The sequence below is a fragment of the Osmerus mordax genome, chromosome 1 (assembly GCF_038355195.1).
Source record: "Osmerus mordax isolate fOsmMor3 chromosome 1, fOsmMor3.pri, whole genome shotgun sequence".
Taxonomy (NCBI): Eukaryota; Metazoa; Chordata; class Actinopteri; order Osmeriformes; family Osmeridae; genus Osmerus; species Osmerus mordax.
The window spans coordinates 21,179,981-21,248,579 of record NC_090050.1 but is presented as its reverse complement, the minus strand read 5'-3'; the positions used below and the strand labels follow the sequence as shown (position 1 = coordinate 21,248,579).

The 68,599-nt window shown below is 42.8% G+C and overlaps 11 protein-coding genes across 11 annotated transcripts in view; 1 reads left to right on the top strand and 10 right to left on the bottom strand.

Annotated features, from left to right (window-relative positions):
• LOC136941019 (odorant receptor 131-2-like) overlaps window positions 1–2,861 on the bottom strand; it is a 6,235-nt gene extending 3,374 nt beyond the window's left edge. The window contains exons 1-2 of the mRNA XM_067233430.1: window positions 2,649–2,861; window positions 1,840–2,529 (exon numbers count right to left, since the gene is read on the bottom strand). Coding sequence (XP_067089531.1) covers window positions 1,840–2,529; window positions 2,649–2,861 — 903 coding nt within the window. The remainder of the gene's footprint in view (window positions 1–1,839; window positions 2,530–2,648) is intronic.
• Window positions 2,862–5,088: 2,227 nt separating this feature from the next.
• LOC136950944 (odorant receptor 131-2-like) lies at window positions 5,089–6,380 on the bottom strand. Its single transcript, XM_067245480.1, has 3 exons — window positions 6,286–6,380; window positions 5,928–6,072; window positions 5,089–5,760 (listed from the first exon to the last, which is right to left on the bottom strand). The coding sequence occupies exons 1-3, from the start codon at window positions 6,342–6,344 to the stop codon at window positions 5,089–5,091; spliced, it is 876 nt and encodes a 291-aa protein (XP_067101581.1). The 5' UTR covers window positions 6,345–6,380.
• A 1,546-nt stretch (window positions 6,381–7,926) lies between these two features.
• On the bottom strand, window positions 7,927–9,598 carry LOC136940932 (odorant receptor 131-2-like). The gene is made up of 3 exons (XM_067233312.1): window positions 9,485–9,598; window positions 8,585–8,977; window positions 7,927–8,403 (listed from the first exon to the last, which is right to left on the bottom strand). Exons 1-3 carry the CDS (start codon window positions 9,596–9,598, stop codon window positions 7,927–7,929), a joined length of 984 nt encoding a protein of 327 aa, XP_067089413.1.
• Window positions 9,599–11,285: 1,687 nt separating this feature from the next.
• LOC136940840 (odorant receptor 131-2-like) lies at window positions 11,286–14,191 on the bottom strand. Its single transcript, XM_067233200.1, has 2 exons — window positions 14,036–14,191; window positions 11,286–12,119 (listed from the first exon to the last, which is right to left on the bottom strand). The coding sequence occupies exons 1-2, from the start codon at window positions 14,189–14,191 to the stop codon at window positions 11,286–11,288; spliced, it is 990 nt and encodes a 329-aa protein (XP_067089301.1).
• A 2,130-nt stretch (window positions 14,192–16,321) lies between these two features.
• Window positions 16,322–19,230, bottom strand: LOC136940756 (odorant receptor 131-2-like). Its single transcript, XM_067233086.1, has 2 exons — window positions 19,075–19,230; window positions 16,322–17,146 (listed from the first exon to the last, which is right to left on the bottom strand). The coding sequence occupies exons 1-2, from the start codon at window positions 19,228–19,230 to the stop codon at window positions 16,322–16,324; spliced, it is 981 nt and encodes a 326-aa protein (XP_067089187.1).
• A 2,142-nt stretch (window positions 19,231–21,372) lies between these two features.
• LOC136940676 (odorant receptor 131-2-like) lies at window positions 21,373–23,511 on the bottom strand. Its single transcript, XM_067232963.1, has 2 exons — window positions 23,356–23,511; window positions 21,373–22,197 (listed from the first exon to the last, which is right to left on the bottom strand). The coding sequence occupies exons 1-2, from the start codon at window positions 23,509–23,511 to the stop codon at window positions 21,373–21,375; spliced, it is 981 nt and encodes a 326-aa protein (XP_067089064.1).
• Window positions 23,512–25,438: 1,927 nt separating this feature from the next.
• LOC136940597 (odorant receptor 131-2-like) lies at window positions 25,439–26,991 on the bottom strand. The gene is made up of 2 exons (XM_067232836.1): window positions 26,836–26,991; window positions 25,439–26,263 (listed from the first exon to the last, which is right to left on the bottom strand). Exons 1-2 carry the CDS (start codon window positions 26,989–26,991, stop codon window positions 25,439–25,441), a joined length of 981 nt encoding a protein of 326 aa, XP_067088937.1.
• A 1,919-nt stretch (window positions 26,992–28,910) lies between these two features.
• On the bottom strand, window positions 28,911–30,428 carry LOC136940505 (odorant receptor 131-2-like). Its single transcript, XM_067232721.1, has 2 exons — window positions 30,273–30,428; window positions 28,911–29,735 (listed from the first exon to the last, which is right to left on the bottom strand). Exons 1-2 carry the CDS (start codon window positions 30,426–30,428, stop codon window positions 28,911–28,913), a joined length of 981 nt encoding a protein of 326 aa, XP_067088822.1.
• Window positions 30,429–32,558: 2,130 nt separating this feature from the next.
• LOC136940423 (odorant receptor 131-2-like) lies at window positions 32,559–34,111 on the bottom strand. The gene is made up of 2 exons (XM_067232605.1): window positions 33,956–34,111; window positions 32,559–33,383 (listed from the first exon to the last, which is right to left on the bottom strand). Exons 1-2 carry the CDS (start codon window positions 34,109–34,111, stop codon window positions 32,559–32,561), a joined length of 981 nt encoding a protein of 326 aa, XP_067088706.1.
• Window positions 34,112–36,839: 2,728 nt separating this feature from the next.
• Window positions 36,840–48,569, bottom strand: matn4 (matrilin 4). Its single transcript, XM_067234243.1, has 15 exons — window positions 48,497–48,569; window positions 48,048–48,223; window positions 47,734–47,949; window positions 47,299–47,473; window positions 46,641–46,763; window positions 46,357–46,479; window positions 45,121–45,243; window positions 43,510–43,632; window positions 41,938–42,060; window positions 41,146–41,268; window positions 40,630–40,859; window positions 40,272–40,455; window positions 39,990–40,142; window positions 39,502–39,606; window positions 36,840–38,418 (listed from the first exon to the last, which is right to left on the bottom strand). The coding sequence occupies exons 1-15, from the start codon at window positions 48,567–48,569 to the stop codon at window positions 38,360–38,362; spliced, it is 2,109 nt and encodes a 702-aa protein (XP_067090344.1). The 3' UTR covers window positions 36,840–38,359.
• A 3,851-nt stretch (window positions 48,570–52,420) lies between these two features.
• Window positions 52,421–64,161, top strand: rbpjl (recombination signal binding protein for immunoglobulin kappa J region-like). Its single transcript, XM_067232486.1, has 12 exons — window positions 52,421–52,466; window positions 54,208–54,316; window positions 56,594–56,698; window positions 56,865–56,935; window positions 57,141–57,256; window positions 57,488–57,662; window positions 58,406–58,543; window positions 59,582–59,694; window positions 60,929–61,069; window positions 61,722–61,880; window positions 62,102–62,205; window positions 63,885–64,161. The coding sequence occupies exons 1-12, from the start codon at window positions 52,421–52,423 to the stop codon at window positions 64,159–64,161; spliced, it is 1,554 nt and encodes a 517-aa protein (XP_067088587.1).
• Window positions 64,162–68,599: the final 4,438 nt, after the last annotated feature.

The following is a 68,599-nucleotide window of genomic DNA, read 5'->3' as shown; positions in this document are numbered from 1 at the left end:
GCATTTGGCACAATTTTCATGAAGAAAATCTTTTGTTTTCACAAGGAACACACTGCCATTCAAATACGCACACTGACTCATCGCATGGACAAACACCTGTCACACAGTTTTAGCAATCAGAGCTTTAGCATAAAAGGTCAACAGGTGACCTCTTCTGTTTTTGAGCAATGGATGCCAACATTGGAAACAGAGGCAGAGGAGTGAGAGTAAGAGGAGGAGGACGGGGAAGACGAGGATGAGGAAGGCCAAGGACCATAATCTCTGATGAGATCCGAGCCGCTTTGGTTGACCATGTGGTCAACCATGGTCTAACAATGAGGGAGGCTGGGCAAAGAGTACAGCCAAATTTGAGCAGGTACACTGTAGCATCCATCATCCGGACTTTCCTAAATGAAAATAGGTAAGAAATCTACTCTCACTACAAAATTGCAGTAGGCCTACTGCATATCAATACAGTACTCAACGAGTACAGTAGTACAGTATTGCCTGTGGACTGTTCTGTATGACTGTAAAAATAAAGTATGTTTCAAGTATTTGGAAAATGTATTCCAACTTTGTATTCCTACACAGTATTTACAATATTTTACTATTTGTTTGGCAGAACTGAAAGATTATCAACACAAGGTGGTCGGGAACGTCTTCTGTCTCCTGAACAGGAAACTGAAATCATGAACATGGTCCTAGAAAATAACGCCATAACATTACGGCAAATACAAAGAAAAATAATAATAATGTAACTGTATACACTATACAGTACATTATTCTGTTGTTTTGTATGTAGACCACTGTATGTGCAACTTTGTGTTGGTTGGGATGTACGCTGTGTACATAGTTTTTCTGGGAAAAATACGTAAAATATATGTGTTACCGTGTATTTCTGTGTTCTGAGTATAAAAACAATACTTTCAAATATTTAACAACACACTTATGTATGTACTGTCTGTAGTAAGTGTAACACTGAACAAAAAAAGGCCTAACTCACTATGATGAATGAAGAAGAAGTGTTTTCCATTCATCATAGTGTTTTACATTGAGCGCATCAGTGTTCAAATGGTTCTTATAAATGTCTATTCATATGATGGTTTGTGTTTGTCATTTGAAAACAAAATAGCATTTTGAGATTAAATAACATTGTTTTGAATGTTAAGTTTAATTTTGCAGGAGAAGTGAGGGGTTTTGCCCATTTTGTGTGTTTTTTTGATTTGTGTGTAGAGTTCTGAGAGTATGAGGTATGCATTCAAAAAATGTGTGTAACCAATAGAGAAAAACTGTAAGTGTGGTGTAGCAATATAATTGATAATGACGATCTGCCAGTCTTTTCCATTCGTAGTCAACTTAAACTGGGTGCTTGAATGCACGATGAGCGTAAGTGCTTAACCTTGTGTTGAAGTCGTCATTCTGGATTAGTACAATAGCTTAATTTACAAACCCATTGACTCTTAACATACACCAATGAAAATATTTTGTGTGTTTGTCCTTGACAAGTGCTACATCTAGTGTTCAAATTCCTCCCCTGCACCTACACTTTACCATGACAAATATGTGATTATGAATAAGGTCAGCTGCAAATAGCTGTCCATATCTTACTGCGCAGTCCCAGTAATGAATAGTGCTGGCCATGTCTGCACATTACCCTTCTCTTACAAGAAGGTATTCTCTCGAGCACCTACTGGCCTGACAATGATGGGATATTCTGTTGTATGAGCTGTGTATCTTTATTGTTATTCTTTCAAAAATGCGTTTTCAAACTTTATCTATACCCCCTGCCCCACATAACTCTAGCTTTCTCCTTGCACCCTTAAAACTGTTACTTTTCCTTTGAGCAGCATTGGGCCTGACCCTTGCAGTAGTTTGTCTGCAAGACAGGGAAACTTTGATGCAGTTCAGCATCTTCTGGTCCCTGACCCCATAGATGAGTGGGCTGAGGAGGCGAGGCAGGATGCTGGTGAACAGGAAGTTGGTGAACAGGATGGTGGTGCGTTGCTGGGGGAAGGCGTAGAGAAGGACCATGTTGGTGAGCGGGGTGAAGTAGGCCAGCATACAGATCAGGAGTTGGAGTGCGTGGAGCAGGATGGTGTTGCGGGCCTTCATGGCGGAGGCCTGGTCTGTGGTGGCCCTCCTAGCAGCAAACATGACGTTGAGGTAGGTGACGATCAGCGTTAGGAAGACAAAGGACAGGTTAATGACCTGGACGGCCACGGATTGGCCTTGGTGGTACGGCGTGTAGTTCACGGCGGCTACGTGGCACCGAACCCGAGAGGAGAAGATGGCAAGAGGCTGTGTGACGAGCAGGAGGACAATGTCGCTGAGACTGGGAAACAGGGAGACACACCAGATCAGGCCGATCAGAACATAGGTGCGGCGGACCGTGCAGATCTGGGCGTGGTGGAGTGGGCGGCACACGGCGATGTAGCGCTCCACCGCCATGCCCGCCAGGTTGAACGGGCTGTTCCGATCGGTCGTCACCGCCAGAAGCACAAGAAAGCAGCAGAAGGATAGGTTGATAAAGGGGACGAGGTACGACAGGATCTGCATCACAATAAGAAACAAGTTAACGTTCGATTCAATGACATCTTTTGCACTCGGTGCACATTTTTAGACTCGCTCCCTGAGCAAACTCGACTGAATCATAGTGACCCCATGCTGACCTGTAGAAACACCGCGATGGTCAGCATGAGGATGTCGTTGAGTACCAGGTGTACATAGAGAATATAACGCGGGTCACGCTGGAATGTGGCATTCCGGAAGAAGATGTACACGAAGAAACCGTTGATGGTGTTGATGAGGACACCCAGAAAGCAACTGATAAAGTTCTTGATGAAGGCATTGTTGAAATCATCCAGTCTGGTAGTGGAGTTCATAGCATCTGTGATTGGTCTCACTGCACACTCTCACACTCTCTCTCTCTCACACACAAACACACACAGACAGACACCCACATACACATTACATTGAAATACAGCTTGTTAGAGCACTTTCTTCAGATCCGTACATATCACTCAAAATCACAGAAAAACAATCATGTATACAACATGCATTTACCTTGAGGAAATTAAGCAGAAACTTATAACTAGAATAGATTACAACACAATACAGTCCTAAACTGAAAGAAGAAAAAAAAACGCTTTCCCACCTCAATGTGAATGGCAAACACAGGTGAAAAAACAGAATGTTGTCATAATGTATTATTCTGTAGATGCGTATACATATTCTTACTGTGATCACTGTTAGAGCAACCCTTACCTCGGTGCAGGAGGCCGGGGCAGGAACAAACACACACCTGATCACAGTCACACACACCTGGTCCCACTAACTGTGTCTGTTTGAGTAGCTGATTGTTGGGCTGATCGGACTGCCTGACTGTCCGCCCTGCTAACAACCTTCCTATCCCTGTCTATGGGACCAGCAGGTAAAACAAAAAGGTAGAGGTTTATATAGCTGCTCCCTGAATGAGACCTGAGAGAAGAATGTCTGTAGGGACCAGCTGAAATGGGCAGAGAGAGAGAGAGATGCCTTGTTTTGATAGTAGTAATGATGTATCAACTGAAATAGAGTCTTAGTTTCTGAAGTTAAGGTTCATTATTATGTGGAGTTCCATAAGGATTTTACATATGTATATATTACATATGTCTAAAATCCTTAATTTGATATCGATATCAGACCAATAAAAAGAATATTCAATTTATGGATGTTTATACATCCATGTGTATGATCATTTTATTTACAAAAACGAATTCCCATTACTGGGTATGATCTTAGATTTGCAGGCCTATGATGCATATTTAGAAGCTTTTCTGCAACCACGTAGTGAAGGTGTTTGCAACCTTGGTAATACACAGTGCTTGAAGTGGAGAACAAAAGGTGCCGGTACTCTCTTGCATTGGCAAATCATTATGAAATTTGAGATTTCTACAGTGAAAAACAAAACTTGGAGATATTGCTGGTACAACAACAAATTATTGTTAGCCTATTTATTAACAACATAAATGCATAGCCTCGGGAACATTTTATCAGGGGGGTGGCTTAATGTTCCTGGGCGGCAGGGACGGACTGGGAGTAAAAATAGGCCCTGGACTTTTATCCAGACCAGCCCACCAGAACCGGCCCCCGTATACGCCACCACAGCTGCCTGTAATGCATGCATAGTCTGTTTGATGTGATGCTAGTTCGGGAGTTCGATACTCAAAGGCCAACTTTTTTGGCCTTTATTTGAGCGCAAAATAGTTTTTTGAGCTTTGTGTAACATAAAAATTGCCGTTTTTAATTGGTAAAACCTTGTCTAGTGAAAGTTATGTATTTCTTTCTCTTTATTTTTCAGCCCCGCCCTTACGTTTCATATCCTGGTTTTCCATCGTTATTCTTCTCCCGGTGTTTCCGATGGCCAGTCCGCTACTGCGGGGCTATTCCGCGGTGGTGGATTTTAAGGTCATATCATTTTAAATTCTTGTGCTGTCAGGGGGTGCTGCAACACCCTCAGCACGCAACCCCTAGTTCCCGCAGCCATACATACATGTATGTATTTATTTAAACAAGTTTGAAGCTCATGATTCGTAGCCTACCCGATGTTTCTGGATGGACTTGGACCTCTGTTGACGTGTCTGGCTCTGGCACACGAGTTCTTTTAGTGCCTTTCTGAAGACAGGCTAACATAATTACTTACAAACGAAAGTCGTTTAGTTTCTAGGTTTGAAAGCAGCAGTGAAAAATCTGTTTTACTCAGGCATCAGCTGATGCTATCTAGATAACTTTTTAGAATCTAGCGTACCGGCACGCAAGAAAAGGTGCCGGTACGCTTAAGAGTAAACTGTAGAGGTGCCGGTACTGCGTACCGGTGAGTACCGGCCCACTTCGAGCACTGGTAATACAGATAAATGTGTAAGCCAACAATGCAATCTTAAATACAAGGCCCAGATGTTTGTGTATATTATTTACACTTTTTCATCAACCTGTAGTTACTAGAAAAATCTGTAACAGTCAGCATTGTTTTGTACAGGATAAAGTCAATTATTTGTTTGTCTTTTTAGTTAGCACCAGAAACCTGGTAAAATATTTTATTTTAGTAAATGGCAGAAAACGGATTGTTCAGGATCACTTTATCTTCAGGAGAACGCTGGGCCTGACACGGCTGGTCCCGCCTCGACAGGTCAGGTGGCGGGCCCAGTACTTCCTGAACTTCTCATCCCGAAAACCGTAAATCATAGGACTTAGGAAGCGTGGGATGATGTACACCAACAAAAAGTTGACATAGCGGATCTCTAGACTGTACAGGGGGAACAACGCGATGAGCTGCGCTTGCATGGAAGGGACTACAAAGGCCAGCATGCATAGCAGCAGCTGCACGCCATGGAGCGCCACAGTGTTCCTGGCCTTCTTCACAGAGACCAGGTCAGAGGAGGCAGCGCGCGCCGCCAGCATGATCTTGCAGTAGGTATAGAGCAGGGTCAGGGCAACAAATGAGAAGTACAGGCTGTCGAACACCAGGTTCTTAGTGTAAATGGAGCTGTGACGAAAGAGAAGAGATTGGTCGCAGAAGATAGAGATGTAGAAGAATCCGGGGCGCTCTTTGGCCAGGGTGATGAAGAGGTCCGTCAGGGGTACAATCGCTGTCAGAGCGAGGATGAAGATGATGAGGACTATGGTTCGAGGCACGGTGCACATGTGGCCGTAGTGCAGTGGGAAGCAGATGGAGATGTAACGCTCCAGGGACATGCCTGCCAGGATGAGGGGGGTGGAGCGAGTAGTCAGCACGGCTGTCATCACCTGGAGAGGAGAGGAGGATGGAAGAGAAGAGATAGATGGTAAGAATCTATGAGTCTTGTGGTATTCTCTCACTCAGATGGTCCCCCAGACATCACACACACACACACACACACACACACATACATACATACATACACCCACACATTGTACATCGAAACACACTTTACCAGCAGGCAGCAGATGGAGGCGTGAATCTTGAAGAAGATGTAGCTGACCACGTAGAGGGTTGTGACCAGGGTGAGCAGCAGTGCGTCGTTGACCACCATGTAGATGAACATGATGTAGCGTGGATCCTCAAAGAACAACGAATGCCTGTGACAAGACAGCTTAGACTGTCAGTTACTCTTGGTCCTGTGCTGAGCAAACAATCGTAGTCTGAGTAAATGTTTAAAAACAATATTTGAACTAGAGTGGTTGGCTACCTGCATACACACACAGTGCGCACACACATCTACACACACACACACACACACACACAAACAAACACAAACACCCTGTGTCTCTGAACAGGAGAAGCAGCAGTGCCTGAGAAAGGTGTGGACCATACTGCCGTTGATGAAACTAAGTGCCAGCCACACCAACATGGCCACGATGTTCTTAGTCAGCGCAGCACCAAAGCTGTCTTTGGGTGCACCTACAGCACCCCCATTCAGGGAGGTGAGGTTGGTGGTGAAGGGTGGAGGGCTCAAGGTAGCGTTTATCATCTCACCACCCTGAAACGAGAGATTATGTGGAATGAATGGACACTTAGACACCAATTTAACAGTTAAGGAGAGAAACAAGGGTTCGAATCCTTCCCTTATAAATCACGGCTCTTGAAAAAATGTAGAGACACTGCACCTTTTTCTTTCATAAAAAAAAAAAAGTTGAGAAGCACAATTTTGAGTGCGGAACAGAAGGGTAACATTTATAAGAGGCCACTGCAAATTTGACCCTTCTGTTCTTTACTCAAAATTGTCCTTCTTAACCTTTTAAAAAATGAAAGAAAAAGGTGCAGTGTTCTCTACATTTTTTCCAGAGCTGTATATACAGTTTTTACAGTTTGTATATATTGTATACATATTTGTAACTTCTTAAAATCCAATGTAGGTAAATTCAACCTAACTGAAAAGCTTTGGAAGAGGAAGAGAGAAGCAATAATCCACTCACTTAGAATGAAAGAAAATAATCGTATTTCCTCCCTTGTTGAATTCAAGTGGCCATCTTCTGAAACAAGTGTGTGACTTCCCAAGATGTTACCTGCAAGACATTTATTATATATATATTTTGTAATCACTTTCAAAATATAAATCTCCCACTATTTTAAAACACAAATGTAGGCCTTTTTTCAGGTTGTAACATTTAAAACTCATGTTACACATACAAAATGACAGTACATGTATGTGTGCAGCCATGTACATTAGAAGTAAAAATAAGAATACAATCTGCATACATTATAAAATGTCTTAGTTTAGATGTATTTATTTATCACATATTTCACCAGATTTGTGACACACTGTTTTTTCTGTCCACCTTACCCGACAATCCAGCAGCAGCACTAAAACCTCTTGTACACTGACATTAAAATACATTACATAGTATGATGCTATTAAACATGTACACTATGACCTGACTACATGTACCTGGTGTGTCACTACCAAAGACCACGCAAGGCAGATTGGCTGCTGCCTTTTAAAGCTGCTGGGACTGTGTGAATGATTGATCAGTTTGCTGTGATGTCACAGGACTCAGATTAATGAGTGTCAGGGGGTATGAGGCCTCCACCAATAGGAGAGCATGTAGCCCAGGTTTGCCATGTTGTGTTTATGTGTTCATGTGTTTTCATTTTACAGATCCATGTTCTAGGGACTTTGATGTCCTTTTGCTGTTGCTCAGTGAAGAGAATGTGTGTTTCGATGATCAACTACTTTAAAAGCAATAACAAGGATTTTTGATTTTTTTAATTTGTAAAGGATTTCCACATAGTTAAGTCAACCTAATTTAAAACACATTTCCAATGATTATTGTTTGTGTGTGTGGCCCATACAGTACATTAGCTAATTGAAAAAGTATCCCATAAAATTTTCATACAAAAGGCTAACATAAGACTAATGAATCGGTTTAAACTTCTGGATAGTGAAATGCTTTAATACAGTACATTTAATAATTCAATATTATTGTCACAGTTCACATTCTGTTATCTGGTATGTCAGGAACAGCTCTACTGCTGCCAGGACCCTCCTTCCTTTCCGTTTCTGCACCAGGCTTCACCCTCTGTGATTGGGCGCTGCACCAGTCACTCACAAAATACCTCCGCAGGTATTTCCTGAACTTCTGGTCGCGGACGCCATAGATGATTGGGCTGAGGAAGCGGGGCAGGATGTATACGATGATGTAGTTGGCGAAGCGGATCTCCGAGACGTTTCGGGGGAAGAGGAAGCGCAGGACAATCTCCACGCTGGGGGAGATGTATGAGAGCATGCACATGAGGAGCTGGGCCCCGTGCAGCAGGATGGTGTTCCTGGCCCGCTCCGCTGACGTCCTCTCTGTGGACAGGGCCCTGGCAGCAAACAGCACTCTCAGGTAGGTGTAGACCAGGGTCAGGAACACAAATGAGAAGTACAGGATGTCAAAGACCTGGCGCTTATATGCCAGGATAGGGTCCTGGAGAAGGAGGAGAGGAGAGGACAAAATTATGTTTTGGATTTTCTCTACATAGAGTTTGCTCAAAATTGTAGAAGATTTTTGCTCTGCTCTGAACATCCTTCCAACACAACCCCATGTGAATCCCACCACCATTTTGTGTGACCGGGATTTTAAACAACAACCGTGGCCATTTTTCTACCTTGAAGACGTTGTGACGCAAGCAGAACACGGACGTGTGAAAGAAGCTGAGTGACTCGGTTGCCAGGGTGACAAATAGATCTGTGATGTCCGGAGCCACGCTTATGAACCATATCAGGCCAATCAGGATGTAGGTGCGATGCACGGTGCAAATCTCGGCGTGGCGAAGGGGGATGCAGATGGCGATGTAGCGCTCAATGGCCATGCTGGCCAAGTTGACTGGCGTGTTGCGTGTGGTGAAGACGGCGAGGAGGATGAAGAAACAGCAGAAGGAGACGTTGATGGTGTACAGGATGTAGCTCAGCAGGAAGAGGGTGGTGGTGATGGCCAGCTGGATGCCATCGTTGATCACCATGTGGATGAACAAGATATAACGAGGGTCCTCATAGAACACCTGAGAGAGGAGGAGGAGAGAGAGAGAAAAGAGAGATGAGAGAGAGAGAGACTAATTGACTGACTGTAAGTGAGGTCAGTAATTTTTCACCACCAAGTTATTAAGTAAATTCAATGAGCCCTGAACTCTGCATGGAAAGTTGATCAGTGAAGTTGCTTTACTAGTTTGAAAGGCAACATTGTGGAAAAATTACTAACTTAACTCACAGTTAACATGAAAATTGATTATCTTTCATCAAACAGTTAAAAGAATCAATATTTGTTCAGGTCATCGTAGAACAACTGATAAAGAAGAAGAAGAAGACAGGAAGAAGACAAAGAGAAAATACAGAGATGAAAGAGGAAAATGGGTCAGGAATTTTACACTTACATATCTGTCGCATATCACGTAGCAAAATATGAAATTATAATAAACCATGGCTAATAAATGGAATAAAAATACAATGTGTATAGTAATATGTACATCGTAATGCACATGTAGTACAGATACAACAAGCAGGATACAGACCCTGTGTCTGGAGAAAGTAGCCACCACTGCTCCGTTGATGTAGCTGAGAATGAACCAGATCACAACCACGATCAGGTTCTTGATGAAGGCTGAGGTGAATGTATCTCTGACCATCAGCTCGGAGGGATAGGTCATGTTGTTTAGTAACCCGACAGATGAGTTCATGCTGCAGTCCCCTCAGCTGAGGAGAGACAAGATGGAGAGACAAAGAGAGAGAGTAATGTACTTGTTTGAATAAACAACCACTTTCAAGACTGACTGTAAAAAGGTCTACAAAATCTATTTGAGACCTTGAATCACTGGAAAATCTCATAAAATGTACGACACCTGTAAGAGGAGATCCTGAGCTGACAGTGCATCCGCTGTTCTACCTGCGTTCAAACAAACACAATCAATCACTTGATATGTTGGGAGTTCACCAGTCAGAATGTTTGCATGTTCAAGTTATTATCAGACTATCATCTTAAGTTTCTCCCTAAAATTTTTCTGCCTTGGGCAAAAAACAAACAAATAACAGCGTTCAGTACATGCTGAGGTCAAATACTGAACTGTTTCAGCTGAACATACATAAGGTGTGCAGAGGTATTAACATTCATCATGAAAGAATGATATGTCTGTGTGCCCAGCTCTCTCTCAGCCCTCTCAATGAAACTGTATACTGTCGTTAGTGAGTGACCTTCCAGTACAGATTTAACTGTCTCACCTTTTCACACAATGTCACAAAGTAGTCGTGTGAATCAATGCATCACCTCTCAGTCTATTCCTCTCCAGAAAGTATCTATTACAGCAAGTCTCCCCAATCCAGTCTCCCAGGTTTGCCCTGCCCTGCCCAGAGTCTAAGTCAGGTCTGCCGTATGGCAAACAGAACAGCCCTTTTGCTTACCTGTCAACAAGTTTAGTCTCTACCCCTCACCTCAGCCAGTGCTAGTTACTTTCCAAGCACAAGCCTGTGGGACTGACGAATTACAAGCCTTGTTCAACACCTTTTGTGATGTAGCCTACAAGGAGCTGTCGTCATTATCAGGTGATAGAGAGCTGGGGGAGTGATAATGATGATGATGTTGTGATGACTGTGAATATGGCAGGAGGACAGAGAAAAAGATACACAGCAGATCATCTTTATTACAGATATTTAATATGGATGATGACTGTAATATGAGGAAGATCAGGTATTTATGTGGTTACTTTGCGATGTGGTCAGTAAACACAGTCCATTCCTTGACTCTGACCACCAAAATAATGTTAGAGCTATGCCCTTCTAATTCATGATATTCTGCTGTGCTTCTTTCATGCACTGGTACATCGCTTTGTATAAGAGCATCGTCTAAATGAATAAAATACAATGCAACATTTTTTTTTATTGTGGGCTGATGTGTTAAGCCTTGTTAAAAAACATCACCAATCCCAACAGACTACTTTTATAATCTCCACATTTATTGAAACAGTAGAAGGCAGTAGGAAACAGTAGGAAATCAAAATAAATTGTGTAAATTGATCAAATAACTGATTAAGCTGTGTTGCTCCTACAGTACACAGAAAACCAGTTACTTTACAATAAATAAAATCTGGTGGTGAGGATGGGGGGGGGGGGGGGGGGGGTGGAGGGTGGGAACAAAGGAAATTACTCTTTTGTGGTAAGTTTCTGTTCATTTGATTCAAAGACTACATCCAAAACACAGATCAATAACAACCTAACATTGTTTATTTATTGTAATGTATAAATTATATATACTTTTATATACATATTGAAAAAGATTGCCATGTTTTGACCATTGACCTATGCAGGTGAACACGTCAGCAGTCAGTCCCTTCTTGCTAACCGAGTTCTCTTGCCACTGATGTTACAGAGAGTGCCATTCTGTGGGTAGGTTCTGGCATTCACCCTGCACAGCAGGTACCCCTTGAGATGCTTCCGGAAGGTCTGGTCCCTCAACCCGTACACGATGGGGCTGACGAAGCGTGGGATGATCTGCACGATTACGTAAGAGAAGAATCTGATCTCCAGCAGTTTGGTTGGGAAGAGATAGAGCAGGCCTCCTTCCAGTGCAGAGCGCACATAGGAGATCATACACAGGAGGAGCTGCAGGCCATGCAACAGGATGGTGTTTCTGGCCTTCCTGGCATCGCCACTGGCGGCTCGTGCGGCGAACATGATGCTTAAGTAGGTGTAAAGCAGAGAGAGCCACACCAGTGCCAGGAAGACGTAATGGGGGATGTACTGATTCACGCTCGTGGTCGTACTCTTGAAGACATTCTCTCGCCAGCAGAAGATCCTGGTTTTAAAGAAGCTGAAGGGTTCAGTAGCAAGGAGGGTGAAGACTTCTTTTAGGATAGGGATAGCACTCACTGCCCACATCAGACCGATGACCATGTAGGTGCGTCGGACGGTGCAGATCTGGGCGTGGCGCAGCGGGAGGCAGACGGCGATGTAGCGCTCGATTGCCATGGTGGCCAGATTGACAGGTGTGTTGAAGGTTGTGAAGATCAAGAAGACCAACAGCAAGCAGCAGAAGGACACATTCAGGGTATACACGATGTAGCTGAGGACATGGAGGAGGCATGCCAAGGTCAGCTGTAGCATGTCGTTAACCACCAGGTGGATGAACAGGATGTAGCGAGGGTTGGTGTTGAACACCTACAAAGATAAATAAGCACGTTATGGATCTATTTGCATTAAAGGAAAACCACCTGAAAAAAGGGAACTTTCAAGTCTTCACAATGTGCCTATTTTAAAACAAATTGTTCAATATATCCACTGCTTTCCAGAGTAGGTTGGAGAAGGGCAGGGTCGGCTCCAAGGGGGGGCATTGGGCGGCAAGGCCCCCCCCAAATGGAATGCTATGCCCCCTCAAAAAAATATTTTTTTTAAGTATAAATAAGAAATACTGGCATTGGCTATAAATTAAATATCAAGATGGCTACACTTTCCTGCAGAATATGCAGGTCTGCTCTTATTTTGACTCTCATACATGCTTTGTAAAAGCGTGCTCCCCTTGTGAAAAAAAAATGCCCCCCCATTTAATTCGTTCTGGAGTCTGGAGAAGAAACATCAGAAATTAAAAGAATTACATCAAAAGCTGATGATGACACAGATGTACAGTTGTGAAAATTGAAATTAATTGTAGATATTAGTTCAATTACAGTTTACTTTATGTGGACAAAAATTAACACATCTTTATGAGGGGCCGTCTAGGACATAACTATTGAGACACTCTCACACTCACTACTGAGACACTCTCACACATACTAATGAAACACTCTTACATTCACTATTAAAACGCTCTCACACTCACTACTGAACCACTCACACATACATACATACTCTGTAAACCTATGCACGCTCATATATAAAACATTATACATACTTGTCTGAAACACTTACACATACATATGAGAAACACACACGCATACATATATACCTCTGTGTCATATACACATACATATGAAACGCTTACATGCATACAAGTGAAACATTTATACGTATCTATTAGTGTTTATATCTGAAACACTCATGCACGCACATATGAAAATGCATATATATATATATTGTTGAACACTTATACATTCATAACTCTTGCATATGATTACAAAGATATAAAAAGTTTAGATACTACATGTAAAAGTGTTTCACATATATTTGTATAAATGTTTCAAATGTGTATGTATACTTTTTGTCAGTTATATGAATGTATGCTCTTACATGAGGATGTGCAAGCGTTTCACATGTATTCATACAAGTAATTTCAATAGTGACCGTGAGAGCGTTTCAATAGTGACCGTGAGAGCGTTTCAATAGTGACCGTGAGAACGTTTCAATAGTGACCGTGAGAGCGTTTCAATAGTGACCGTGAGAGCGTTTCAATAGTAACCGTGAGAGCGTTTCAGTAGTGAATGTCAGAGCGTTTCAGTAGTGAATGTCAGAGCGTTTCAGTAGTGAATGTCAGAGCGTTTCAGTAGTGAATGTCAGAGCGTTTCAGTAGTATGTATGAATGACATTTCAAGGTCCTAGACGGCCCCTTATCCCTGAAACAGTCACATCTGAAAACCTACACTACTTACTACTAAATGTACACATATAAAATGTTTAAACTCTTTCCTGTTGTTCTGTTCAGTTGTATTCCTCAAAGAAACATGTTTTTTTCACGACTATGTTTAGCCTGTGTTCTGCTCCTCTCTCTCACCAACCATCTCTGGAGGAGGGGATCCCTCACTGAATTGCTCCTCCCAAGGTTTCTTCCATTTTTTTTCCTGTTGAGTTTTTCTGGGAGTTTTTCCTTGTCTTCCCTGAGGGTTTAGGTTGGTTGAGGGGCAGTTCTATGGGCATATGTGAAGCCCTCTGTGACATGCTTGCGTGTAAAAAGGGCTATACAAATAAATTGTATTTGATTTGACTAGTAACATTGCAAACTAGTAACTAAAACCAGCTGTATTTTCTCAACTGGGAAAAGTCACAAAAAATATGTTAAGTCGCTTAACATATATTTTTTTATAAAAATATGTAAAGATGCCTAAAAGATGAGATATGGAAATAAAGGATGCATCTGTTTGTACCTGATGTTTTGTAAAGGTGTGGACCAGCGTGCTGTTGATGTAGTTGATGGAGAGACAGAGAGCCACCACGATGATGTTCTTGGTCAAGGCTGTTTCAAACGTGTCACGCTCCATCAGGACAACAGTAAAGTTGCTTTCCCCTGCTGAGAAGTTCATCTCTTTTACCTGATTTTCTAGATAGCCAGAAAAAAGGTAGAGAGAAACATTTTGTGCTTGAGCACCTTTGTCCAAGCTGAATCTTTTTCCTCGACAATGAACACACACAATTAATAGTTACACAACTGTATTATATACTGACTACAACCATAAACATGCCCTAACATAGTCAAACCTGATGTATGTGTCTGTGCCGTTTGTTGATATACTGTATGTTGTAAAATATATACCAATAAAAAATGTGTAGCTATATCATAGTCTGCTCTTTCTTTCCTAACATGATTCCATGAAAGATGATCAGTGCAGAAAAAGTGTTCCTCAAGAGTATGAAAGTCCAAAAACAAAAGCCTTTCTTATTTTTCCCTATACAAATTCCAAGTACAATCAGCTATACAAATAAAACACCAAGAAATCCCTTCAAAACCAGAAAAGGTTCACATTACTGTGATGGGAATGATTTGTATCAGCTCAACTAAGAAATGGGTTTAGTATTTGCAGTGCGTGTGTCACAGCAATGGAAAATAGACTTCCTTTTGTGCCCTTAAAAAACAAACTCTTTAGCTTGTTAGATTATGATGTAGATAAAGTAGATTCTAGTTATTTAAGCAGTTTAGAAAATTGTTGTAGGACATGGGTTAAATGCAATGCTTGTCTTGGGATTAAATAAATGCAGGAATGGAGAAATTGCACATTAGGCTATGTTCATCAAAATGCATGTGTTAATAAGGCTTGTTTCATTAAAGTAGCCGATCAAATAGAACAGACGTTTCTTTTGCCCCAAAAAGGAACCAGAATACTTTTAACCTAAAATTAAAAGTACCAGAATGCTCTTCCGGACCATTCTAACTCAAGTCAAGCAGTGGTTAAATAAAAACATGTTAAGATAAGGATAGCCAGTAAATCCTTAAACTTGTAGTATTGTTAAATTAATGTTAATTTGATTATCTTTGAAGATAGTAAAACAATGACTTGTCTGTTTAAATGGTTTATAATGTATACATTTTACAATACATTAATTTACAATGCTAACAGTGCTAGGCATTTGCAGTATAGGAAGCAGTTGCATGTGATGCAGCTTGTATAGTGTGGCTGCACTCACCTCCAGTGAAGTTCTACAATGCGAAGATCTGGTAACCTTTCTTTCAGTCTTAAGTTTATGTATTTTGATTAGAGCCCTGGGATTGATTGTTTTTTTAGTGCAAGAGAGAGAGAGTGCAAGAGAGAAAGAGTGTGTGCATCATAATATTTGAGAATGAAGCCATGTTGGGATAGGAAAATAGGAGTCGGGCTAGTAATCTCAAGGTTGCCAGTTTGATTCCCGGCCGTGTCAAATGACGTTGTGTCCTTGGGCAAGGCACTTCATCCTACTTGCCTCGGGAGAATGTCCCTGTACTTACTGTAAGTTGCTCTGGATGAGAGTGTCTGCTAAATGACTAAAATGTAAATGTAAATGTTAGGCTTATTGTTTGAGCAAAATCAAAAGCATTTTATTGGATAGAGTGACGACCTTTCCCCAAGGTCAAGAAATATTCACACTGGGATACAAACAATCAGGGATTTTATGCATCTTATGCAGATAACATAACTGTCAATCTGCATGATTATATTTAACACTTTATCTTCAATAATAAGTGAGTTGATCTGTATGCATTTACTTTATGTATGGTTGACTGTACTTAATGACCTGCCTCAATTAATCACATTTATCACCACCACCACCTCAGAAAATTAGCAAAAATATTATAAAAAAATAAATAAAAAAAACATACAATCAAGAGAATCACACTTGAGAATTTTTCTGATGGCATTCATATACTGGTTGCACATACGTGAATGTTACACAACGTAGTTCAAACTCGGTTTGTCTAAATAGACCAAAGAACTGTAAGCTGAGAACCAGGCAAATTCTCAGGTAACATTAAAGGCATCCTACAGGGAATGATTTTGTATTTTGTGTGGGCTGAAAAGGGGTCAGGTAAGTTTCATCAGGTTGCTGCAATTTGTAAATACAAACTATGGTGACTAAAATAAAAAATGTTTTGTTTCTAAAATTGCTTGTAAGATTTCTGAACTGAAAGAAAATGTGACTGAACCCTGACCTCTGCAGGTCGGCAGTAAGCACCCTCTCACTTACAGAGGCCTTTTCTCTCTGCCACTGATCTTAAAGAGAGTGTCATTATGTGGGTAGGTGCTGGCATTCACCCTGCACAGCAGGTACCCCTTGAGATGCTTCCGGAAGGTCTGGTCCCTCAACCCGTACACGATGGGGCTGACGAAGCGTGGGATGATCTGCACGATCACGTAAGAGAAGAATCTGATCTCCAGCAGTTTGGTTGGGAAGAGATAGAGCAGGACTCCTTCCAGTGCAGAGCGCACATAGGAGGTCATACACAGGAGGAGCTGCAGGCCATGCAACAGGATGGTGTTTCTGGCCTTCCTGGCATCGGCGCTGGCGGCTCGCGCGGCGAACATGATGCTTAAGTAGGTGTAAAGCAGAGAGAGCCATATCAGTGACAGGAAGACGTAAAAGGAGATATAATTCCTCTCAATCATGGACGGGTACCGGAAGAGGCCTTCTCGATTGCAGAAGATCCTGGAGCTGAAGAAGCTGAGGGGTTCAGTAGCGAGGAGGATGAAAACATCTGGTAGGATAGGTATGGTAGTCAAGACCCAGATCAGACTAATGGTGATGTAGGTGCGTCGGACGGTGCAGATCTGGGCGTGGCGCAGTGGGATGCAGACGGCGATGTAGCGCTCGATAGCCATGATGGCCAGATTGACAGGCGTGTTGAAGGTTGTGAAGATTGTGAAGACCAACAGCAAGCAGCAGAAGGACACATTCAGGGTATGCACGATGTAGCTGAGGACATAGAGGAGGCATGCCAAGGTCAGCTGTAGCATGTCGTTAACCACCAGGTGGATGAACAGGATGTAGCGAGGGTTGGTGTTGAACACCTACGAAGATAAATAAGCACGTTATGGATCTATTTGCATTAAAGGAAAACCACCTGAAAAAGGGGAACTTTCAAGTCTTCACAATGTGCCTATTTTGTAACAAATTGTTCAATATATCCACTGCTTTCCAGAGTAGGTTGGAGAAGGGCAGGGTCGGCTCCAAGGGGGGGCATTGGGCGGCAAGGCCCCCCCCAAATGGAATGCTATGCCCCCTCAAAAAAATTTTTTTTTTAAGTATAAATAAGAAATACTGGCATTGGCTATAAATTAAATATCAGATGGCTACACTTTCCTGCAGAATATGCAGGTCTGCTCTTATTTTGACTCTCATACATGCTTTGTAAAAGCGTGCTCCCCTTGTGAAAAAAAAATGCCCCCCCATTTAATTCGTTCTGGAGTCTGGAGAAGAAACATCAGAAATTAAAAGAATTACATCAAAAGCTGATGATGACACAGATGTACAGTTGTGAAAATTGAAATTAATTGTAGATATTAGTTCAATTACAGTTTACTTTATGTGGACAAAAATTAACACATCTTTATGAGGGGCCGTCTAGGACATAACTATTGAGACACTTTCACAATCACTACTGAGACACTCTCACACATACTAATGAAACACTCTTACATTCACTATTAAAACGCTCTCACACTCACTACTGAACCACTCACACATACATACATACTCTGTAAACCTATGCACGCTCATATATAAAACATTATACATACTTGTCTGAAACACTTACACATACATATGAGAAACACACACGCATACATATATACCTCTGTGTCATATACACATACATATGAAACGCTTACATGCATACAAGTGAAACATTTATACGTATCTATTAGTTTTTTATATCTGAAACACTCATGCACGCACATATGAAAATGCATATATATATATATATATTGTTGAACACTTATACATTCATAACTCTTGCATATGATTACAAAGATATAAAAAGTTTAGATACTACATGTAAAAGTGTTTCACATATATTTGTATAAATGTTTCAAATGTGTATGTATACTTTTGTCAGTTATATGAATGTATGCTCTTACATGAGGATGTGCAAGCGTTTCACATGTATTCATACAAGTAATTTCAATAGTGACCGTGAGAGCGTTTCAATAGTGAATGTCAGAGCGTTTCAGTAGTGAATGTCAGAGCGTTTCAGTAGTGAATGTCAGAGCGTTTCAGTAGTGAATGTCAGAGCGTTTCAGTAGTGAATGTCAGAGCGTTTCAGTAGTGAATGTCAGAGCGTTTCAGTAGTGAATGTCAGAGCGTTTCAGTAGTGAATGTCAGAGCGTTTCAGTAGTGAATGTCAGAGCGTTTCAGTAGTATGTATGAATGACATTTCAAGGTCCTAGACGGCCCCTCATACATCTTATCCCTGAAACAGTCACATCTGAAAACCTACACTACTTACTACTAAATGTACACATATAAAATGTTTAAGCTCTTTCCTGTTGTTCTGTTCAGTTGTATTCCTCAAAGAAACATGTTTTTTTCACGACTATGTTTAGCCTGTGTTCTGCTCCTCTCTCTCACCAACCATCTCTGGAGGAGGGGATCCCTCTCTGAATTGCTCCTCCCAAGGTTTCTTCCATTTTTTTTCCTGTTGAGTTTTTCTGGGAGTTTTTCCTTGTCTTCCCTGAGGGTTTAGGTTGGTTGAGGGGCAGTTCTATGGGCATATGTGAAGCCCTCTGTGACATGCTTGCGTGTAAAAAGGGCTATACAAATAAATTGTATTTGATTTGACTAGTAACATTGCAAACTAGTAACTAAAACCAGCTGTATTTTCTCAACTGGGAAAAGTCACAAAAAATATGTTAAGTCGCTTAACATATATTTTTTTATAAAAATATGTAAAGATGCCTAAAAGATGAGATATGGAAATAAAGGATGCATCTGTTTGTACCTGATGTTTTGTAAAGGTGTGGACCAGCGTGCTGTTGATGTAGTTGATGGAGAGACAGAGAGCCACCACGATGATGTTCTTGGTCAAGGCTGTTTCAAACGTGTCACGCTCCATCAGGACAACAGTAAAGTTGCTTTCCCCTGCTGAGAAGTTCATCTCTTTTACCTGATTTTCTAGATAGCCAGAAAAAAGGTAGAGAGAAACATTTTGTGCTTGAGCACCTTTGTCCAAGCTGAATCTTTTTCCTCGACAATGAACACACACAATTAATAGTTACACAATTGTATTATATACTGACTACAACCATAAACATGCCCTAACATAGTCAAACCTGATGTATGTGTCTGTGCCGTTTGTTGATATACTGTATGTTGTAAAATATATACCAATAAAAAATGTGTAGCTATATCATAGTCTGCTCTTTCTTTCCTAACATGATTCCATGAAAGATGATCAGTGCAGAAAAAGTGTTCCTCAAGAGTATGAAAGTCCAAAAACAAAAGCCTTTCTTATTTTTCCCTATACAAATTCCAAGTACAATCAGCTATACAAATAAAACACCAAGAAATCCCTTCAAAACCAGAAAAGGTTCACATTACTGTGATGGGAATGATTTGTATCAGCTCAACTAAGAAATGGGTTTAGTATTTGCAGTGTGTGTGTCACAGCAATGGAAAATAGACTTCCTTTTGTGCCCTTAAAAAACAAACTCTTTAGCTTGTTAGATTATGATGTAGATAAAGTAGATTCTAGTTATTTAAGCAGTTGAGAAAATTGTTGTAGGACATGGGTTAAATGCAATGCTTGTCTTGGGATTAAATAAATGCAGGAATGGAGAAATTGCACATTAGGCTATGTTCATCAAAATGCATGTGTTAATAAGGCTTGTTTCATTAAAGTAGCCGATCAAATAGAACAGACGTTTCTTTTGCCCCAAAAAGGAACCAGAATACTTTTAACCTAAAATTAAAAGTACCAGAATGCTCTTCCGGACCATTCTAACTCAAGTCAAGCAGTGGTTAAATAAAAACATGTTAAGATAAGGATAGCCAGTAAATCCTTAAACTTGTAGTATTGTTAAATTAATGTTAATTTGATTATCTTTGAAGATAGTAAAACAATGACTTGTCTGTTTAAATGGTTTATAATGTATACATTTTACAATACATTAATTTACAATGCTAACAGTGCTAGGCATTTGCAGTATAGGAAACAGTTGCATGTGATGCAGCTTGTATAGTGTGGCTGCACTCACCTCCAGTGAAGTTCTACAATGTGAAGGTCTGGTAACCTTCCTTTCAGTCTTAAGTTTATGTATTTTGATTAGAGCCCTGGGATTGATTGTTTTTTGAGTGCAAGAGAGAGAGAGTGCAAGAGAGAGAGAGTGTGTGCATCATAATATTTGAGAATGAAGCCATGTTGGGATAGGAAAATAGGAGTCTGGTGGCTGAGCGGTTAGGGAATCGGGCTAGTAATCTCAAGGTTGCCAGTTTGATTCCCGGCCGTGCCAAATGACGTTGTGTCCTTGGGCAAGGCACTTGCCTCGGGGGAATGTCCCTGTACTTACTGTAAGTTGCTCTGGATGAGAGTGTCTGCTAAATGACTAAAATGTAAATGTAAATGTTAGGCTTATTGTTTGAGCAAAATCAAAAGCATTTTATTGGATAGAGTGACGACCTTTCCCCAAGGTCAAGAAATATTCACACTGGGATACAAACAATCAGGGATTTTATGCATCTTATGCAGATAACATAACTGTCAATCTGCATGATTATATTTAACACTTTATCTTCAATAATAAGTGAGTTGATCTGTATGCATTTACTTTATGTATGGTTGACTGTACTTAATGACCTGCCTCAATTAATCACATTTATCACCACCACCACCTCAGAAAATTAGCACAAATATTATAAAAAAAAATAAAAAAAACATACAATCAAGAGAATCACACTTGATAATTTTTCTGATGGCATTCATATACTGGTTGCACATACGTGAATGTTACACAACGTAGTTCAAACTCGGTTTGTCTAAATAGACCAAAGAACTGTAAGCTGAGAACCAGGCAAATTCTCAGGTAACATTAAAGGCATCCTACAGGGAATGATTTTGTATTGTGTGTGGGCTGAAAAGGGGTCAGGTAAGTTTCATCAGGTTGCTGAAATTTGTAAATACAAACTACGGTGACTAAAATAAAAAAAGTTTTGTTTCTATAATTGCTTGTAAGATTTCTGAACTGAATTTTTTTTTAACTGAACCCTCACCTCTGCAGGTCGGCAGTAAGCACCCTCTCACTTACAGAGGCCTTTTCTCTCTGCCACTGATCTTAAAGAGAGTGTCATTATGTGGGTAGGTGCTGGCATTCACCCTGCACAGCAGGTACCCCTTGAGATGCTTCCGGAAGGTCTGGTCCCTCAACCCGTACACGATGGGGCTGACGAAGCGTGGGATGATCTGCAGGATCACGTAAGAGAAGAATCTGATCTCCAGCAGTTTGGTTGGGAAGAAATACAGCAGGCCTCCTTCCAGTGCAGAGCGCACATAGGAGATCATACACAGGAGGAGCTGCAGGCCATGCAACAGGATGGTGTTTCTGGCCTTCCTGGCATCGGCGCTGGCGGCTCGCGCGGCGAACATGATGCTTAAGTAGGTGTAAAGCAGAGAGAGCCACACCAGTGCCAGGAAGACGTAATGGGAGGTATTCTTCCTCTCAATCATGGACGGGTACTGGAAGAGGCCTTCTCGACTGCAGAAAATCCTGGATCTGAAGAAGCTGAGGGGTTCAGTAGCAACTAGGATGAAAACATCTGGTAGGATAGGGATGGCAGTAAAGACCCAGATCAGACTAATGGTGATGTAGGTGCGTTGGACGGTGCAGATCTGGGCGTGGCGCAGCGGGATGCAGACGGCGATGTAGCGCTCGATAGCCATGGTGGCCAGATTGACAGGTGTGTTGAAGGTTGTGAAGATTGTGATGACCAACAGCAAGCAGCAGAAGGACACATTCAGGGTATACACGATGTAGCTGAGGACATGGAGGAGGCATGCCAAGGTCAGCTGTATCATGTCGTTAACCACCAGGTGGATGAACAGGATGTAGCGAGGGTTGGTGTTGAACACCTACGAAGATAAGTAAGCACGTTATGAATCTATTTGTATTAATGGAATACCACCTGAAAAAAGGAAACTTTCAACCTTAAAGTCGTCACAATGTGGCTCTTCTATGGGCGGAGCTAGTTCAGGCATGGAACTCGGGCAATGCGCGCCATATCACCCATCGCCGTGTTCTCAGCCCATAGGCTTAGCTTGATAGGCGGCGCTATAAAGTTGCACACATGCACGCACATGCGTCCTCGATTACCCTTGTGTTCTGCGGTGCTGCCACCCACCACCGTCCCCTTCTCCCCCATGTGGTCTGTCGGTTCTCCCCGTGGGGGATTGAACTTGTTGCTCCCTGCCTCATGTCATGCATGCTGCAGTGAAGGCAGGGAGCGCTTCCCCATGTACATCCATTCCGCCAATGTTAAACCATTTGTCATGTGTATGAATAAATGGTGAAATCAATCACGTGAGTGTCTTGACTGAAATAACAGATAGTTCTTTATAGCCACTGCTTTCCAGATTAGGGTGGAGAAGAGACATCAGAAATTTGGAAAATTACATCAAAAGCTGATGATGACACAGATGTACAGTTGTGAAAATGGAAATTAACTATAGATATAAGTTCGAGTACAGTTTACTTTATATGTGGACAAAAATTAACACATCTTATCCCTGAAACAGTCACATCTGAAAACCTATAGTACTTATACTTTATTCTTCAGTTCTTAAATTTACACATATCAGAATCAGAATCAGGTTTATTCGCCATGTATGTTATACAAACACAGAATTTACTGTGGCAGGGAAGTGCAAAACACTAAACATATAGAGATCTTAAATTAAGTAAAAGTACAAAAGTTTAACTATTTCTAAGAACTAAACAATCTAAGAATACAACAATTTAAATATAAAATAAAATATAAATAAAAATAAGAATAATGAGCAGCGTGAATTCCTGTTTTTCTGTTCAGTCGTGTTCATTCAAGAAACTTAAAAAAAATTATACAAAATTCACAGAACTAGTAACATTGCACCAATTTAAACCAGCTGTATTTTCTCAACTGGCAGGAGAAAATAGATTGACAAAAAATAACAAAGAAATGATTTTCTTTTTACAAATATGTTAAAATGCCTAAAAGATGGGGAAAGGGAAATAAAGGATGTATCTATTTGTACCTGATGTTTTGTAAAGGTGTGGACCAGCATGCTGTTGATGTAGTTGATGGAGATACAGAGAGCCACCAAGATGATGTTCTTGGTCAAGGCTGTTTCAAATGTGTCACGCTCCATCAGGACAACAGTAAAGTTGCTTTCCCCTGCTGAGAAGTTCATCTCTTTTACCTGATTTTCGAGATACCCAGAAAAAAACTACAGAGAAACATTTTGTGCTTGAGCTCATTTGTCCAAGCTGAATCTTTTTCCTCGTCAATGAACACACACAATTAATAGTTACACAATTGTATTATATACTGACTACAACCATAAACATGCCCTAACATAGTCAAACCGGATGTATGTGTCTGTGCCGTTTGTTGATATACTGTATGTTGTAAAATATATACCAATAAAAAACACGTGGATATATCACAGTCTGTTCTTTCTTTCCTAACATGATTCCATGAAAGATGATCAGTGCAGAAAAAAGTGTTTCTCAAGAGTATGAAAGTCCAGAAACAAAAACCTTTCTTATTTTACCTTTACAAATCCCAGGTACTATCAGACAATACAAATAAAACACCAGGAAATCACTTCAAAACCAGAAAAGGTTCACATTACTGTGGTGGGAATGATTCGTATCAGCTCAACTAAGAAATGGGTTTAGTATTTGCAGTGCGTGTGTCACAGCAATGGAAAAAGGACTTCCTTTTTTGCCCTTAAAAAACAAACTCTTTAGCTTGTTAGATTATGATGTAAATCAAGTAGATTCCAGTTATTTTAGCAATTGAGAACATTGTTGTAGGACATGAGTTAAATACAATGCTTGTCTCGGGATGAAATAAATGAATCAATGGAGAAATTGCACATTAGGCTACGTTCATCAAAATGCATGTGTTAATAAGGCTTGTTCCATTAATGTAGACTATGAAATAAAACAGACGGCTCTTTTGCCCCAAAAAGGAACTGGAACACTTTTTATCTAAAAGTAAAAGTACCATAATGCTCTTCCGGACCATTCTAACTCAAGTCAAGCAGTGGTTAAATAAAAACATGTTAAGGTAAGGATAGCCAGTAAATCCTTAAACTTGTAGTATTGTTACATGAATGTTAACTTGATTATCTTTGAAGATAGTAACTAAATGGTTTGTCTGTTTAAATGGTTTATAATGTATACATTTTACAATACATTAATTTACAATGCTAACAGTGCTATGCATTTGCAGTATATGAAGCAGTTGCATTTGATGCAGCTTGTATAGTGTGGCTGTACTCACCTCCAGTGAAGTTCTACAATGTGAAGGTCTGGTAACCTTTCTTTCAGTCTTAAGTTTATGTATTTTGATTAGAGCCCTGGGATTGATTATTTTTTGAGTGCAAGAGACAGGAAGAGAGATAGTGTGTATCGTAAAATTTGAGAATGAAGCCATGTTAGGCTTAATTTATGAGCAAAAACAACAGCATTTTATTGGCTAGAATGAGGACCCTTCCCCAAGGTCAAGAAATATTCACACTGGGATACAAACAATCAGGGATTTCATGCATCTTATGCAGATAACATAACTGTCAATCTGCATGATTATATTTAACACTATCTTCAATAATAAGTGAGTTAATGGGTTTACTTTCTGTATGGTTTACTGTACTTAACTACCTGCCTCAATTACTGTAATCACATTTACAACCACCACGACCTCAGAGAATGAGAGCAGATATTTTATTGTGTCTTTAAAAGCAACATGAAACCAAAAGAATGACACTTGAAAACTATTCTGATGGCATTCATATACTGGTTGCACATATGTGATTGTTACACAACGTGGTTCAAACTCGGTTTGTCTAACTAGATCAAAGCACTGTAAGCTGAGAACCAGGCAAATTCTCAGGTAACATTAAAAGCATCTGACAGGGAATGATTTTGTATTGTGTGTAGGATGAACAGTGGTAAGGTCATTTTTATCAGTTTGCTGCAATTTGTAAATACAAACTATGGTGACTAAAATAAAAAATGTTTTGTTTCTAAAATTGCTTGTAAGATTTCTGAACTGAAAGAAAATGTGACTGAACCCTGACCTCTGCAGGTCGGCAGTAAGCACCCTCTCACTTACAGAGGCCTTTTCTCTCTGCCACTGATCTTAAAGAGAGTGTCATTATGTGGGTAGGTGCTGGCATTCACCCTGCACAGCAGGTACCCCTTGAGATGCTTCCGGAAGGTCTGGTCCCTCAACCCGTACACGATGGGGCTGACGAAGCGTGGGATGATCTGCACGATCACGTAAGAGGCAAATCTGATCTCCAGCAGTTTGGTTGGGAAGAAATACAGCAGGCCTCCTTCCAGTGCAGAGCGCACATAGGAGATCATACACAGGAGGAGCTGCAGGCCATGCAACAGGATGGTGTTTCTGGCCTTCCTGGCATCGGCGCTGGCGGCTCGTGCGGCGAACATGATGCTTAAGTAGGTGTAAAGCAGAGAGAGCCACACCAGTGCCAGGAAGACGTAATGGGGGATGTACTGATTCACGCTCGTGGTCGTACTCTTGAAGACATTCTCTCGCCAGCAGAAGATCCTGGTTTTAAAGAAGCTGAAGGGTTCAGTAGCAAGGAGGGTGAAGACTTCTTTTAGGATAGGGATAGCACTCACTGCCCACATCAGACCGATGACCATGTAGGTGCGTCGGACGGTGCAGATCTGGGCGTGGCGCAGCGGGATGCAGACGGCGATGTAGCGCTCGATTGCCATGGTGGCCAGATTGACAGGTGTGTTGAAGGTTGTGAAGATTGCGGTGACCAATAGGAAGCAGCAGAAAGACACATTCAGGGTATACACGATGTAGCTGAGGACATGGAGGAGGCATGCCAAGGTCAGCTGTAGCATGTCGTTAACCACCAGGTGGATGAACAGGATGTAGCGAGGGTTGGTGTTGAACACCTACGGAGATAAATAAGCACGTTATGGATATATTTGTATTTATGGAAAACCACCTGAAAAAATATGAACTTTCAACCTTAAAGTCTTGCGCCTATTTTATAACAAATAGTTCTATATAGCCACCACTTTCCAGAGTAGGGTGCAGAAGAGACATCAGAAATTTACAAAATTACATAAAAAGCTGATTATGACACAGATGTACAGTTGTGAAAATTGAAATTAATAGTAGATATTTGTTCAAATACAGTTTACTTTATACGTGGACAAAAATTAACAAATCTTATCCCTGAAACAGTCACATCTGAAAACCTACATTACTTACTACTAAATGTACACATATAAAATGTTTAAGCTCTTTACTGTTGTTCTGTTCAGTTGTATTCCTCCAAGAAACATCAAATGGTTTGTTTCACTAGTAACATTGCAAACTAGTAACTAAAACCAGCTGTATTTTCTCAACTGGGAAAAGTCACAAAAAATATATTAAGTCACTTAACATACATTTTTTATAAAAATATGTAAAGATGCCTAAAAGCTAGAGAAAGGGAAATAAAGGATGTGTCTATTTGTACCTGATGTTTTGTAAAGGTGTGGACCAGCGTGCTGTTGATGTAGTTGATGGAGAGACAGAGAGCCACCACGATGATGTTCTTGGTCAAGGCTGTTTCAAACGTGTCACGCTCCATCAGGACAACAGTAAAGTTGCTTTCCCCTGCTGAGAAGTTCATCTCTTTTATCTGATTTTCTAGATAGCCAGAAAAAAGGTAAAGAGAAACATTTTGTTCTTGAGCACATTTGTCCAAGCTGAATCTTCTCCCTCAACAATGAACACACACAATTAATAGTTACACAATTGTATTATATACTGACTACAACCATAAACATGCCCTAACATAGTCAAACCGGATGTATGTGTCTGTGCCGTTTGTTGATATACTGTATGTTGTAAAATATATACCAATAAAGAATGAGCACCTATATCACAGTCTGTTCTTTATTTCCTAACATGATTCCATGAAAGATGATCAGTGCAGAAAAAAGTGTTCCTCAAGAGTATGAAAGTCCAGAAACAAAAACCTTTCTTATTTTACCTTTACAAATCCCAGGTACTATCAGACAATACAAATAAAACACCAGGAAATCACTTCAAAACCAGAAAAGGTTCACATTACTGTGGTGGGAATGATTCGTATCAGCTCAACTAAGAAATGGGTTTAGTATTTGCATCCTGTGTGTCACAGCAATGGGAAAAGGACTTCCTTTTTTGCCCTTAAAAAACTAACAGTTTTGCTTGTTATATTATGTAGATCGAGTAGATTCTAGTTATTTAAGCAGTTGAGAAAATTGTTGTAGGACATGGGTTATATACAATGCTTGTCTTGGGATGAAATAAATGAAACAATGGAGAAATTGCACATTAGGCTACGTTCATCAAAGTGCATGTGTTAATAAGGCTTGTTTCATTAATGTAGACTATCAAATAAAACAGACGTTTCTTTTGCCCCAAAAAGGAACCGGAATACTTTTAACCTAAAATTAAAAGTACCAGAATGCTCTTCCGGACCATTCTAACTCAAGTCAAGCAGTGGTTAAATAAAAACATGTTAAGGTAAGGATAGCCAGTAAATCCTTAAACTTGTATTGTTACATTAATGTTAACTTGATTATCTTTGAAGATAGTAACTAAATGGTTTGTCTGTTTAAATTGTTTATAATGTATACATTTTACAATACATTAATTTACAATGCTAACAGTGCTATGAATTTGCAGTATATGAAGCAGTTGCATGTGATGCAGCTTGTATAGTGTGGCTGTACTCACCTCCAGTGAAGTTCTACAATGTGAAGGTCTGGTAACCTTTCTTTCAGTCTTAAGTTTATGTATTTTGATTAGAGCCCTGGGATTGATTGTTTTTTGAGTGCAAGAGACAGGAAGAGAGATAGTGTGCATGGTAATATTTGAGAATTAAGCCATGTTAGGCTTATTGTATGAGCAAAAACAAGAGCATTGTATTGGCTAGTATGAGAACCATTCCCCAAGGTCAAGAAATGTTCACACTGGGATACAAACAATCAGGGATTTTTATGCATATTATGCAGCTAACATAACTGTCAATCTGCATGATTATATTTAACACTTTACCTTCAATAGTAAGTGAGTTAATGGGTTTACTTTCTGTATGGTTTACTGTACTTAATTACCTGCCTCAATTAATCACATTTACAACCACCACGACCTCAGAGAAAGAGAGCAGATATTTTATTGTGTCTTTAAAAGCAACAGGAAACCAAAAGAATGATACTAGAAAATGTTTCTGATGGCATTCATATACTGGTTGCACATATGTGATTGTTACACAACGTGGTTCAAACTTGGTTTGTCTAACCAGACCACAGCACTGTAAGCTGAGAACCAGGCAAATTCTCAGGTAATATTAAAGGCATCTGACAGGGAATTCTTTTGTATTGTGTGTGGAATGAACAGTGGTCAGGTAAGTTTCATCAGGTTGCTGCAATTTGTAAATACAAACTACAGTAACTACAATAAAAAAAATTTTGCTTCTAAAATTCCTTGTAAGATTTCTGAACTGAAAGAAACTGTGACTGAACCCTGACCTCTGCAGGTCGGCAGTAAGCACCCTCTCACTTACAGAGGCCTTTTCTCTCTGCCACTGATCTTAAAGAGAGTGTCATTATGTGGGTAGGTGCTGGCATTCACCCTGCACAGCAGGTACCCCTTGAGATGCTTCCGGAAGGTCTGGTCCCTCAACCCGTACACGATGGGGCTGACGAAGCGTGGGATGATCTGCACGATCACGTAAGAGGCAAATCTGATCTCCAGCAGTTTGGTTGGGAAGAAATACAGCAGGCCTCCTTCCAGTGCAGAGCGCACATAGGAGATCATACACAGGAGGAGCTGCAGGCCATGCAACAGGATGGTGTTTCTGGCCTTCCTGGCATCGGCGCTGGCGGCTCGCGCTGCGAACATGATGCTTAAGTAGGTGTAAAGCAGAGAGAGCCATATCAGTGACAGGAAGACGTAATAGGAGATATTATTCCTCTCAATCATGGACGGGTACCGGAAGAGGCCTTCTCGATTGCAGAAGACCCTGGAGCTGAAGAAGCTGAGGGGTTCAGTAGCGAAGAGGATGAAAACATCTGGTAGGATAGGTATGGTAGTCAAGACCCAGATCAGACTAATGGTGATGTAGGTGCGTCGGACGGTGCAGATCTGGGCGTGGCGCAGCGGGATGCAGACGGCGATGTAGCGCTCGATAGCCATGGTGGCCAGATTGACAGGTGTGTTGAAGGTTGTGAAGATCAAGAAGACCAAAAGTAAGCAGCAGAAGGACACATTCAGGGTATACACGATGTAGCTGAGGACATGGAGGAGGCATGCCAAGGTCAGCTGTATCATGTCGTTAACCACCAGGTGGATGAACAGGATGTAGCGAGGGTTGGTGTTGAACACCTACGAAGATAAGTAAGCACGTTATGAATCTATTTGTATTAATGGAATACCACCTGAAAAAAGGAAACTTTCAACATTAAAGTCGTCACAATGTGGCTCTTCTATAACAGATAGTTCTTTATAGCCACTGCTTTCCATATTAGGGTGGAGAAGAGACATCAGAAGTTTGGAAAATTACATCAAAAGCTGATGATGACACAGATGTACAGTTGTGAAAATGGAAATTAACTATAGATATTAGTTCAAGTACAGTTTACTTTATATGTGGACAAAAATCAACACATCTTATCCCTGAAACAGTCACATCTGAAAACCTATAGTACTTATACTTTATTTTTCAGTTCAAGAAACTTTAAAACAAATTATACAAAATTCATAGAACTAGTAACATTGCACCAATTTAAACCAGCTGTATTTTCTCAAATGGCAGGAGAAAATTGATTGACAAAAAATAACAAGAAATGAAAAGAATTATACAAATATGTTAAAATGCCTATAAGATGGGGAAAGGGAAATAAAGGATGTATCTATTTGTACCTGATGTTTTGTAAAGGTGTGGACCAGCGTGCTGTTGATGTAGTTGATGGAGAGACAGAGAGCCACCACGATGATGTTCTTGGTCAAGGCTGTTTCAAACGTGTCACGCTCCATCAGGACAACAGTAAAGTTGCTTTCCCCTGCTGAGAAGTTCATCTCTTTTACCTGATTTTCTAGATAGCCAGAAAAAAGGTATAGAGAAACATTTTGTGCTTGAGCACATTTGTCCAAGCTGAATCTTTTTCCTCAACAATTAGCAAACAAAATTACATAATAGTTACACAATTGTATTATATACTGACTACAACCATAAACATGTCCAAACATAGTCAAACCTCATGTATGTATCTGTGCCGTTTGTTGATATACTGTATGTTGTAAAATATATACCAATAAAAAACACGTGGATATATCACAGTCTGTTCTTTCTTTCCTAACATGATTCCATGAAAGATGGAGTGCAGAAAAAAGTGTTTCTCAAGAGTATGAATGTCCAGAACAGGGGCGTAGCCACGGGTAGGCCTGGGTAGGCACAGGCCTACCCAATTTGTTCTAAGGCCTACCCAAAGACGAAAATATCTCAGAAAAATTATGCACCGAGTGCACATCGCAAAGTAAATAAGTAAAAAAAAATAAAAAATATGCCTATCCATATTTTTCTAGGCCTACCCAAAAATATTTTGCTGGCAATGCCCCTGGTCCAGAAACAAAAGCCTTTCTTATTTTCCCTATAAAAATCCCAGGTACTATCAGACAATACAAATAAAACCCCAGGAAATCACTTCAAAACCAGAAAAGGTTCACATTACTGTGATGGGAATGAATCGTATCAGCTCAACTAAGAAATGTGTTTAGTATTTGCAGTGCGTGTGTGACAGCAATGGGAAAAGGACTGCCTTTTTTGCCCCCCAAAAGAGACTGGTTTTCTTGTTAGGTTATGATGTAAATCAAGTAGATTCCAGTTATTTTAGCAATTGAGAAAATTGTTGTAGGACATGAGTTAAATACAATGCTTGTCTCGGGATGAAATAAATGAAACAATGGAGAAATTGCACCTTAGGCTACGTTCATCAAAGTGCATGTGTTAATAAGGCTTGTTTCATTAATGTAGACTATCAAATAAAACAGACGTTTCTTTTGCCCCAAAAAGGAACCGGAATACTTTTAACCTGAAATTAAAAGTACCCGAATGCTCTTCCGGACCATTCTAACTCAAGTCAAGCAGTGGTTAAATAAAAACATGTTAAGGTAAGGATAGCCAGTAAATCCTTAAACTTGTATTGTTACATTAATGTTAATTTGATTATCTTTGAAGATAGTAACTAAATGGTTTGTCTGTTTAAATTGTTTATAATGTATACATTTTACAATACATTAATTTACAATGCTAACAGTGCTATGAATTTGCAGTATATGAAGCAGTTGCATGTGATGCAGCTTGTATAGTGTGGCTGTACTCACCTCCAGTGAAGTTCTACAATGTGAAGGTCTGGTAACCTTTCTTTCAGTCTTAAGTTTATGTATTTTGATTAGAGCCCTGGGATTGATTGTTTTTTGAGTGCAAGAGACAGGAAGAGAGATAGTGTGCATGGTAATATTTGAGAATTAAGCCATGTTAGGCTTATTGTATGAGCAAAAACAAGAGCATTGTATTGGCTAGTATGAGAACCATTCCCCAAGGTCAAGAAATGTTCACACTGGGATACAAACAATCAGGGATTTTTATGCATATTATGCAGCTAACATAACTGTCAATCTGCATGATTATATTTAACACTTTACCTTCAATAGTAAGTGAGTTAATGGGTTTACTTTCTGTATGGTTTACTGTACTTAATTACCTGCCTCAATTAATCACATTTACAACCACCACGACCTCAGAGAAAGAGAGCAGATATTTTATTGTGTCTTTAAAAGCAACAGGAAACCAAAAGAATGACACTTGAAAATGTTTCTGATGGCATTCATATACTGGTTGCACATATGTGATTGTTACACAACGTGGTTCAAACTTGGTTTGTCTAACCAGACCACAGCACTGTAAGCTGAGAACCAGGCAAATTCTCAGGTAATATTAAAGGCATCTGACAGGGAATTCTTTTGTATTGTGTGTGGAATGAACAGTGGTCAGGTAAGTTTCATCAGGTTGCTGCAATTTGTAAATACAAACTACAGTAACTACAATAAAAAAAATTTTGCTTCTAAAATTCCTTGTAAGATTTCTGAACTGAAAGAAACTGTGACTGAACCCTGACCTCTGCAGGTCGGCAGTAAGCACCCTCTCACTTACAGAGGCCTTTTCTCTCTGCCACTGATCTTAAAGAGAGTGTCATTATGTGGGTAGGTGCTGGCATTCACCCTGCACAGCAGGTACCCCTTGAGATGCTTCCGGAAGGTCTGGTCCCTCAACCCGTACACGATGGGGCTGACGAAGCGTGGGATGATCTGCACGATCACGTAAGAGGCAAATCTGATCTCCAGCAGTTTGGTTGGGAAGAAATACAGCAGGCCTCCTTCCAGTGCAGAGCGCACATAGGAGATCATACACAGGAGGAGCTGCAGGCCATGCAACAGGATGGTGTTTCTGGCCTTCCTGGCATCGGCGCTGGCGGCTCGCGCGGCGAACATGATGCTTGAGTAGGTGTAAAGCAGAGAGAGCCACACCAGTGCCAGGAAGACGTAATAGGAGATATTATTCCTCTCAATCATGGATGGGTACCAGAAGAAGCCTTCTCGATTGCAGAAGATTCTGGAGCTTAAGAAGCTGAGGGGTTCAGTAGCAAGGACGATGACAACATCTGATAGGATAGGGATGGCAGTAAAGACCCAGATCAGACTAATGGTGATGTAGGTGCGTCGGACGGTGCAGATCTGGGCGTGGCGCAGCGGGATGCAGACGGCGATGTAGCGCTCGATAGCCATGGTGGCCAGATTGACAGGTGTGTTGAAAGTTGTTATAAGGGCGATGACCAATAGGAAACAGCAGTAGGACACATTCAGGGTATGCACGATGTAGCTGAGGACATAGAGGAGGCATGCCAAGGTCAGCTGTAGCATGTCGTTAACCACCAGGTGGATGAACAGGATGTAGCGAGGGTTGGTGTTGAATACCTACGAAGATATACAAGCACTTAATTGATCTATTTGCATTAAAGGAAAACCACCTGACTAAAGGAAACTTTCAACCTTAAAGTCGTCACAATGTGCCTATTCTATAACAAATAGTTCTATATAGCCACCACTTTCCAGAGTAGGGTGCAGAAGAGACATCAGAAATTTGGAAAATTACATCAAAAGCTGATGATGACACAGATGTACAGTTGTGAAAATGGAAATTAATTGTAGATATTAGTTCAAGTACAGTTTACTTTATATGTGGACCACAGTGAACACATATTTTCCTTGAGACAGTCACATCTGAAAACCTACAGTCCTTTACTTTATTCTTCAGTTCTTAAAATTACACATATAAAATATTCTTTCCTGTTTTTCTGTCCAGTTGAGTTCATTCAAGAAACATAATAAAAAATAAAAATAAAACTTATTAAACCAGCTGTATTATCTCAACTGGGAGGAGTCACAAAAGATTGACAAAAAATAACAAGAAATGTAAAAACTATAAAAAATATGTGAAAATGCCTACAAGAGGGAGAAAGGGAAATAAAGGATGTATCTGTTTGTACCTGATGTTTTGTAAAGGTGTGGACCAGCATGCTGTTGATGTAGTTGATGGAGAGACAGAGAGCCACCACGATGATGTTCTTGGTCAAGGCTGTTTCAAACGGGTCACCCAACAACAGGACAAAGGTAACATTGCCACCCCCTACTGAGAAGTTCATCTCTTTTAAAAGATGTTTTGAACCTTGAAAAATGCCAACATAGAGCAGGTTGAAGTTACATGGAAATTGAGTAGGGGTACAGTAAAATAAGGCTTTTTAAATTTCAGCTTTGGCTCTTTATATACATGAATAATTTTATGTATGTATGATTAGACTGAGATAGATACTTTACCTTGGTAAGCACTTAGAGGTCCTTTAAACAGAGAATCTCCAGTGACATGTCGTTTAGTTCTACACTAGACTTATTCGATTGTCCATAGATAACATTCAGAGTATTAATACATTTTTTATCCTATTCTTTCTAATTAATTGTAAATAACCTTCAACACAACTCACCACAATGCTAACAGCATTATGTACTGTATTTAGCTGAAGTTTAACTCACCTTTGATGATGAAATGCTAGGAGGTTGGACTACAGTCTACTGTGAGAAACTGAGTCTCCTTTCCTTCATGCACGATTTATAAAGCTTGATAAGAGTTATTGTGTATGTGTGGGTGTGTGCATGTGTGTTTGTGTCCATGAGTGTGTGTGTGTGTGTGTGAATGCATGTGTACATATTTGATAATAAGAGATGGGACGTAACAAAATACAAATACTTTGTTACTATATTTAACTGGTATCAGTACTTAACTTCACTATTTCTTTTTCAACTTCAGTGAAAATGTGTAGTCAGTTTGCTACTTCAACTTTTACCAGTCTTTTTAAACATGAGTATCTTTCCACTTGAGTGAAGGATGTGGGTACTTTTGCCATCTCTGTTGATAATGATGCCACTACAAAGGAGCATGTTATGGAAATCTTCCCTGTGGCCCCTGAGCAGTACATATTTTAACGTAGCACTTCTCATTCAGTACCAAAGCATCTCCCAAGGTTATAAAATATATACTCCAATGAATTTAAGCATCATATTTTCATGAGCTTCACACAGTAAATTGAACTGGTTAGTCCGAGTGTTTGTATTGGCTTAACAAATATTCAGGTCCTAGGGTCTGCCTGGCTTCCTGTGTGTGTATGTATGTTTATGCATGTTTATGTGTATGCTAGTGTGTACATTAACTTTACTTTATGTACTTACAGGCCAGAGGTTGAGCCAAGTGAGTTAAAGTTCACACCTAAATCCACTCTGACATGGCACAGTGTGTAAGGCTTCAGACCTACACAGTCACACACCATGTTAAAATGCCTTCAGAGCCCAATCATTTCAACACATTTACGAATTTAAATAATATAATATATAAACAGAAAGAATTTCCCAAGGTCACTTTTAAGGGACTGCTCTTTTAGTTTTAATTGTATTATGTATTAAACAGTCAAGTATAGTATCTAAAACTGAAGTTCCATATTGTCAGGACAATATTTGTGTAAATCCACTGACTAAATAGTCTGTACACATGTCCAAGATAAAGTGATTAAACCTGTATCCTACAAAATGACTGGAATATGTTTTGGGTATTTCTAGACAGACCAGACTCTAGGGTGAGGAGATTGATACCTGTTGGTTGTACTAGAGACTGACCTCTTTTGTGTATCAGACATCAAGCTGTACCAAGGTCCAGGGCCCAGGTTCAGGGCCCAGGTCCAGGTCCCAGGTCCAGAGCCCAGGTCCAGGGCCCTGAACCTGGGCTCTGGACCTGGACCTGGGCCCTGGACCTTGGCCAGGGCCCCCTCAGAGCTTGGTCCAGGGCCCCCTCTACCCAGACTCTAGCTGTCATTTCTCTGGGTTACAGGTAGGCCAGAGTGTCCCTGGCATCTTTCCATTCTACATGGCCGCCAGGGCCAAAACCAATGATTTTATTGGCTGAGTATCAGATTATAATGCTCAAAATGGCACCAACTAACCCAGCAGACCGACACAGCTTATGGGTGAGGGGATGCTGACATCCATTCAGTCCAGGTGGCACATAGAGATGTTAAGGTATGTTTTTACCCAACATGGTCAACAAACCCCCATAGTACCCAGCTTCAGACAAGACTTCCTGGTCTGAGTCATGTCTGTCTTCTCTTTTCCTCTGTGATGTTACATAAGAATAGTAAACTTCAAAAGTTCTCTTTGTTGTTGAGAGACTCAACGACAAAGTGTCATCACTAGTGTTGTTTTTCCACTTGTTCCACAGAGACAGAGAGATAGAGGGAGAATGAAAGGAAGAAAGAGAGAGAGTGGAAGGTGGGTATACAACTTCTGGGGCTATTACAGTAACTGCACTCTTACCTCGGGCTTGAGGGGCTTTTTGACCTTTCCCAGGATCCTTAGAGTGCAGTCTGAAGGTGGAACAGAGAACCTGTCTCCCATCAGCCCTCATTATGATGTTGTGGTTAAGGTCAGGCCCAGTGGGCTGAGGCTCGTTAAGGAAGGAACATGTGGCATCATGGGAACTTATTAGGTCATCATGTGGAGAAGGGAGATGAAGTTCAGCACCATTGAGTAGGTCTGGGTTTGACAACAACACTTGCTAAGGGTACAGCAGGACTCTACAGACCCGCATGGCCTTTTAGCTAGCAGGTACTCACCCAAAACAAGTACTATAGCTTGAAATGCAAAGCAGAAAAACAAACTCATTTTGACAATCAGTGGGGAGCTAATCCACTAATTGTACAACTTGGCCCAAGAGACAGCCCCACTTGATGGAGGTGTGCGAGTGTGTGTCTTTGTCTGTGTGTACTTGTGAGCAAAGAGGCCTCATTACTGGTGACAACTGAACAACAACCACTACAACCAAACGTTCAGTTTTTTATTGCCTTCTGTGCCAGATTACAGAATCCTCAAAACAATTTAAAAAAATGGTTATTGAATAGAAAATATACAAAAAGTACAGGTAACCAAATATAAGGGGTATAAATCTGACAAGGCCGTTTTTCATACAAAGCTAACTCAAGGAAACTTTAAGATACCACAAGGCCCTGTTTTGTTCAGGTACACATACACTGATAGATATGTGCTGTTTTCTTTATTTGTTTGTGCTATGTCTAATGCTGAGTATTACACAATAGTTCCTTTCATATCTAACTGGTATTGTTGGGGTTTCACATATAGGGGCTTGATTCAAAACCTCAATATATTTTACAAACAAGATCACATCCTGTTTTAAGTATTCAAAGTGATCTTGCAGGCTAGAGTTCCATCCAAACCACCCTTAGAAATATTTGCTGAATATGTTTACTCTAAAAATGACTTAGTTCTCATATCAACATTTTTTATTTAGAAATGTTGATGTATCTACACATGCACAATCTATTAAAAATAATTGTAATTGTTGTGGTACCATCATTTTACTTTATGAACACTGAAATGTAGCTTTGATTTAATTCTAGCCTTTAGTGATTAATCAATCAGGTCCTAAGGAACAATGGCAAATGATAACTAGATCTACTGTATTCTTCTCAGACTGGGTGAAATGATGCTAATGTTGATATGCTAATACTACAAGGCGAATGTTGCAATATTTATGTTCAATGCTAATACAGAGCTATGATCCATTCGGTAGGCCTACCCTGTCAAAGTAATTTAACTCCAATATCAACTAATACTGATATTCATTACTTTATACGAGAAAAGACTGTGAATTTGAAACAACTGAATGATTTGGAATGGGTAGGTTTTGGGCAAAATCCCACATTAAGGAGTGGTAATACATCTCATCTTCTCTCACATAGATAGCTGACACTGGTATAAAATGTCTATCTATAAATACATCATATTCAACATCCCATAGTAAGACAGGTCAAGAATAAATAGGGCACAATGACAAACAGAAATGCCTGCTTGGGGACCAATACTGAGACTATGATGTCACCTTTTCTCTCAGAATTAAAAGAGTTTCATATGGGTTCTTACGGTGTTCCTGTAGGAGAGACCTCTGCAAAGAGAAATGTGTGTTTCAAGAAGGAACGTTGATGGATGACACACTGTTTCCTACATGTCTCTTTGTATGCTACTTTGTGTCTGAACAGCTGTACAGTAAATCCTCTTATCGACAGTTCCCATAGTTGTCACTGAGGTGTCGTAGGTTCCGTGCAAGCACATGTGCATGTGCATTGCCAGATATTATAAATTCAACACGTCAATGTCATTGATTAGGGTCATTTACATAACCATGAAGATACTACATCAATTGGTCAGATGTTTTTTTTTTCTTCTTCCTGTGATGTTCTTGACAGGATGACTGTGCCCTCTTCTTCTACCCTCTCTGCATCTCCACTTCCTGTTTACATGGATGACTTCTTGTTTCATTGCCTTAGGTCAGCGCATCACTTCCTGGACAATAGCTGGTTTTCCAGGTCCTCAAGCCTGGCTGTCATACCCGCCAGTGGCCTTAGTTAAGGAAGTGATACAAAACACATTTATAGTAGCACATGGAAACAGTAATTCTCCATCATAAACAACAACTTTGTATTTTGGGCCTACTAGTATTACACATGGAAAAAATGCACGGTAAGACCTTAACATTTTTTACATTATTTTCCCCAAATGCCCTCCATGTTGAACTAAGGGTCATAAACATCCACAGTTGCAGGTGATGGCCCATCTGGAGACCATTTATCACACACAGCTTCACATTGAGAGCCATTCAGACTCCTAAGTCTTATGCAGCAGGAGCCCAAACAGAGAGAAGGCGCTTCAGAGACCGTTCCAGACATCCCAGTAACAGACTGACCACTGTGTCATCTCCCATCACCTCCAACCCCTCACCCAAACCCTCTTGCTAGTAAAACAAACTATTGATCTCTTAGACAAAACAACCTCCTGGAGAAGCTTTCCTTTCAAGGGAGACCTCTCCCTCTCTAGCTCTCCCTCTTTAGCTATCTCTCTCTCTCTAGCTCTCTCTCTCTCTCTCTCTCTCTCTCTCTCTCTCTCTCTCTCTCTCTCTCTCTCTCTCTCCCTCTCCCTCTCCCTCTCCCTCTCCCTCTCCCTCTCCCTCTCCCTCTCCCTCTCCCTCTCCCTCTCCCTCTCTCTCCCTCTCTCCCTCTCCTCATCCAGACACATCTGTTTCTGGAGTCTCTGAGTGTACAAGAGGCCGTTTGGCTACCGTGATGAATCTGCAGCGGTGGGGTTGTGTGCTGTGCCACGCTCAGGTGAACAAAGCCTTATTGATGGGCCTGCTTAGAAGAAGCCACAGTTCCCCAAGGAGGGGAGAACAGAAGTGGGTATTCTTTACTGGCTTCCACCCCCCCCCCCCCCGCCCATATCTTCTTCTTTCTGTCTATTTTTCTTTCTCTCTATCTTTCTTTCTACATCTCTTTCTTCCCTTCTTTTCCCCTCTCTGTCTGTGTCAAATCACTGTATCATTCTGTAATTATGGGTTGTGTCATTAATAAAACAACCAAGGGGAAAGATCTAGAAAAATTGAAAAAAATAAAAAGAAAGAAAAGAGATGTATGGGTAAGGATATGTTTCTGAGTGAGCTGCTCCAGAGTGCTCATGGTGGCCTGCTGGAACTCCACCAGACTCTCACATGCACATGGGTCCTTTACCTCAATCTCCCCCTGGCTCTCCTCTGAGAGAGAGAGAGAGAGAGAGAGAGAGAGAGAGAGAGAGAGAGAGAGAGAGAGAGAGAGAGAGAGGGGGAGGGAGACAGAGAGGAAGGGAGAGAGAGAGAGGGGGGAGGGAGAGAGAGATGGGGTGAGATTCAGAGAATCATTATGTATGTCCTGTCCAAACTCTAGATGGAGCTGTAGAATAACTAGAAAAGTATGTTTTACACACTCAGGTTTGGAAACAGTACATTAGAGTCCAATACTAACACATTCAGGTTGCAAGAAAGTAAATAACGAGGCCCCAAAAATGCAAAATATCGAAATCACATCAAGCACATTCCCAGTTCCGTCTCGTTTGCCTGTGCTGTACGTGCTCAGGTGAGACTGTTGTGTGGTTGTGTACCTGCGCAGACGTTGAGCTTGAGGTTCTCGGCAATGGTGTTGATGGCTGAGAAGTCTGTGGTGTAGTAGAAGTGTTTGTCAACAGGCTCTGAGGCGATCTCACGGAGCTCATCCTCCACAGCCTTCCCAACGCCCACAGCATACATGGTGATACCTGGCCCAAACACACACGCACACATACACACACATGACCACTGCAATCCTGCACCAAAGACCTGGAAAGCTCTATATCCGCTCTCTCTTAGTATCCCACAATTCCACCCTCATCTCCCCTCCTAGTTACCTGCTTCTTTGGCCTTCTTTGCAAACTCGGTGATGTCGTCCTGGGATCTCCCATCGGTGAAGACGAGGCCTACGCGAGGGATGTTGCGGTTGGCGGCGCGGGCCCCTTCAGCCTCTGAGAAGCTGTTCTCCACCAGGTGCTTCAGAGCCAGACCTGTCATGGTGCCCTTCTCCATGTAATCCACCTATACAGAACACACACACACACGTGGGTTAGCATGTCACGAAGGACCTCTAGGTCTGAGAGCTATGATAAAACAACACACAGCAGTGATGATCTCTGTGTCCACTGTTTGCTTCTGCATCCAGGGTGGTTCTATGATGACTCATGTGAGTTCTAACTCCACACAGCATATTACCTTCATAACAGCAGCTTTGATCTCGTCAGCCGTGTGGTACATGTTGAGGGGGAACTCTGTCCTGACCCGGCTGGAGTACTGGACCAGACCCACACGAGTCCCGTGGACTGACACATCCAGGGAGTCCACCACCTGGTTCACAAACTGCTTCACCAGCTCAAAGTTCTGGGGACGGACACTCTTGGAGCCGTCGATGATCAGAACCAGATCAATGTTGGCTGACTTGCAGGCTGGGAAGGTGTGGAAACATGCTTTTAGCGTGTATGCACGTGTGTACATATGTGTGTGTATATATATGTGTGGATGTGTGTTTGTGCGCGTGTATATGTCTGTGTGTGTTTGTGTGTGTGTGTGTGTGCGTGTGTGTGTGTGTGCATGTGTGTGCATGTGTGTGTGTGTGTGCATATGTGTGTGTGTGCATATGTGTGTGTGTGCATGTGTGTGTGCATGTGTGTGTGTGTGTGTGTGTGTGTATGCATGTGTGTGTGCATATGTGTGTGTGCTTGGTCTACATACTGCCACAGGTCTTGCCGTTCTCCTGCAGCAGCTGTCCCTCGGGGCAGATACAGTAGTAGGATCCAGGGGTGCTGACACACTGGTGCTCACAGCCGTGCTCCACACTGTTACACAGGTCCAGGTCTGCAGGAACACACACACATGTACACACAGAGGCACATGGTCAGCAAGGAGAATAAAAAACTGAGATGTCTTTTTCTCTCTCTCTATCTCTCTCTCTCGTATGCACACAAACACACACATGCAGGAACACAGATTTCAAGAACCAACTGAACAAACAAGCAACAATGAACACAATGACAGAGTTTGGGCCAAAGTGAACTGGTACAGGTTGAGTAAGGATCGGTATTTTCCTACCATAGAAGCAGCATCTTTAAGTAGTGTTTACTTCATTCAGCAGAAGATGTTTGTTATTACAATTATTTATTTTCGAATGTATTGTTGGGCCTGCAGACTCAACATATTTCTATGTTGTGTTTGTATTCATATGTACAGTCTATTAGGTTGTGCAGACTGATTTAATTAACTAATTAAACAACTTTGATAATTGGTATTTGTAGGTAAATGTTTAAGTTCACGTGCAGTCAATTACAGATTCATGTAGAACTCCATACCTTGAAAGCAATGTAAAGACAATAATCTAATCTTTAGTTTTGTTATCCAGCGTAAATCCTTTTTCTTACATTTAATGTACATTTCTTGAAAAAATCGATGATAAGAAGAACCGTCAAGGTAAGGGGACATGTTTTCAAGTTTGGGGGACTGTCTCTTTAAAACTCTGAAGTGACTAACTTGTGCATGTCTTCTTGTCGTCGTTGAGTTTGTACCCGGCGTTGCAGTCACAGGTGAAGGACCCTGGTGAGCTGATACAGATCTGCTCACAGTCATGCTTTCCCTCAGCACACAGGTCTATCACTGGAGCACACACACACGCACACACACAGTATAATTGCATGTTTATAACCTGTTTATAACCACTAGCAAATATATTACTACTTCAACATTGGAGCCAAAACATTGACCATCAGAACAGGAATTCAAGAGGGAATGGTCCGGGTGTCATCATTTCCATTGATTGGAGCTGAATGATCATATTACTGGAATATGGAGGTACCTCACGCTGTAATCATGTGAGGGTAAGAAAACAGTCAACTACATCAGTGTGCAATACCCAACATCTCCAGAGGTAGAGCTCACAGCCGGTCCATAGAAGAGATTGAAGATGACAGTTTACAGTAAGCTATGTGGAGATGTCTAGACGGCTGACTCTGGGCTGTGTTTATTGTACTGGGAGTTTAGACATTGTCTGTGAGCTGCAGGTGTGGACAGCGCAGTTATGATGATGGTGATAATCACAACTATCTCTACAGTGCTTGGTGTTCATTAACTTAAATAACATGCTTTTTAGATTTTGACAGTATGAGTAATGTGTCCCGAAATATGCTTGACTGAAGGAGGTTATGTGTGCGTGTGTTCTGCACTTGTGCATCTGTGTGTGTGTGTGTGTGTGTGTGTTTGGACTGGCTGATGAAGGATATAACCATTAGAACATTTCTCTGAAAGCGGAATGATCAAGTGATGAATACATGTTAATATATTAAGTTTGGATGTTTTCTCATCTACTGATGTGGTCTGGGAAATGTATCAACTCTCTTTAAGGGAAACTAACTCATCACAGAGCACCATTTTGACCTCTGTCACACACACACACACACACACACACACACACACACACACACACACACACACACACACACACACACACACACATACACTCACTCTTTCTCTCCCTCCCTCCCTCCCTCCCTCCCACCCTCACACACACACACACACACATACACTCTCTCTCTCTCTTTCCCTCCCTCCCTCCCTCCCTCCCTCCCTCCCTCCCTCCCTCCCTCCCTCCCTCCCTCCCTCCCTCCCTCCCTCCCTCACACACACACACTCTCTCTCTCTATTTCTCTCTCTCCCTCACTCACTCACTCACACACACACACACACACACACACACACACACACACACACACACACACACACACGTACACACACACTAGAGCAGATAGACAAGAAACAGGTCAGACCAACAGACAGACATCATTGTTTGGTCAATATTCCAGTGCCTTTTTAGATCTTGTACAAGTTTAGTAAAAAAGTGGTGAAATGCTTCAATACTTCTTTGAGTAGAGATACTGGTTTACATGTATTTAAAGTAATTAAGAGATAGGAATGTAAGTGAATAATCGAAGTTCCGAACTATAGTATATGCTGAAAAAATACTATATAATTAAAGGGATAGGTCACTCACAATTAAAACAATTAGCATTTTATCATCCCTTTAAGATGTGTATCTGTTGTAAGACTAACTTGTGCATGTCTTCTTGTCATCGTTGAGTTTGTACCCGGCGTTGCAGTCACAGGTGAAGGACCCTGGTGAGCTGATACAGATCTGCTCACAGTCATGCTTTCCCTCAGCACACAGGTCTATGGCTGCAGCACATACACAAACACACACATACACACACACATGTGCAAGCAATGCACACCCCACGCACGCACACAGTGTAATTGGATGTTTATCACCGGTCATAACACAAATCAACTGTTTATCGCATAGTAATGCCATAAAGTCCTCTTAGTATTCAAACAAGACAGCTACACAATACAATTTCAATTACATATGACCAAACAAAGATGATGTTACTGCTAAATTGAGTTCACATTATGACTGCTGCCTATTGGCATGGTTTTTCAGTGGCCTGGCTAACTACATTACAGAATACAGAGATGATCATGTATGCTTGTCATCAGTGCTTTCCCAGACAGTGAAAGGAGAGGTGCAGTAAGACGTGGTTTATCTGACCCTGGGTTAAGAACCGCACCGTGGTGACAATTGTTAGACACACCAGTTACATTTGAAGACGTTTTGACAGGAGGTGGGCTCTACAGGGGTAAATTGATGCGAATGAAGGTTAGCTCAATGATGAGTTGCCAAACCAAAACCAAGATTCTGCTTTACATCCACAAACACCTGATAGTCCCTAAGAAAGCCACTGTCAAGAAACAGAAACCATGCCATTTACAGCGGTTACTATGGAACTACATTAATGTTAGAAGTGGCCGCCTACATAGTGAAAATAAGAGTTTCCAGAAAGGTTTCTTACACTTGCTGAACATGACCATAACAAAAGTGTCAACCACGTAGATATCTATCACCCAGGAATTACAACAATGTAATTTGTGATAAAGTATGTTTAATTTTTTCAGTTTTTCCTGTTCCATTCTTATAAGAAGATGAGCTGTTATTTTCTTCAAGTCTATTGTGTCATATTCACAACAACCATATTTCATACTGTAACTGTCAAGTTCAAATGTAAGATTCCTAAAGAGCAGCCATACAGTATGTAAGATCTTAACCTTTATGCTTGCCTGGTTACGGTTACGGTTGACAAGTGTAGAAGTGGCTAGAGTTTGAATGAAGAAAACAGGAAGAACTCAATGGAGACAAGAGAGACAGACATCTACACACATACACACACAAACACATGCTGTACATTCTCTCTTATACGCACTAAGTCATTTATGTTTACGAACTTCCACCACTGTTTATGACCATCCACTTCTCCACATGACACACAAACAGCTGGCCATCTAAACAGCTCAGAGAGGAGATAGTGTATGTTAGGAGGGGTTTAGGCCGCTTACCTAAGCTCTGGTGATAGAGTAATAGCTCTTATACTATTTCTGTCTCCTGTAAAGACCTACCTGTGTTTCATAGGATAACCTCTGGAGGGGGTTGTATTTGGAATGATTTAATGAAAGACATTTCCTCTCAGGCAGACCCTTGGAATGTCTTGGTTTAAGTATTTCTGTTCTGGCCACTGTGTGTGATGTGTGTGTGATGTGTGATGTGTGATGTGTGATGTGTGATGTGTGTGTGTGTGTGTGTGTGTGTGTGTGTGTGTGTGAAAGACTTACGCTGGCACGTCTTGCCGTCTTCGAGGAGATTGTACCCCTCATTACAGCGACAGTGGTAGCCACTGAGCACGCTCACACACTCGTGATCACAGCTGTGGTTGCCAAACGAACAGTAGTCGATCACTGAGGGCAGAGAGAAGGCAGGGAGGGTGCCAGCCGTGAGCAGGCTGAAGCAGCAAAGCAACGCTTACCTGGTACAATGTGAACCAGCAACATGATTTGGTTGTGAAGATGATAATGAAATAATATGTCAGGGAGTCAGGTGGCTGAGCGGTTAGGGATTCGGGCCAGTAATCAGAAGGTTGCCGGTTCGATTCCCCGCCGTGCTAAATGATGTTGTGTCCTTGGGCAAGGCACTTCACCCTACTTGCCTCGGGGGAATGTCCCTGTACTTACTGTAAGTCGCTCTGGATAAGAGCGTCTGCTAAATGACTAAATGTAATGAAATGTCAATGTCAAAGGTTGTTTGGATTGTTACTGTAGTCCAATAGGCAGAAAGGACCATAAACTGTATTTAATATCAAATTAATACATTTACAAAAGTTTAATCCAGTATATATCCAATTTAACATTTAATTGTCATCTCCTATAACTCCTCAAATGATGTTGCATGTTTTGCATTGATATTTTATAACAGTGGCCTCAAAGTTTTCACCCTTTCACGCCCTGGTTTACCTCTTCACACATGCTTTGACCCTTTTCAAGTTTTAGTTTAGCAAGGCAGCTTATGATGGATGAGATCAGATTCTTGCAGGATATAAGATGGCTTTCCATAACGTAATTAAACTGATATGTAGCAGTTTCACTAAGCTTTGCTTCTAATTTTACTCAGTCCATCACAGACTAGGACTGTGGGCGCATTATCTTCCACAACATCCTGTCTGGGATGTACTAAACGTCCCAGAACTATTCATATGAGTAAGATAAACTGCGTTTCAAAAGACCTTTGTGAGGACTCAACACTGGTAGTTTTGTTTTTGGTCCAGAGCAAGACACAAAGGGAAAAAAATAGTTTTTCTTGGACAACTTAGATTTTCACAGACAGAACTACTGTGAAAAGACAAGTCGCTTGTGCCAGGAACACAAAGTTAGAATTATCTGGAGTCTGTCACCCTGCCAGCAGCTTACCTCTCCTCTCAGCCTTCTTCAGTTCCATGTAAACACGAGTGAGTTACATCACTGAGCTAGGGAGGGGAAGGCTGGTTAGTGTGTGTGTGGGTGTATTCGGACACTAACTCATGCATGTCTTCTTGTCGTCGTTGAGTTTGTACCCGGCGTTGCAGTCACAGCTGAAGGACCCTGGTGAGCTGATACAGATCTGCTCACAGTCATGCTTTCCCTCAGCACACAGGTCTATGGCTGCAGAACACACAAACACACACCAAAGAAAACCCACTTGTTACTCCCTAAAATGTAATGCTGATGCTAATGCCCTGTTACACCGGGGTGAGACAAACATAAATTGGTGTCTCATCTCAGCATTACACATTTTAAAGAGACAGAGACACACACACTCGTACCTGAGCAGGTCTTGCCGTCCTCATTCAGTGTGTACCCAGGCAGACAGATGCATTGGAAGGAGCCAGGAGAGCTTTCGCAGATGTGCTCACAGCCGTGGTCTGACTCCAGACACAGGTCCACACCTGCAGTCACACAGCCACGTTACACAGCCAGGATACACAGCCAGGTTACACAGCCAGGTTACACAGCCAGGTCAGCTGCTTGTGTTTCACTGGGAGTTGAATGATTAAACTCTCTCTGTTGAAATGGGCCTGGATTCAATTGATCGTGACTTCAGAAGATACAATGTACTGTAGTGCTGCTATGTGATGAATGTTGAAATAAGATTCTTTAATAGTTTTCTAGATCCTAGGTGCAGTTTTTTTTTGTTGAAACAGCTTAGAAAGGAATCAGTCTTTCATTCTCTCTCATCACATCTACATTGTTTTTGGATCTAATGGATTTGGGAGGATTTTATCGGACCTATATGAACGAGTTTCAGATTTCAGTCAGGAATAGCAAGTGTAATTACATGCGGGACTGTGTTTTAGCCAGCAACACGGGACAATGATCTCAGGTTAAAGCCATAGTCTTAACTGTATCACAATGTTATTGACTGTTCTGAAGAGCTGTGTTTCATTAACGCACATACCGACACGCACAAACAAAACTCCTCACCACAGAGCTTGTCCTGGAACTGAAAGCCGAACTGGTGGATCATATCAAATGACTCCACCTGGAACACATGGTCTTCGAATGGTGGTGAAGCCATGGCTCTCAGTGATGTCATATCCGCCCTGGCCACACCCACAGCGAAGATCTCGATGCCCTTCTCCCTCGCCTCGGCCGCCACCTTAGTGTTTTATCTCGTGTTATTATTCATACACCAGGAACAATTTGTCACGCCAAGATATAAGCATGATGAGATTAACATGAAGATGTCAGGCTGAAATACTTCACACATTTCAGCCTGACATGGTCACATTCACCCATAACAAAATAAAATAACGACTTGACAAAACCAAAAGGATTCAGAAAGGGTTTTTACTTCTGGTTCCCCATTGATTGACACATAACCTTTATGGTTCCATGTAGAACAGAAGGTCACCTCACCTCAGCCACGCGGTCCTGGGGCCGCCCGTCCGTCACAATGACAGCCACGTTGGGCACTTTGGCACGGTCGCCCTCGTCAGCGGTGAAGGCCACGTTCATGGTGTACTTGATGGCCAGGCCAGTCATGGTGCCCTGTGCCAGTGGGATGATCTCGTTGATGCCCTTCACCATGTCTTCCAGCTTGGAGTAGGTCTTCAGGGAGAACTCACTCTGGACCTGGAGGAGGAGGAGACACAGAATGGGTCAGTTACTGGACCTTGGAAGGATGAAGACACCAGCGGACTGTGTGTGTCTGGGTGGAGGAGTGCGTGCACCTGACTGGAGTACTGGACCACTCCCACTCTGGTGGTGTTGGCTCCTACGTCCAGCGTGTGGATGATGTCGATCATGAACTTCCTCATGGTCTCAAACTCGTGGGGCCGCACGCTACGAGAGCTGTCGATGATGAAGATCAGGTCCACCGGGCCTGACTTGCACTTCTGCTCTGGACCTGGGGAGGGAGGGAGGGAGGGAGGGAGGGAGGGAGGGAGGGAGGTGGATAGGCGACGCATTAATGAAGTATCCAAGAAGAGAATGACTAAATGCAGTCAAATCAAGAATTTCTATGACCTCTTTCACAGAGCCATTTTTTTTTAACAAAGCTGCAAAATCGATTCACATTTTAACCAAACCTGGTCCAGACAGCACAACAGACTCTGCTGTGTTCTGAGTTGATCGTCTATCCCTGTGTGCTTTTAAGAGTTCACAGTTGGACTTGGCTCACCTGCTTTAGGTCTTGCGGCAGCCAGGGTAGCTAGGGCCACCAGGACAGACACACAGACACTCAGATGAGCCATGTTCACACGACCCCAGTGACCTCTTTGAGCTGGGTGGGACTGGTTTGGACAGTTGGTCAGTTCACACTGTAAAAGAAAACACATAGTCCATGGTCGGCAAATAATCTGTAGAGTGAGGGCTGTAATTGGCCTGGGTAGGGTAAGTTGGGCATTTTTACATTATTTATTCAAGCATATAGAAAAGTGAAGCAGAGGATCAAGGGCTAGGGCTGATTAGGGTAGGGCTGGCCTGGGTAGGCCGTGGAGAGCAGGGCTGGCTGGGGTAGGGTTCGGGTAGGACTGGGTGGGTTGGGTTTGTCCAGGGTTTGACTGGGTAGGCCCAGGTTAGAATAGGTTCACACACAGAGAGAAGAGAGAGATCAGTCTAAGCAGCACATTCCAGCCCTGCCCAATCATAAAACAGTCTGTACAGAACAGCTGGCTCAGGAGCACACTAGCACCCCTTAATAGAGGGCTGTTGATACACACACACACACAGTCACAGACACACACACACGCACACACACACACACACAGGCACACAGCTAATCTGTCTCTGAACCCCTGCATCCCTGCGGGCAGGAGGTTCAAACGGTGTACTGGATAATGACCATGTCTGGAAAGTGTTTATGAGATGGCATGCTGTCTTTGAACACAAGCATTATGAAAGGCACCCCTTCTCCCGGGGTCCTTGGAGACAGGGTCCTGAAGAGGTCTCGTACCGTCACAACCAGACCAGAGGATCGGAACCAGACAGAGAGAACGGCAAAGTGAAACTGAGACAGCTAAAGTAAGCCTGCTGGTACGAAACGTTTAAACCCGCACATACAGTTCTTCCAAGTACATAGAGGGAAAGGCTGAAAAAGATCTAAGACAAAGTGTGTGTGGGTGGGGGGGGGGATGGGTGAGATGGAGACGGAGAAGAAGAGACAGATGGTTGGAGTAAAAATGACAGGATGACAGAGAGGAGGAGAGACAGAGCAGAGCAATGTACTGAGACATTTCAGGGAGATGGGAAATAGATGAGGTAAACAGGAAGATGTGTGAGGCAGAGGGGATGATTGAGGGAAAGCTCCAGAAGAGAGGAGAGAGTGAAAGAGGGAATGAGAGAGATGGGAGAGAAAGCTCCCCTCACGAAGATTAGGTTGTCAGAGAGACTGTTGTACTATACACACATGCACACACACAACTCTATGTGGTCAGGTCTCCCAGAAAGTCCTGTGAGACCTGATGCAGAACTGAAGTTGTTTCACTAACTTCCCACATGAACTGGAACCGGGGGCTAAGTATGTGTGTGTGTGTGTGGTTGGGGGGAGAGTGTGTGTGAGTGTGGGTGTGTGAGCACGTGTGCAGGTACAAAGAGACTTCAGTGTGGACACTCGACCGTTCTGCAGAGCCCCCAAACCCCTCACTGCTGCCATAGACCCCCCCCCATCCTGCCTCTCACAAGCCCCCTCACACTGCAGCCCCCACCACAAAAATTCAGTTTAACATTTCTCCCACAGCACCCCCCCTCTCCTCACAGCTCCAAAAAATTGCCATGCATGCACACACACACAGTCTATATGGGTCACTGCCTAACTCTCTATAATTAGTCTTTAAGAACAACATAATACAGCCTACTATTAACCTGGTGTTAACCCTTTCACTGGCGGGAGTGCTAAGCCCATACGACTCTCTATCTCAGTCTCTTGGGAGGGGGGGGGGGGGGCTGGGTAACTGTTTAACTGGACAAAAAAAGGTTCTGAGTACTGCAGGTAATTTACGCCACAATGATGCTGGAGCCTGCAAAAACAAAAACACAAAACTTTACATTCATTTTCCGGAAAGGGGAGCTGTTTTGAGGCACAGCACATTTGCTGACACAAAGAAAATTTGATTATATTTCCCCTCCTCCCCAATTTATTCCGTCAGTTGGCAATAGCACAGAGGAAGCTACTATAAACAGAAATACTGTTATAAACAGATAAACTTTTTAAATGTTCTTGCTAAATAAGAAAACATTTTAGTCAACATTGTCCAAATATACACTGTCCCAACAAAGAACTGGAAAGTTTGAGAAGTGAAGCAGCAGATGGCTAGGAGGAGCCTTTAGTAACACAACAACAGCCACAGCAGCAGCAGCAGAAGCAATGAGAGGTCAGGAAGTGAGTGCTGCCCTCTGGGGACTGGAGGATGATCACGCTTCCTCTACACTTCCTCTGTTCCATATGACCTCTCAGAAAAACCTGACCTCCACCTAGACATCCATAGCAACCCTGACCCAAACACTGACCACAACCTTCACCCAAATGTTGACCACAACCTTCACCCAAATGTTGACCACAACCTTCACCCAAATGTTGACCACAACCTTCACCCAAATGTTGACCACAACCTTCACCCAAATGTTGACCACAACATTTATCGAAATATGACCACAAACCTTACCAAAACATTGATTGCAACCCTCATTAAAACCTTGATGGCAACACTAGTCTAACCCTAACCATACAAGATCGCAACCCTCACCAAAATACCAGCCCTATCCCTCACCCTTACTCTCCCCAAGCTCAACCTGCAGCCTTGCTAAACCAAGATTGATCCACCTACAGCATGTCTAATCTTCCCTGGCAAACAAACCACCAACTCACAATCTCCCACCTTTTCAAACCATCATGAGCCAGTGTATGCATACTCATTCTCTACAGTCATGTATGTACATCATGGATTCAGAAGGAGCTGACTGTTTGTGCAAAATGGAAGGGAAACCTGCACTATCCAATCAGTGCACCGTTCAGCTAGGATTAAAGTATGAGAATGGGAACCACGAGAGCATGAGCAGAACTTGAGGGTAGATAAGTATGGAGCGGGGACTGGGCATGGAGACAGGCTGCAGGTCAGACAATTGAACTGAAGACTGACCACAGGTCAAATGCACTAACATCAGCTGTTGTTGTGTATCTCCTGTGGTCCTTGTTTCCCCTTCCCTCCCTCCCGTCTCCTCTGCTCTCCACTCTCCACTCCTTTCCTTTCATCTCCTCTTCTTTTGTATCCTCTCCTCTGCTCCCCTCTCCTCCCATCCCCTCACCTCCCTGCTTCTTTCTAACCAGAAACACAGATGCCATGTTCAGTTCTGTTTACTGAGACTCAGTGGCTTAATGTAGTTAGCAGCCACTGTTGCAGTCCTGGTCTCAGAGCAGACCTCCTACTAAAGGCTACCTGTGATGTAGACCCACTGCTTGCTATCTCCCTCTATGTTTGTCTAAGGGAGAAGGCTGTGAGAACTCCTCACCTAAAAACAGGTGATTATCTGTGACTATCTGAAGACAAACAAGCAGGTACAGCTAGATCTACACACTGAACTATTACTGGAACGATAGCAGATCCGGTATAACAAATACACACATACACACAACGATTTTCACACACACGTACACACACACGTCAGTAGCTACAGTAACACACAGCCGCCGTGTCAGACCGTGCTGTGTTGAATTGAGATACTTAATAAAGTGTGTTCTCTGGGGATGTCCAGTGAAGCCCTGTGAGGAACTCTTGACAGGAGCTGGTGGACAACACAGAACTATACTGGGATTACTAGTATCACTGCTCTACCTGTAGCTACCTTGGAACATCACTATCACTGGACTTAAAGCATTAACAGCTACCCTATGCTTCTGCATATAGCCTCTCTCTTAGCCTGCACTACATAGATTTCCAGCTATACAATGCTAAACTAAGCTTACAGTAATAGTATATGCTAGCTTTCTTAGCCAATGCTACATATTCTGACCATACTAAATATTCAATCTGCAAGTCGATTTTTTCTATATTTGGACAAGTCTACGCTGTGGTGTGTTTGCTGTCCTGAGGTGAGGTGACTGCCGGGCATGCAGAACGTCCAGGAGAGAGACCGGGTGGAGGAGAGGACTGCAGGTAAGACTCCCTGGGACTGGGGCTCTAGGGGAGGCTAGAGACTGGAGGGAGGAGGGGGCACAGCCTGGAAGATAGGTACAGTCTGTGGGGGGGGCATGTAGTCTGGAGGGTTGGTACAGTCTGGGGGGTTGGGGATAGACTGACGGAATGGTCTTTGTTGGGCGGCTAGGGGGTGTATATAGAGTCTTGATATCTGGATGTTCTGGTATTGAAGTAAGTAACCTCCATCAAGTTCAGTAGTAAAGTACAGGAAGTTCTGCAAACAGACAGAGGATGTGGACTGACATCGGTCCACAGTTTCTCCCTTCATTCTGAAGTAGAGTCAGGGTGATATGTATATCTACTGGATGATTGGCTTCACTGAAACATTTGCTTCAAACTCAGGATCTCGGATGAATTCCTCTTAGTTTGATGCAAGTCTCAGGAGGGTGAGAGAGAGACAGTTAGGAGGGGAGGGAGAGGGGAGGAAAAACGATAGTGAGAGGGAGAGAGAGAGAGAGCGACAGGAGAAGAGGCGACATTGGGGAGGAAGAACAGGGATGGGGAGATGGAAGGGGGATAAATGTAGGGAAATGTTCATTTAGAGAGAAGATTCTGTAGTATGTCAAGATGATGAGATAGGGAAAATGTGAGGTTGGAGATTGGTTTGTGTATGTGTGTGTGTGAAAGAGAGTGTGTGTGTGTGAGAGAGAGAGTGTATGTGTGTGCGTGTGTGTGTGTGAGAGAGAGAGAGAGAGAGTGTGTGTGTGTGTGGCGCGTGTGTGTGTGTGCGCATGTGTGTGTGTGTGAGTGTAAGTGAGAGAGGGGAGGGTGGTATACAGTGTTTACAGTAGTTGTGCGGTTGCAAGTGTGAGTGACAGCCGGAGCCCATATTAAGATATGAACACACTGCAGCTTCTTGATGAAGGAAGATTGAAAGCAGATGTGGAGGACTGCTACTGTTACCTGTTTCCCTCACACTCCTCCGCTTTGCCCTTTTCTTAGTCTGTCTGTCATACTCTAATACAGTATATTCTGCTCTCCTCCACTCCTCTGCTCCAATCTACTTTCTTATAATTTATTCTGCTCTGCTCTCTCATGCTCTACTCCACCAGGCAGCCAGTGTGCGCCCAGCTCCCTCTCTCTCTCTCTCTCTCTCTCTCTCTCTCTCTCTCTCTCTCTCTCTCTCTCTCTCTCTCTCTCTCTCTCTCTCTCTCTCTCTCTCTCTCTCTCTCTCTCTCTCTCTCACACACACACACACACACACAAAGTACACATGTCTGTAATTAGCATGCATTCAAAATCCAACTCTAATCACATCAGTGATGGGACCCCCTGAATTATCTGGCAGCTACTTAGTAGTATTTGTTTGTTGAAAAACATACATTTTATGCACGATCTATGCGGTTTTGTATCCGACAAAAGAACAAATTAAGTTTTCTAATCATAGCAAAAAGAGATTTACATAAATTGCTCTCCTGATATGTATGTGACCTTTGTAACTTGAGAAATAACGTATTTTATTATTTTATTAATATTTATTTTTAAATCGCTGGTAACGCCGCTGTACAACTTTAATTACAAATAAACTGGTTTATATAATCATTGCAAATAAATAATCAATAAGCTAACAAGATAAATATTTTAAATTTTGTTATCTGTTACTGCGAGCAACTAGCAACCGTAAAATCCTCATTTGGAATGAGACAGATCTATAAAGACGATTAAATACCGACACAAGGTCTTGTGACATTCCCCACAGTTCAGTCCAGCGAATCCGCGGATGTCCCCCGCCTGTATCCATCGGGAGTCTCGCTCACTCACCTGGGAACGCTGAAGAGTCAGACGGAGGCGCAGTCCGGATGGGACAGGTAAAACCGATAAGAAGTTTACACAAAACTTCCACTTTTTTCTTCAGTAATCTCCAGCAGTGCCGCGCGTTCAACGTCCCGGTAAGGTCAGTGGTATCCAAAAACCTCTCCCAAAGTCACCGTGTTGGTGAGGAATGAGCGCGTGGACGTGAAATGTTCAAAGGTTGTCTCCTCTTTTCGTTGACGTCCGAAGCTTGACAGAATTTCTGTACTGGATGTTTGAAAGCATGCAGGTATAAATCTCCCAGACTCTAGTCTTAAACCGTAGACCCCTCCCCTCTAAGAAATCGAACCATTTGGAATTTTGAGAATGACGCGCGGTAGAGATGCCTGTATTTTTTTCAGACCTAAGGAAACACTGGTAGTTGATACGTTTTTAGAAAGGACAGTTGGAAACGTTGCAGTGTTTATGAAAGCACACCTTTGTCCACCTTTGTCACCTCAACTCAGAATAACACATGTTCCCAAGCATAGGCTCACAAATGAATGGCAGGCTAAATTAATTAAATTGCATAACTTGAAGCCCAGTGAAGATGGCAGTGCATTTTTTCATTCCCTTTCCTGATTTCTCACCCTCTTTCTGCTCCCTTTCTCTCCATCTCTCTGACTCTCCCTCTCCTCTCTGGTGGGAAATACCAGAATGTCCAAAGCATTGCAACCTTTGACCTTTAACCCTCGTGCTGCCTTCGGGTCACATGACCCAAAGGTTCACAACGAACCATCGTTGTGTTTACCCAATTTTACCCAATACAAAAACAAATAAAAAGCATTTTCTTTTAACCTTCGCAATGTGGGGGGTCTGAGACAGCCCGACGGTTAAAATAAAATGCTTCACTTTGTTTTTGTATGTGGTAAAGTTGTCGCAATACGACGGTGGGTCACAATGACTGATGGGTCAGAATGACCCGAAGATAACACAAGGGTTAAACTAGTGACACTCAGATGTTTGGATAGCATGAGCCAGTGAACTGTGAACCCTGAACTGTTGTGCTTTAGGGTGCCAGTAAATTGAGACAGGAAATAAAGTACAGAAATGACCAAACATGGAGTTAACCTACACACAGTCACACAGACACTCACACACACACACACACACACACACACACACGCACACACACACACACACACACACACACACACACACACACATACAAGTAGAAAAGGGTGAGAAAGATGATATTCTATGACCTGTAAAGCCCCAAACCCCTTGTATTCTTTCTCTGTATTATTTCTCTGTTTCTCTCTCACTTTCTCCTATCAAAGACTCTTGTTGTCAGCACTCCTCATAATGAGCAACATTCCAGACTCCTGGGCCCAGATGTAACAACCTGTCCTCTGTTACTGCTCGCTCATTACGACCTTATTGGAGACAGAGGACCAGACACTAACACGGGCTCTGGGCCGCCTCTGTTCTCCAGACCACCTGCTGGGCCTCGCTGAGCACATGAAACCTGAGTGGAACTACTGTGTTTTAAGACAGCTGGTTGAGTTTCAGGGAGCCGTATGTTTTTACGTGTGTGTCGGTGAATGGGAGGGAATTATGTTTCTTGAGGTCTTTCTTTCTCAGGTGAGTTTATTGACTAGGAAGGAAAGTTAATGCTAGATGGAGGGATTTTGGGAGGAATGCAGGGGAAGAAGCCACTGCAGGTCTGTGTTTATAAAATGCTGCATCACTCTCTGTCCTGAGGAATGCAATTATGTCTGAGAGAGAGAGAGAGAGAGAGAGAGAGAGAGAGAGAGAGAGAGAGAGAGAGAGAGAGAGAGAGAGAGAGAGCGAGACACAAAAAGACTGGGAGTGCAATTGGAGAACAGGAGAGAAAAAAAGAAAGTCTAAGCAGCAAAGAGAAGTAAGAATGAAAAGACGGAAACAGTTAAAATATTGACCTCATGTTTAGACGAGAGGAAATGTTTTGGGGGTTCACAAGTCGGAAATGGCATTAAAAGGTTCATGAAGTTCTATGTTACTGCTCTATGTACCTCAGAGCACAGTGGAAAGCATCTTTGGCATGTGGTAGAGTACGCTCTGTCCTCTGTCAGTCTTGCTTGCTGTATCCAGGCATCCCACCCTGCTGGTGGAAGCTGTTTACATCACACGCCGAACTGAGCCACAGTGTATAGACACTTGACATTGATGGATGGTATCCCTCATCTACACAGATACAGCCTATAGTCCAGGTTGCTATGGCACTGACTCTGTTGGAAAGAAGTGGTTTGTTGTTATTGAGCGGCCGTGTACCGTCCAATATTCAGGCTTGATCAGGGACTCCACCCCCATAGGAGGACAACAGACACAGGAAGAGCCATCCTGCAGCTCCACCCAGACCAGCGCGTCACCATATTGCACGCCAAGGTGGCGCAGAAATCTTACGGCAACGAGAAACGGTACCATACCTGGCATACTGCGCTCTCCTCAACATGGCTGTGTTAGGGCTGGGGTTAAATGTCAGATCCGGTTGAGGTCAGGGGATTCATTCAGTAATTTGTTCATTCCATCCCTCTCTCATTGATTCATTGATTCATTCATGCGCTCATACGTTCATCCATCCAGCTTCTTTTGTCCTCCTCCCTGTGTGTACATCAGCGGGTCAGGGTGGAGAGTCAAACAAGATCACCTGAAAGGTGAGCTCACCTCTCTCTCTCTCTCTCTCTCTCTCTCTCTCTCTCTCTCTCTCTCTCTCTCTCTCTCTCTCTCTCTCTCTCTCTCTCTCTCTCTCTCTCTGTGTGTCTCAATCTCTCTCTCTTTTTCTCTCCTTCACACATGAACACTCACATACAAACTGTCAACTGTGACGCTCCCTGACCTCCCTCGCCTCCCCTCCCACAGCCGCAGGTTTCGGGGATGCATGCTATCGTCTGTGTGGGTACATGAGTGTGGACAGCTCATGTCTCCCCCAGGCAGAGGCCTACAAGCTGGCCTTCGAGGAGCAATGTGACCACAGGGTGAGAAGTAGGGAGGGAGAGGATTGGTGCAGGTTAGCTACTCACCAGTCTGCTTGAGTCACTCTAGATTTCTCAAATGATTGTATTACTGTGTAAACTAATGTCATCTTTTATGTTTGTCTCCATATGGGGCAGACGCCTGTATGCCAGGTCACTCACATACTATTTATATTTTACATTTTCTTTACACATATCTGTCGATATTTCCTCACGTTTGTGTGTGTGTGACAGATGTTTGCTTGTGCCAAGTCTCTCTACATCTCTGACACGGACAAGAGGAAGCACTTCCGCCTGGTTCTGAGCCTCCTCCTGGAGAGCGGACAGGAAGTGGGGTCTTTTCACAGCAACATGATCAAGGTCATCTCCAAACCGTCCCAGAAGAGACAGTCCATGAAGAACGCAGACCGTGAGTTACCGGAGGGCTGTTTGATTTAGCCACAGGGCCCGCCCCTCAACATCCTCGTCTTCATAATGGGACCTCTGTTGAGCCCCACCATGATCATTTCGACCATGATAATTGCCTGAAGACTGTCCGTGTGAATCCCACATAATAGCAACTTGAGAGTTGAGGGTCCTACTTTAAAAACCCTAAATGCAAATATATACATTCAAACAAGTTACAAGTGCACCCAAAGTATTCCAAATATGCCAAACATGCAGTTCACTGCATTCGAGTCTACTGTCGGATGGCACAGAGTGACTGACAGGTGATACTGACATGTTTTGGGTTCCCTATATGTCATTGTGTGTCAGGGTTCCTGCCTCATAAGGGCAGTGGGCCGTTCTGACCACGGACCTGGGGCTGTGGGGTTTCGACAGTGGGGAGGGGGTGAGAGGGGGGGGGCTTTATTACCTTGCTCTACCGTCTGACCTCACTACACTGGTGCCAAGGAGCCTTGACAGCTAAGGCCACAAGTCAAGGGACATTACATTTCTCACATTGCCGCGGTAGCTACGGGAGAATGTGGTGCCAGCTGGTGTGTGTGCAAAAGTAAAAGAGATTCATCAAGGTTGGACTGTCACTGGTTAGAATGTGTGTGCATGTAAATGTCTTTGTTTGTATATGGCGTGGGGAAAATGATTACTTATAAAGTGGATTAATGTTTTCTGTGTATCACGTGTGTGGGTCGTTTTCATGTCTACCTGCAGTGTGTATCTCCTCGAGGTCGAGGGTGGCCCTGTTCAACCGCTTGCGGTCGCAGACTGTCAGCACGCGGTACCTTGCAGTAGAGAAAGGGGAGTTCGTAGCCAGTGCTCGTCAGTGGACCGCGTTCACCATCACTCTCGGTAGGTGGGACACCTTCTGGGGTCCTTCACGCTCTGGTGTCTGATGTGTCCTCCGCACAAGTTTGCTGCGCCAGAATGTATGGTGATGTTGTACTAGTGACTGGTGTAAGTTGGTGATGTTTGTATTAACACTCAGAGATGTGTGTGGTACAGACAGATCACACCATCTAAATGAGGTATCGCTGCGTACAGTCGTGGCCATAAGTTTTGGCAATGACATGTTGTGTTTTGCAAAGTTTGCTGGTTCGATATTTGAGGAAATTTTTTTCACATGTTTTCTATAGAATACTGGAATACAATAATAAGCCACATTTCATTTATTTATTTATTTTTTGGGTGCAACATTTTTCAATATATGCAAATAGTCCCCTCTTTTACAGCAGTCAATCTGCTCTTTAAATCCAATCAGAATGATAGTGATTTCACCTGGCTAGAACTAATTCACACTTTCCCCTGTGCTGGTGACTCATTTGATGCCAAGGCCCAGCAAGCGTTGCAAACACAAAATGTATATCGCTCCCAATACTTTTGGCCACGGCTGTAGAAGAGATGACCGTTTTGTGTTCTTGTGTTGCACGCCTAGGCTAGGCAGGGTGTGAATAATGATACATTTACTCATACTCAGTTTTTTTCATGTCAAGACATTCGTAGTGTACAAAATTAGATGAGTCCTAACCAAAGTCTGTTTCCAGACTGTAAATTAAAATAATTCACAAGCAGAACTCAACTGTCCAACCGCTGCTCACTCTTCAGACTCTGAAAGCTTGGTCAGCTTTGATGCCAAGATGTCAAGAATGTTTTAATATTCATGCAGAGACCTCCCAGGTTCATGTAACCTCAGTCTGCCAGGCTTCTGTCCACTGTCCCTCCCATCATGACTGTGGTGCAGACTAGGTATCACCCTGAAAAAGTATGCAAATGTTGAGGAAAATGTTTATTTTCCACAGTGAATGGGTTTTTTCTATTCGGTTATGTATTCATAGTTGGATTTTCAAAACCAATTAAAGTCATGATGTGTGTGTGTGTGTGTGTGTCTAGTGGAAGAACCGAATGCTGACCAGGCCGATTTCATGATGTGTGAGGGCTTCATCTGCTATGGCTGTGTGGTTCAGCTGGTCTGCACCCAAACCGGAGTGACCTTGCCCCCTTTGGTAACATACAGACATCAAACACACACACACAAACCCATGCCCACACATGGTACTTTACCCCACTTTACTGTCAGTAGGGGCTCAAACCACTGCCTCTTGCTCTCCAAGCCAAGCTCCAGGTGTGTGCTATATCCTTACACCAGGATGACATCCTAATTTCTGGATCACAGAATCTTCTAAACCACCTCTGCTACATCCACATGCCATGGTCAGATCCGTGAGAAGCACTAGCAGGGACACACCTCGCTCTCTGCCTCTGTGTTTTACTCCTCAGAGTCCAGGTGTTACACAATGTGCTGAACCTCACATTTCTACTGTTATTGTTTCCCTCTGTGTACGTAAGAGAAAATGTATTCTTATAAAACTTTAATGGCGATCTGCTGAGCAGACCTTTTCAAGTCCCTTAAAACTGCAGCGCCAGCCTCCCAGCTGAGGCTTCTGGGTAAGGGACACCTCCAGACTACGCTCCTGTGTTTTTCCAGAGGAGGTAGATTGCTATGGGGTTTGTTTGAATAGAAGAGATGGTATATTTTGCTGGTAAAACACCAGGGTGATCTACACTCGGGTTCCTGTGTTTACTTATGGTTACGGTTACGGTTTGTCAAGTCTTAAGGAAGGGGGGGGGGGGGGGGGTATATACATTAGGTAGTGAGGGGGAGATCAACATTCAGACCAAAAGTACAAACTTGTGATTCAAAGTTGACATATATATTTAGTGTTTTTTTTCCAGGGTTTACTTTCAAATCACTAGCAATTAGCCTCAATATCTCATGCAATCTAGTTCACTGCCATCTCTACAGTCCTGAGGATAGCCCAATCTGACTGACACAGAAGCCTCAGGCCTTCTTATGGGCCTCATTTAAACAATAACAGACTTGACACCTTGGCTCAATCCTCACTAGAAAAACTACTAACTAAGCTAGCTTAACAAAAACAATTATGCCAACAACATTATTACACAGCACCAAGAGGTAGTAATAGAGGGCTGTTTTGTGAAGAAATGTTTTTTTAGCTGTTTTGTTTTGAAAAAAGATATGTCACAAATTGAGGCTAGATTAGATTACTGTAGTGTTTGTGTGTGTCATAGTCACTAGTTAGAAGTGCTGTGTGTTTATCGAGGTGTGTGTGTATGTGTGTGCTTGTATGAATTTCACGTGCTTGTGAGTGTTTGTATATATCACATTCAGCACAGTAGTGAGTGTGGTGTGAGGGCTGGTGTTGTTTATCTGTCCAGGTGATCCGTAAGGTCAGCAAGCAACACGCCATCTTGGACGTAGACGAGCCTGTCTCCCAGCTCCACAAGTGTGCCTTCCAGTTCAGAGACGACCGGCAGATGTACCTGTGTCTGTCTAATGACAGAATCATAAAGTACCAGGTAAGAATCACACACACCAGGAGGGTCCAGAACTGTTTAAGAAACATTTACAAAATCAATTTTGGTTCCAGGTAGACATTTCTTATTGAAGCTTTTTTCTATTGCTTCAGAATGAAACTTCAATAAGATTTCACTAGAAACATTAACTGTCCATGTTCTCATGTTACTGCCACCAACTAGCCATGACCTGACCAGCCATGACCTGACCAGCCATGACCTGACCAGCCATGACCTGACCAGCCATGGTTCCTGTCAGAGCAGGACGCTGCATGCACACAGCCGGCTACGTACCGCCACTCCAGAATTAGTTCTAATTGTTTAACTTCAGAGCCAGCTCACAGGAGCGTTGATTAGAAGGTAGAAGAATGGTGAAACTTATCATGTGATTTCCTGGGCCTGTGGAATGTAGGCAGTGGTCAGCTTCTGGAGAGGGTCAAAGTAGGGTCGTTTCTGTGGTAACGGGTTCATGGGCAGTAGCTGGGTCTAGACTTCAAATTGTCGTCAAGCTGCATAGAGCTTGATAGGGGTGCACTGGGACATCAATGTACAACATGTGCAACATTCATGAGATTTACCTCAGTTCTATTGCCTTGATGTTTCCAAATCAAGCATATCCCAAGCTTTAACTAACCTCTCCTCGACCTCCACCCAGGCCTCCTCTAGCGAGCGGGATCAGCCAATCCGGGAGGTGCTGAACGATGGATCCTGCTGGACCATCATCGGTACGGAGGTGGTGGACTACTGCTTCAGCCAGAGCCCGGCCTGCATCCAGAACCCTGTCAGCCCGGTACCTTCCATCACTGGCCTGGAGGTGAGCACACGCCACACGGCTACTTACTTTCTTTTCTCTTTTCTCTCACTTCAGGGTGAGAGAAAAGAGAGGGTTAGGGTTATTGAGGGTATTGCTTCCTACATGGCTCATTTTTCTCCATCTTCTGTGAGTGTGCATGTGTGTGACTGTGTAACTGTGTGTGTGTGTGTGTGTGTGCGTGTGTGTTTGTGTGCGTGCGTGTGTTTGTCTGTGTTTTCCAGGTGAATGGGGGAGGACACGTGGCTATGCTGGAGATTAATGGTGAAAACTTCAGCCCTCACCTCAAGGTCTGGTTCGGAAATGTTGAAGCTGAAACCATGTTCAAGTGAGTCCTGTTGTACGAACGGCTACTGCAACCTGATGTCTTTAATCATGTAAAGGCCTTTTTCCTCAGCTAGTCATTTAGCCCCTAAAAGGACAACCAATAAAAACAGCCAGTGAAAATGTGCTAGCTTCAGTTGCTAATGCCTTCGTAATTATGTTGTAGTTCTCAGGGTTACAAGCCTGTTGGTTGACTGGTCCACTCAGTCCTTTTCACCTGGCTGGGTTTTATAGCCTGCCCCTGGGTTATTGACTACCAGACTGGATTAACAGGCCATGTAGAGAGAGAGAGAGACAGAGAGAGAGAGAGAGAGAGAGGGGGGGGGGGGGGGGGTCCCCTCCACCTTATTTATCACTTCCACCCTCCCTCTTTTTACCACGGGGGCCTCCAGCTGCTTAACATACACATACATGCATGCATGGAAGAAAACATACACATACACAGTCTAGAATCTTAGATCTTAGAACTAACTTTGTTCACTGAAATTGATATATTTTCAAATGCTGAATTCATTTGACTGACTGGATGTTTTCACATTGAGGGGTAAAACACAGAGCTATAGAGGGCGTTTCAGAAACGGTGAATGGTCTGGACCCAAGGTCTAGAATGGAGCTCCAGGCTGGGAGGAACCATTGTCCCAGATCCTCAGGGGTGCTTGGAATGTTCCTCAGCAGCATTTGGTGTCACTGAGGTTTGAGCTCACGTGATGCAGTCTAGGCATTTTATATCAGCGTCATCATCACACTTCAGACCGCATCCACATTGCTGATCCATCAAGAGTCTGTTAGGGTCTGGCCAAGCAGAGAGGTCCTGCTAATACCCCTCGACACCGCAAGAGCTGTGTGTGTTTAACGCAGTAATCCACAATGTGGTCTTTGTATGCCAAGCTGCAGGCAATTAACGTGAGAAACGTGATCATCCATAGTGGCCAGGAGTCTTGGGTTTAAATGGAAGACGAGAAGTCAGGATCTAGACTAGTTAGACTGTGTCCCATACTCTGTGACACATTGCCACGGTCTCCACAGTTTCCATCTCAGGTTCCTCTGATAAACATTGCTACTATGCAGAGGCATCTTTTAAATGGATGGTTGTGAGTGAGGGTGAGGTACTGTCACATGGGGAGGCCTGGAAATATGAGGCCAGAGGCATCGTCAGGAATTAAGGAGCCCATAAAAAAAGTACTAGTGGACCATGCGAGCTGATGCTCCCTAAATCATTTTTACCCCTTTACTGGACCCCTACCCTCGCAACCCTGTTCCCCAACCATTCTTGACTCCGAAGACAAGCTTTCTCTACAGTACATTGACAAACGCAAAGTTGCAGATGATACCTTGCTAACATTCCAGCCAACTGCATTGCGCAGCTGTGACATTCCTTTCAAGTTCGTTTTAGTCCAAAAGACAGTGTGATGACCATGCTGTGTTTCTGTATACTGTAATCATCTCTAAAAGCCTTTTATGTACTTATTTACCTGGCTATTTTATCCAAAGCAATGGGATTTCACTTGCAACTTGTTGAGTGGTCAAATGCTCTACCCCAGAGCTACAACACCAGTCCATTTACATTTTAACGAAGGTTTAAGGAATGAATCCACTCATAGGATGGTAACTCTCTCTTATTCTGATGGTAAACAAATCAAATCGTGCTTTGAGATTCACTGGAATCCTGTCAATCTACCTCAGGTCCCCCAAGTCCATGCTGTGTGTGGTCCCTGATGTCTCTATGTTCAGCGGGGAGTGGCGTTGCCTGAGGCACCCCGTCACCGTACCCCTGTCCCTCCTCCGCCTGGATGGCCTGATGTACCACAGCACCTACAGCTTCACCTACACCCCTGAGCACCACCCCGCCCCACCCAGCAGCAGGGCCGTTCCGGACGGGGGCCAGGACTCAGACGCCCTCATAGACTCCATCCACCAGGAGTTCACCCGTGCAAACTTCCACCTCTTCATGCAGAGCTAGCCGCTGCCACGTGAAGCTAGCCATTGCTCTGGAGAAAAAGCAAGAGCAAGTTAAGGGTGTGGGTGGCTGGCTAGCTAGCTAGCGAAGCTTACTGACACAATGAGGGCTCGACACGCATGGAAGGCTAGCTAATGGGCCTGAAAAACTGAAGAGTTACCCAAGCCAACACCGTTTAGAGTTAATGACAGTTGGGGGGTTTGATAATTCTGTGGATTAAGGCTATTTAGAGCTAAAGAATCACTGCTAGCAAATAGTGACACTAGCCGAAGAAAAATCTACTCTAATAAATTGTTAATTGAGACTGTCCCTGAGAATCTGAAAGATTCAACATTTTAAGTAAGTAAAGATTAAGTCAGTTGTCAGCCAACAACCTGACTGATCCACCTTTACAGCTATCATCAATTCTGTCCTCAGTCACTCTACTCCTTCGGTGAGAAGATTGATTACGGCTTAGTGCCTGACTGTTCAGTTTGCTCACGGTGATAAACCGCCCTGGTGGGAACATGAATGGGTAATGAAAGAAAGCCTCAAAGAGGCGCCACCACCACAGAGGAGGAGGGGGACGAGATCGAGGAGAGCAGAGCAGCGGAGCGCAGGAGAGAAGAGGAGGATGTTTTTCCTGAAGGAACGAAAGCCACGGTTGAGGCAACTGAGGTTAAATGTTGTGAGAGAAAGCAGAGTGAAACACTGACAGCTCCATAATTCATAAAGCCCAGAGGACCTGCTTTTCATGTGAATGTGATGTGGAGGGATGGAGGGAGAGGCGTAATGTAACCTTGATTTGTGGTGGGTCGGTTTAGGCGGAGGTTGAGTATGAATGGCACTTTGTTGCTTTTGCTGTAGAGCTCTATTTTCAGGAGTCGTTGATCTGAACAGTAGGCTGGAATCAGCATCCCTGGGTCTAACTTCTGGATAGTTAATCCTTCTGTTTTGTTTGTCTTTTTGTTCTATCTACCATTAACCAGAAGTTTTGGTTTAATAATTTCGTAAATTATAATATTACCTATATTAAATATTATCTTAAAAACATACATAATTAAATTCCTTTTATTCACCTTGGTGCAAACTGTACTTTAATAAAAACATGTCCTCATTAATTTGTTGTTCACTGGCAATGAACCAGCGCAAGGTCTAAGAGGCTAAGCTCCAGAGAAGCAGACCTGTTCCAGCCCAGTGAAGCGTGCGCTGATAAATATGTTAACCTAGCTGAATCAGACCTCCCATGTTGCTTCTTCTTTGTGCAAATACCTGTAATAGCAGCCATACTCAGCCTGTCTGGCTGGTATAATCAGCCTGGTGATTATCTTGGCAGGCATTGAAAAGGAGGAATACCGTAGATGGACGGATGGATTCACAGGTGGGTGGATGGATTCATGGATGGATGACTGGATGGATAGGCCACCAGTTTAAAGACTACTATATCACTAGGTAGAGCTAGGGTCTGGAAGGATTGGAGGGCTGGAGGGCTGGAAGGGTGGAGGGCTGGAGGACCAGAGCAGGAGCTAGGTTACAGGCTTGGAGGAAGGAAGAATTGAAGACATGGAGATCTAGGAATGGAAAGGATGGAGGGCGTAAGTTCAAAGCACAGAGGGATGGACAGCTGGAGTTCGAGGAACGGTTGGGTGGAGGGCTGGGAAGCAGGACGTCTGGTGCTGTGGCAGCTCTGCCCGTCACGTGTCTGATTGTCCGGGGGGATAAAGAGGCAGGCGTCTCTCTCACCTTCATCATTAACAAGACTAACATGCGTGAGAGGAGGCAACCTGGCACAGTGGGGCTCTGTGGTCCCCCTAATCTCTCTCATGTGTTGAGGAAGAGAGGGAGCCCTCAAACTGGGCTTCACGTGCCCAACAGCTTAGCTCAAACACCCCTGGAATGGAACTACATGAAAGGCGCCCATTCTCAAACAATCTTCCATTCACGTCCGCTCTCTCTTCTCTTATATAATAGGGTTGAAAGTGACTCTGAAGGAGTCAATTACATCCTCATGGGCAAGTAGATGTGTGCATGTGTGTGGGTTTGTGCATACATGGATGTGTGTGCTCATCTGTGTGTGTGTGTGTGGTTGTGTGTGTGTGAGGGCCCGTTTGGCCCAGCGTGCTTGTTTATTGGGGCCCCAGTGTTCCAGTGGAGGATAATGGAGGCCACTGTCCAGCCGTGCGCTCTCATACCTCTGGCCTCATCCTGTTATTCATCACCATGATATCAGAGATGAAAGAAGGGGAGACGAAGACAGAGATGGAGGGAGAGACAGACAGGGGAGGTAAGAGATGAAATGAGAAGGCGCAAGAAGGAGAGGTAAAGAGTAAATGGGAGAGAAAGACAAAGAAGGAGAACAGGAGGGAAGTGGAAAGAGGGAGAAACAAAGACAGAGCGAGTGTGTGTGTGTGTGAGAGAGAGAGAGAGAGAGAGAGAGAGAGAGAGAGAGAGAGAGAGAGAGAGCAATCCAGGGATCCCACAGTTTGTTTGAGGTCGTCCAGAAGTGATTGAACCCAGGTTAGACAGGGTATATCTTTTCTACCTCATCGTGAGAGAGATGCGTCCAAAGATCTCCTCTGCCTCTCTCCATCCAGCGGGCTGCTGATGAGCGATGCTGTCTTGCAGGCATGCTGAGAGGAGACAGCAGAAATATGAGGAGAATGGTAACAGTGCCTGGGGAACATGTCAGGAATGTGGATGATGGCCAGTTAGCAGCAGTGATTATACTCCACTGACGCTGCCATGATACAGGTGGGAACAACAGGAGGGTCAGTCCAGAGACCTTGCAGAGGAGGTTATGATGGTGAAGAACCCACAGCATCCAAACCTTGAAAATGTCTCCAATACTCTGATACACCATCGCAGAACCTTCTTATGTTCGGGGTGTATCTATGATATCAAAGAAAGGTTCAAATCTAGAACCATGTCTTTTAACCATTTTTCACCTGGATAAAAAAAAAAAAAACGTTTAATTTAGTAATAGGTTAAAGCATGAACACTTAAACACGTTTTTTAGGTGGTTATATCACAGTGATGATCTTTAACCATTTTGAACTGTAACACATAGTTCTTGGATTGGAGCAGACATGTATCTAAAACAGCACTGGCATGAAACATCACGGTCCAGACAGACTTCACACCAGGTCACTTAGTACACGTACTGAGCTGAGCATCTGCTTCACCTCACCCTGACGTTTAACAACTGTGACCCTCTTTAGATCAGTCAGTCTCGGCCTGACTTGAGTCAACACTGACGCAGATTCCTGTCCTTCAGCCAAACATGAAGAATATCTTCAGCATGACTTGAGACAGCGGGCTGGGAGGGTTGCCGTAGGATACCAGACAGTTGCAGGTCAGTGACAGAACAGGAGGAATTTTATGAGCAGACACAAACATGAAATGCCTGATTGTGGTGTGAAAACCATGTTTTATGGGCTAACAGCGATTATATCTGTTTAACAAGCTTACTAGAAGGGTGAAGAGGAGGAGAAGATCAGTGAAAGGTTTGATGGAATCTACTGACCAAGGTTCACATTTAGGAGACACCTGACCGGGGTTGGACGGCTGTTTTATGATCGATATGTACTCAGCTGTGCTGAAGTGTTTGTAAGTTTGTGTATGTGTGTATGTATGTGCGTGTGTGTGTTTTGGTATGTGTGTGTGTGTGTGTGTGAAAGAGAGTACGTGTGTAAATTGGTTATCTGTTAATGACAGTTGACCTGCCACAAAAGCACTGACCTTCACATCCTTCTGCCAGCTGTCTGAGAATCCCACATGACCCTGGAGATCACACACAAGCACACAAACACATACACACACGCAAGCACGCGCACACACACAGATACCCAAACCCACATAAACACACAGTACATATATAGTCCAGTAGGAGTACATGCAGCAGGAGTTGGAACATAAAGAGGGATTTAAAGGACGGTACTAACGGAGTGCTACCTTGTGAACGCGTGTGAGAGACAGTTTACATTTAGTCATTTAGCAGACGCTCTTATCCAGAGCGACTTACAGTAAGTACAGGGACATTCCCCCAAGGCAAGTAGGGTGAAGTGCCTTGCCCAAGGACACAACATCATTTGACACGGCGGGGAATCGAACTGGCAACCTTCAGATTACTAGCCCGATTCCCTAACCGCTCAGCGACCTGACACCTGACAGTTCAAATAGCTTCTGTGATTAGGGGAGCTGTGTGGGACAAAGCCTTGAAACTGTATCTTGTGCCGTAGACCAGGTCAGGAAGGACTGAACACTCATGCATTACTGCTTTATTGCCCTGAAGCTAGGTTGATAAAGCTATTAGTGACAACACAACAATATGGAAAGAAATTAGGTTGAAGTTGAAATGATACAAAAAGGTTTAGAAGAAGTTATTGCACAACTTCTAGCTATGCAGGCATAAGAAAACAGCATAATGACAGTTTATCAATGATACAAGAAACATAATTAATAG

Excerpts from the sequence above, each read along its gene's own strand:
- LOC136940597 (XM_067232836.1), bottom strand. The coding sequence starts at position 26,991 with ATGAACTTCTCAGCAGGGGAAAGCAACTTTACTGTTGTCCTGATGGAG. Across the intron at positions 26,264-26,835 it reads ACACCTTTACAAAACATCAG|GTGTTCAACACCAACCCTCG; the intron begins GTACAAATAGAC and ends TTATCTCCGTAG.
- LOC136940676 (XM_067232963.1), bottom strand. The coding sequence starts at position 23,511 with ATGAACTTCTCAGCAGGGGAAAGCAACTTTACTGTTGTCCTGATGGAG. Across the intron at positions 22,198-23,355 it reads ACACCTTTACAAAACATCAG|GTGTTCAACACCAACCCTCG; the intron begins GTACAAATAGAT and ends TTATCTTCGTAG.
- LOC136940756 (XM_067233086.1), bottom strand. The coding sequence starts at position 19,230 with ATGAACTTCTCAGCAGGGGAAAGCAACTTTACTGTTGTCCTGATGGAG. Across the intron at positions 17,147-19,074 it reads ACACCTTTACAAAACATCAG|GTGTTCAACACCAACCCTCG; the intron begins GTACAAACAGAT and ends TTATCTTCGTAG.
- LOC136940840 (XM_067233200.1), bottom strand. The coding sequence starts at position 14,191 with ATGAACTTCTCAGCAGGGGAAAGCAACTTTACTGTTGTCCTGATGGAG. Across the intron at positions 12,120-14,035 it reads ACACCTTTACAAAACATCAG|GTGTTCAACACCAACCCTCG; the intron begins GTACAAACAGAT and ends TTATCTTTGTAG.
- LOC136940423 (XM_067232605.1), bottom strand. The coding sequence starts at position 34,111 with ATGAACTTCTCAGTAGGGGGTGGCAATGTTACCTTTGTCCTGTTGTTG. Across the intron at positions 33,384-33,955 it reads ACACCTTTACAAAACATCAG|GTATTCAACACCAACCCTCG; the intron begins GTACAAACAGAT and ends ATATCTTCGTAG.
- LOC136950944 (XM_067245480.1), bottom strand. The coding sequence starts at position 6,344 with ATGTTGGTGTGGCTGGCACTTAGTTTCATCAACGGCAGTATGGTCCAC. Across the intron at positions 6,073-6,285 it reads ATGGTCCACACCTTTCTCAG|GCATTCGTTGTTCTTTGAGG; the intron begins GCACTGCTGCTT and ends GTCTTGTCACAG. Across the intron at positions 5,761-5,927 it reads CCTCCATCTGCTGCCTGCTG|GTGATGACAGCCGTGCTGAC; the intron begins GTAAAGTGTGTT and ends TCTCCTCTCCAG.
- matn4 (XM_067234243.1), bottom strand. The coding sequence starts at position 48,569 with ATGGCTCATCTGAGTGTCTGTGTGTCTGTCCTGGTGGCCCTAGCTACC. Across the intron at positions 40,860-41,145 it reads GAACGGCAAGACCTGTGGCA|CCTGCAAGTCAGCCAACATT; the intron begins GTATGTAGACCA and ends ACACCTTCCCAG. Across the intron at positions 38,419-39,501 it reads GGAGCAGCTCACTCAGAAAC|TGGCGGGTATGACAGCCAGG; the intron begins ATATCCTTACCC and ends AACTAAGGCCAC.
- rbpjl (XM_067232486.1), top strand. The coding sequence starts at position 52,421 with ATGCAGAACGTCCAGGAGAGAGACCGGGTGGAGGAGAGGACTGCAG. Across the intron at positions 56,936-57,140 it reads CAAACAAGATCACCTGAAAG|CCGCAGGTTTCGGGGATGCA; the intron begins GTGAGCTCACCT and ends CCCCTCCCACAG. Across the intron at positions 57,257-57,487 it reads AGGAGCAATGTGACCACAGG|ATGTTTGCTTGTGCCAAGTC; the intron begins GTGAGAAGTAGG and ends TGTGTGTGACAG.
- LOC136940505 (XM_067232721.1), bottom strand. The coding sequence starts at position 30,428 with ATGAACTTCTCAGCAGGGGAAAGCAACTTTACTGTTGTCCTGATGGAG. Across the intron at positions 29,736-30,272 it reads ACACCTTTACAAAACATCAG|GTGTTCAACACCAACCCTCG; the intron begins GTACAAATAGAT and ends TTATCTTCGTAG.
- LOC136940932 (XM_067233312.1), bottom strand. The coding sequence starts at position 9,598 with ATGGTCAGAGATACATTCACCTCAGCCTTCATCAAGAACCTGATCGTG. Across the intron at positions 8,978-9,484 it reads CTACTTTCTCCAGACACAGG|GTGTTCTATGAGGACCCTCG; the intron begins GTCTGTATCCTG and ends CTCCTCTCTCAG. Across the intron at positions 8,404-8,584 it reads TGCGTCACAACGTCTTCAAG|GACCCTATCCTGGCATATAA; the intron begins GTAGAAAAATGG and ends CTCCTTCTCCAG.